We start from the raw sequence: 52,047 nt of genomic DNA, 5'->3' as shown, positions 1-52,047 counted from the left end.
TTTTTGATTGATTGTCAAAAGAAGAATATAAACTTTTAACTTTCGAAAGTGTTCACACGGAATAAGACATAATAATGAATGTACCAACAAGCAAGTAATTCTAGAAAAAAAAAAAATCTAGACTTGACACGGGTATGTTGAGGTTTAAATCAGAGTGTGCAGAGAAAGTATGGTGAATAGAATTATTTGACATTGGTCAGACAAGACGACTTGGATTTGAAGAGTGTTATGACTTGATTTGGAAGAAGTATTCTACTTTTTAAAACTGCAGGTACGCAAATTTCGGACGAAATTTTTTTTAGGAGGGTGGGATGTAAGACCCGGAACTGGCCCGATCCAAATGACCGGCCCAGTCCCAAAATGGCCTCACGTGCGACGCACGTGAGGCGTGAAGAAGGAGATCCGAAGGAAGCCCTGTTTTTAGGGCTTCTCCTCCTCCTTAAGGCCAGGAGAGGAGCGCAAAGAAGGGGGGGTTCTTCTTCCTTGGGCTGCTGCCGAGAGAGAGAGAGAGAGAGAGCCGAGCCACAGCACGGACGACCCTTTCTCCCCTTGCCCCGAAAGGAGCCGGAAAGGAGCGCCGGATCTTCGCCGGGGCTGAGGTAAGGGTTTCTACCCTTCATTCTTTGTATACCAATTGAAAAAAAAAAAAAAGAAGAAAGAAAGAAAGAAGAGAGGGAAGAAGGAGAAGGCCGACCGTCGGGTCTTCTTCTCTCCCGTCCGCATGCCTCCTCCGCAAGGGAAGGGCGCCGCCGGCCTCGACTTGACTTCTCCGAGCTCGCGACCTCCCTTCGCGGGAGAAGAAAGAAGAAGAAAGAAAGGGGGGGAAGGAGAAGAAGTCGGGAAAGAGGAGGAGAAAGAAAAAGAAAGAAGAAAGAAAGAGGGGAAGGAAGAAAGAAGTCGGGAGAAGGTTCTGGAGAAGAAGAAAAGAAAAAAAAGGAAAAAGAAAAAGAAAAGAGAAGAAAGAAAGAAAAAGAAAAGAAAAGAAAGAAAAAGAAAGAAAAGAAAAAAAAAAAAGAAGAAAAGAAAAAAAAATAAATAAATAAATAAAGGGAAAGGGTGGTTTACGGGTATGAACCCGAACCCAATCCGAACCTGAACCTGGGGGGCTAGACACTTCTGCAGGGTCGGCCTGGAAGAATATTAAAATTTAAGTTTTATATATATTGTGATTAATTTTAAAAGAAAATATGATTTTTGGATATTAGGTTCTGCGAGGAATTTGTGAGATTAATTGGATTTGTTGTGGATCGCGTTCAATGTAAGTAATGAACTGCCTTCTCTAGACTCTTCATTTATATAATATTATTTTTGCATCGAATAAATTGTTAATGAATATTATATGTGATTTATGAATTTTACGAGATGATGCTTTGAATGAAAAATGGATATGTGAATTGGAATAATATTTTTCGGACTATTGTTATATTACTTTTTTTTATCGTATATGCATATTTAGATCGAATTATGATATATCTATTATGTTACAAAAGAATTTTGATGTGCATCAGATTTAGAACTCTCAGCCTGGCTATGTTCTGGACCCTGCCAATAGGGGGTTATGCATTGGCAATTCTGGCCCCACCACAGGGTATAAGTGTGGTATTCTGGCCCACTCCGCAGGGTATAAGTGCGGTATTCTGGCCCACTCCGCAGGGTATAAGTGCGGTTCTGTTTCTGGCCTAGCCACAGGGTATAAGTGTGGTCGTAGCTAAAGGCTGATGAGATGAATATGATTTGTTTCGAATCAGATTTATGATTATGTATATAGATATTTGAAAAATACGAATTTTAATGAATTTGTGCTTGAAAAGGAATTGATTATGTTATTATGTTGATTCATCGTAATTTGTATTTATATTTTATGTTATTATATGAATTGACTAGTTAAGGTGTTTATTACTTACTGGGCTGTCTAGCTCATTATACAATTTCTTGTTGTTTTACAGATTCTGAGAACTAACCTATCGGGATTTAAAATGGGAGAGCGACTAGAAGAACTGAAGCACAAGTTATCCTAGATTAGGCTTTTTTAAATTGATTTTATCTTTATTGTTCCGCTGCGTATTTAGACTGTGAACTATAATTTGTTAGTCAATGGAATAAGATTGCTTTATTTCAGTTGATTTATTTTAAGATTACATAATTGAGGTGTTTTGGTTTTAGATGCCTTGCATGCCGTGGGAGAGTTTCCTACGAGTGTGCGGCGGTTGGTGCGACCCCTGGCTCGCGATCTCGGGCCGGGGGTGTGACACGTAGCCCAGCCCCCACTAGGCCCTCCTCCACCAGAAAATATTCAATGCTGGTAGAAATTTTTGCTTATACCCTTTCCGACCCATGTATCATCCCACATGTGAGTGCGTCATCCCAGCACCACCTCAGTACCAGCTGGATCAGATAGTATTTTCCACCAGCGTGACCGGGCGGAGAGCATCCGGTCCCTAACATTTAATTGATATCCGCGGCGTTTCAAACCTGAATTATGCCGGTGGAGAGCAAAGCTCTGTTCCAACTGTGCTGCGATTTTGGTGGCTATTTTTTCTTTAATCTATTCAGCATTGCGTTTTGTAACTTATTTCTGATAATTTTATCAACTTCATAATTTTTTTTTTTGAAAACAAAAATTCTGCTCTTGTATTAGCAATTCATCATCACCCTAACCAACAAGGTATATATATTGTATTTTCATAGATTTAAGAATGTGATGATTGTTTTCTCAAAAAAAAAAAAATTATGATTGTTATCACCACTACTAAATTCAGGATTACATAAATGAGTCCCATAAATGGGACCATCAATCAATTCTAATTATTAAAGCTCACGCCTTGGAATGGGAACATATTTCTCAAGATTAGTACTCCTTCTAGAATACCCCAACCAAGCTTTGGACATTGGAATATAATGATAACCTCCTTGGACATTGGAATATAATGATTAAGTGGGGAGTTAAAAGCGCCCATGGGTGGACCAACATTACCGTCCCGTAAGCAAAAAGAGAGAAGGAGGCTCTGCGCCACCTGAGAGCTTTGGAATTTTGTGAAGTTGGGACACGATTCTAAACGGATCGAGTTATAAATAGTGTGCTTAACGTACGATGCGAAGCCACAAAAACATAAAAAAGTGATGGGACAGTTGGGTAGGTTGTGAACTTTAACTGTACGGAATTTCAAAGCTGCCCAAAAAAAAATAGAACTCGAAACGAGTTTTATTGAGATCTAGAAACATGTGCTCCTTTGCCTCTTAAGTTCGTATTTAGGTTTTAAATTGTTTCATCGTTTGAGACTCCGATTCACGTCTCTGGAGGAATCACATCCATGATATCTCTATTTTTCGAACAGAGTTAAGGATGACCTAGGTAAGAATCATTGCAGTGCTTCATCCACTTGAAGGTGGACTCGGTCATTTTAATTAGTGGGATTCATGGGCAGATATAGAGACGCACAGACATTTGCTGCTCCTGAACATCTGACAGTGTGTCAAAAAGTATACCAATTCAGAGCAAGTCATATTTATCGCGAATAGAGCCCAAACTAGCTTGCATTTTTTGTTGCCGATCATTCTGCGAGACGCTATGGACGATGAGTACAACTCTACCAGGATATTTTGTTTTCCGATCCTTATGGATGTAATCATAAATATATATGGTTTGTCCATCCTTAAAAAAAAAAATTAAATTGTAAAACTATTTCTTTTCCTTTGCCCTCATTTCTAATCAAAGTTCAAATTCGGTTGTCATAAACAGCTTTTGGAACCCCCTCCATTCCAATATATATAAAATAACTGAATAAATGGCCATAGCAGCTATAGATGTTTCTTTTTGCAAGCCATCTTTTCTTGCCATCAATTTGAAAATAATATTTATGTTATCAAGAGAAGATTTATAGGAAAGGTAACACCTTTAATTTTTCATTACTATCTATTGTTGTCTTTATAATGTGTTCATTATAGTGATCATTCTAATACTAAAAGTAAAAATAGTACATTACAAGATAAATAACGACTGTTATAACCCGATAACAATTTTGGGTGAGTTTCTGTTATAATGGAAAAAATGATATTATTGAGTTTCTGTTGCAACTTTCTTTATATTATTAGGGTACATAATATGGGAAAAAATAGTGACCTTTATTTTCTGTTATTTTTGTTATTATAATGGACTGTTATGATATAAGTATCGATCATTCTTATCGATTGTACTTTTATAACAAAATAATATTTTTAAATTTAAATTCTTTCACCTCGGAAACATATCTAAAAGCAATTGTATGTGCAAACCAAAATAATTTATTTTATCTAATAAAGATGAAGGAAAAAACTCGTTATTTTCTGCAATTACCTTTTTTTTCTAATATTGTTATAACAACTCTTGTTTTAGTAATTATTTAATATTAATAATATTAAAAGTGGCTTTTGGAGATAAATAATGGCCATTATAACCATTATAATGGTTTAATTGTTATAATTAACCATCATAACGGGATAGCATGTTTCCAAGTTAACTTGACCAACTTGTGGTATTGGAGTGATGCAGCTTATGAACAAATAATTTCTCATACGAACATTATCCATGCTAAGTTCTGCGGTGTTATGTTAACCAAAAATTCTATTGCTCATTAGAACTTTAGATTTATTTTCAGATCTAAGTGGTTGATGAGGCCCAAGCATAGCAAGAAAAAATAATTGACATTGGTGGTCCATTTTTACCTATAGGTTTTGGGTTGGGGGGTCAGGTTGGTATCGGCTAGGCCTGGTTGGGTTGTTCCAACCCTATGAATCCAATGGGATTGGTCATATCTGTAGTATGTATGATGTATATATATTTGTATTCGAGGGTCCTTGCTATTACTAGAAACTATTTTTCTGAGAACATTGTTGTTGTTCTCTGTAACTCAGGTTTAAACTTGAGACCTCTCACTTAGGGTGTCAACCAAACTAATTTATCAAAGGTTAGTACTGTTCAAAAACTTTTATTTCCTAGAAAAAATTTTATGTGGAATAGTTATAGACTTGTAGTTGAGACTATAGTCCCCTATTAGACATGTTTTATGTTGAATAAAACCAATCGCAAGCATCATATGCGTCAAAAACAAGAGAAAATATAACATGGCTCAAGCAAATAAACATCTTACAAATAGTTAGTCTTCATGTATTTACAGTGTTACATATATTTTATGAATCGAACTCATGAAGGGTTTAACTAATACGACTTAAGCTAGACCTCTCTAAGAGCAAGCACTTAGTAGAGGAGTGCCATAATTGGACTCAAATCCCGTTTCCAATCTAAATAACTTGACCTAAGTCACTTAAACCTAAGTTGCATTTATAATTGAAAAATATAACATGAGGTCAGATTGAGATCCCTTGACCTAGCTCAAGAAAAAATAGAAGGGAACATGTAGTCATGGGTCACTAGCACACCCCAATCTAAAGCCCTGACCATAGTTCATCAACAAAGCTGGGGCTGGGCCTATCAGTCGTTTTCCATAGGCCAATTTTGGCCCAATAGTTACTCAAAACAGTGCAAACTCATTTGATTGTTAAAATTATTATTATTATTATTATTATTATTATTATTATTATTTGTTGGTTTCATTCAAAGAAACCTAAGATATGAGATAGTAACTTCTATGAGTACTATAAAATTTCTATTATGTTTTTACAATTTGTTGCACACATAAACAAATTCCTACACATAAAATTGAGGCTTATGTCATATGCTAGCTAAGTCGAGCTGAGCTATCGAGTGTTGCCTCAAACTCAGCTGACTTCAAGCAGGTCATGCTTTTAAAGCCTAAGCTTACACCAAAGCTAACCTGTACGTCCTTAGAGTAGCTTAGGATGATCAGGCCCAATGCACATTCCTAGATAAAAATATATAAAATAGAACAGAAAATAATGTTGATCTTGCTTCATAGGTCTTGCACGTCAGGGAGATTTACAACACACAGGGAGCATGATATTGAACATGGTGAATGATCATTTCTCGAACAACGTTCCTGCGTGATGTGCAGCGCACGGATCTTTCAGCATTCTAACATGTTAGCCACACCTCGACTTATGGCAGAACTAGGTTTTTTCACAGCATAGTGGATGCAACAAGTGTCTATGTTTAGCATCATCCTTAGCATCATTGTTAGTTCTTATCATATGTTACGTCCTTCTCTTTATTCTCCCATTGATAAAGCACCTCATGACCCTCTGATACCTGCTACCTGGATCCGATTATATAATATATATTTTATATAAATTTTTATAAAAATATATATATAGAATAGAGGGGTGTGGGGATTATGGACTTATTGTTGGTACTTTGGATTATGGTTGTTTGTTTCAAGTTTAGATTGGAAGTTTAATGTATTATTGGTTTGTACTTGATATTAGTTATATTCAAGTCATTATGCAAAGGTCTTTCTCTCTGTCCCTCCCCTCCCCTCTCTTTTGCTTTTGTATTCTCGGTCGGGTACCCCTACTGTCTGAGTAATCCGATTTGAATAAAAATTTACTTAGCGTTTCGGGTACATGATGGATTTATCATTTTTTGATGGCACGGATTTGAAAATTTTGAATAAATTTTTAATTAGATTTGGAACGATTTTGGGTTGCAAAATTTTAAATGAGTTCAGATATAGATAAGGTAAATTTTGTGGATATCCTACCTATTGACATTCCTGCACTAGACAGCCTCAATACCATCATATTGTTGGTAAGTATATAACAAAAATAGTGGAATATAACTGATCATTGACGCCTCCTTCTCCCTCTCCAATAACCTCAATTCCTCACCATCCTACCACCTGAAACACCTCTTAGCACCTCTAGTTATCCACTATATTTGGTGGAACCAAATGTGAAATTTCCAAGACTATTTGGGATCACATGATTTGAGATGGTCTCTTCTTGCTTGAGATTAAGACTTCAGCTATTATAGCATGTATATGATTGTCTTCCCTTCTCGCCGGTTGATGTTAACCTTTGGTTGGTGATGAAAACTATGTTTATGTCATTGTTGGAGAATCTTCCTTAGAATGGTCTGGTTATGACTTCAATGGAAGGAGTAAAGTTCTCACATCCACTTGGACACGGTGTTGGAAAAAAAATTTATTTTCACTTCTTTTTTAAAAGTAAGGTTTCAGCCCCCCTTTCGTTCTCTCCTGCATGACCTCCCCATGATCTCCTCCTGACCTCCCCCTTGTTTGCATCTAGCACGTTACTATCATTGAGCACACCGGCCTCCCTCTCCCACCTAGTTGACGGCCAAATCGAGCAAATCGAGTGTCGCTGGCCTCCTTTCATGGACTTACCTCCTCTCTCTTTCCTTCTCTCCTGCTTCGTCTCCCCCTACGAGCTTGATGAGGTTTATGAGGGCCCATACGGACGTGTATTTAGTTCTATATCGGTTATTCACCGAGAAGATGTTGGGTACTTATACAAGATTAAGGAACAAAAAATACCTTTCGACTAGCCTTTTTGGATGAGGTCTTGAATTGTGACAAGCTTCCATCGACGACGACGACAACGTCGCCTACCAGCCTTGTAGCCATCTAGATGGTCATGGCTCGAGTCTATCACGGCCGTTGTCGATCATCTCCGACATTGTCTAGACTCAGTCCCTCCTCGAGACCTTTGGCAAGTGCCCCAACCATGAGGTCGTTGACGATGCTTGAGCTCTCTTCTAGCTCCTCTTGGTCTCAACCTGGTTGAATGGCTTTCTTGTTGTTATAAAATAATAAAAAAAATCAAACTTAGTTTTTATTATCAAACATCTGATTTTTTTTATTTCTATTTTTTTAAAAATTTTGATAACAATACCAAAGGCAGCCTTTAACCTTTCCACATAAGAATTAATGTGAGATTGGTAGGTGAAAGGGCCAGAACTCACATATTTTTTGTCATTTAACCATGCATTTACAAAAGTGTTCTCTCTTTTTTTTTTTGGTAGGAACAAAAAATGTTCCTGAATACATTTTTTAGGTGAAAGGTCTAGAAAAAAAAAGTTCTTGAATACATGCTTACTTTGCATGAAAAACAAGAAATGTCATTCCTTAAAAAGAATATTCCGTTCCCACTATTCTCAATTTTCATTCCATATGCTTAAAACACAGCTTGTTCTTGAGTCTTGATGGCATCTACACTTGTATCTTGTAGTATCAGCCAGGCTTAAAAACAGTGGAATGGCACAATTTCTTGAATATTCTAAGCCAATTTGTCATGATTCCAATGTTGGATACAACCTATGTTAGTTGGTGGCATAAATTCAAACTAATGGCAAGTTGGTGGTGTCCACTGCTTTCATGTTTAAAAGGAGACAGCTAAAGCACTTCATTAAACACGTTACGCAATTTTTTTCTCTTGCTTGCAAAATAAATGGTGCTGTGTCATTTGATAGACTAATCTCTTTATTATGATCCTATAGACTAAATATTTCCTATTTTTCTTACACTGGTTGATCAAAAGTTTTTAAACAAAGGCGTTGCAACTAGTTAGTTGATATACAAACAAATTAACTCCAACAAGGTTTATTTGAGACATGGCAAATAAAAACCAGTAGGAAAAAAGGCATTGCCTCTCTAATAATCATGGTATCTTTTTTTATTTTGTCTTCTGAGAAAAATAGTCAAAGTACCATTTAAATAACCGATTGTTCTTACTTCTAGAAATCCTTTCAGGCATGATAGTGTACTTTTCAAGTAGATCACCTCATGGAAATGTAGAGGTGAAAATTGGGCTAGATGAATATGGATTTAACATGCACCTATAGGCTGGATTTGGATCCCATATCAAGAGATGTACTTTGAACCATGTTAAATGTGATTCTACAAATCAACCCTGACATAGACAGTTCCTAAACCTAACTCCATTCAAACTTCTAGACCTTGCATGTTAAACAAACTTATATGTCGAGAATGGACAAAGACATATAACCAAGTTCCCTAAGATCATGCAAGTCATCATGGGAGCCACCGCCGCCCAACTATATCAAGGTCAATTTTGATGGTACCATGAAAAGGAGAGATGCTATTGGAGGAGCAGAATTTGTAATAAGAAGTGCTAATGGTACTCTTTTAGTAGCTGACATGTGTCAAGGTTTTAGATACTACTATATCATTGGTGGAATTACGAGCTGCATGAGAAGGATTGATTTTGGCTATGCAGAGGTTGAATGTTTCTCACATTTATCTAGAGAGAGATTCATTGACAGTGGTTATAGATGGTTTTTTGATCCATCTTCTGATGATGTCGATGTTCATCTACTTTTATATGATTGCTGGTAGATGATGTGTGATTTGCCTTTTATTGAGATTGTTGATAGTGATTATAGATGGTTTTCTGATTCACCTTCTGATGATGTTGGTGTCCATCCACTTTTAATGATTGCTGGCAGATGATGTGTACTTTGCCCTTTATTGAGATTTTTCATATCTACAGAAGGCTAATAGTACTGCATATTGGATGACGAGCTATGTGGCTAACCATACTGTATTACATTATGAAATTTTTCTACACATCTTTTGCAGCTTTCTTTTTAATATTTTATTTTTTGATTTTTATGAATGTATTTATACTTATTTTAAATAATTAATTTATATGTTCTATCAAAAAAAAAAGGATCATGCAAGTCACTCTAACATCAGCATCATTTGTATACATCCTCAAATCTCCTGATATAACATTTCCCTAATAAGCCGATAAATTATTCTTTTCTCTTGAATCAATCATCTCTGTCTCATTATCTCTTATGCTATCAAATGCTAATGCAAGTCATAGTTTACATTACAATTATTTCGATCATAACAGCGATCCAATTTTCTCTATTGAAATAACAATTTTAGGTACATCTACTTGAAATTACCAGCTTAGTTCATGAAATTGCCTCCAGATCTCTAGCTCTCGCAAATTTGTCATAGTAGCACTCTTATAGGAACAAGATTCCCATGTTTTATAGGAAAAAAACTTATATGAGACATGAAAATATGCCTTTAAGCTTTTAGATAAAATATGTTATAATTTTTTTCTTTATTAGGGGCAAAACTTTTTTTAAAAGATAGATACTCAACTACATATAAGTCATTCTATAATTTGCCACTTTTTCATGGTTAACTAAATATATAAAATTATTTTTTAAAAAAGTATATATTGATGCATCAGCTTTTCAGAAAAAAAATATATTTTAGGGAGAATTTTTTTTTTCTCAAACAAAATGAGTCCTTTGGGTGAGGAAAGCATTGCAATGCATCCAAAGCATGAACTAATTAAAGTCGATGATATGTGTCACACTCTTATTTGCGGCAAGGCTATGCTATGTTTTTCTCACATAGCAAACTCTCCACGTTGTTCTACTTTGAAAGCTGATCATAAAGCGAGATAGAGAGTGGGTGGCGCGTTAGGTGGCCGCTATTCCGAGCGAAGGCAACGCCTTGGCCGCCGAGCCGTGCCCATACACCCAAATATTCGGTGTAAACTAGCTTCCACACGGAAAGACGGGCCCCACCAAAACCAAATCCCATCGCCGATCGGGTCCTGCGGTGGGCCCCACTTCCGATATTGCGACGCAGACTCTCGCCGTCGACGTGACGAGCCGGTCAACCACAAGGTTGGACACCTTTACCCGGCTCTGTAGAGGTAGGCAAGGGAAGCTTTTGAAAGAAGTACAGGAGTTGGTCCCAGAAGCAACCCAATCGGACTGGGATCAATGAAGTTGGAATTAGATCAAATCCTATTGTGATGTCCCGGATCAAATTATTGATTTAGATGTCTAACTACTGGATGAAAAATGATTTATATATATATCGATGTAGTTACCACCTCTATCTGATCATATATGTGTTCCATGATTATTTATTTAATTTAGTTTGACTGGCTCTTTAAAATGGTGCAAATTTCCAATCTAGAACACATTATATACATACGTACTCCTATTGGCTTTAATGATATAGAATACATTAGTTTCTCATGTTGAGATAATGGTGTCCTTGATGGGATATTTCTATCATAGGGAGAGCACCAGTGGCAAAAGGGTGAACTTTCCTCTAGCAAAAGAAAGGTGATGATTTTTTTTGTTATTGACTAAGACGTGTATGGAATCCAACTCTAGTTAAACAAAGCCTAAAGCCAAGATCAATTCTAAGTAGCATGTAGCTAGAACTCATAATGACTATGGTTATACTTTGGGTACATTAATAAATTACGCTACCGTAACTCTTATGACTTCATCTTTGCTCCTCTTATTGTAAAAGTGTAGCTGTTTTGAAGGGGGAGCACACTGTTTCTCATAATCATAGTATTTTGCTTCTAAACATGTTTTGTTAACTAAACATTATCATATTCCGCATGGCCATGTTGGAACTTGCGAGTTCTATATCTTTAGTCTACAATACGTCAATACGGCCAAATACATCCCACCTACCCATGAAAGACACCATGCTCAATAATCACGTACCCTAGTCGTTACTACTCTTTAAACATGACTCTAGTAGAAGCATACAAGATTACTTCACAAGGGCAAATAAATATTTTTGGTCGGTGTCCAGAAAAAATAACATTATCGTTCTTTGCTGTGATCAGCCAAGATGTAAGGATCCATTTGAATACATTTGGTACACCATCTTACTGGTGTAAGTTTAGACTCATGACCAGTATTAGCTAGTGTCATCAATATTAAAAATCCGGGGTGGGACTGTTGAAGCCTCATACTATTACTTTAATTAGGTTCATGTAAATATTTCCAGTCTTTGGACCAGCCCTGCCATGTATCGCCATCATAGCAGTTATGGATCCTAAAACCTGGAGGAGAGAACGGATAGCTAAGAGTTGTGGCCGCCCCTTTGGTAGGCATGGAGTCTTTCCAAAGGTATTCCCATCGATTATAGACTTAAAAAACTAGTAAAGCTTATAAGAATATTAGACAAAATGGACCTACTCCTACGCACTCCAATGTCCAACCAAGCCGCCCCTCAAAACTTTATTTAAGGACCCTCCTAACCTCTCATATCAAATGTGCAACTCCCTCTCGCCATCTCACAACCTCTCTTCTTTTTGAACAAGCTCCAAAATGGCTGGCTACACTTCTATAGCCTTGGGTGCTCTTCTCCTCCTGAGTTGTGCTGCATGGGGCTCGGCCACCGTCTACACCGTTGGCGGTTCATCGGGCTGGAACACGGGCATCAATTACACTGATTGGACCAGCGGCAAGACCTTCACCGTTGGTGATAGCCTCTGTTAGTCTCTGTGGCCTTTTTCTCTAACTTTACGTTTTGTAATACTTGCCAGATATCTGACTAAAACCAAAAGATGCTTGTGTATGGGCTTCATAAGTATTTTAGGTTCCAGCTTTCCTCTTATAGGTAACACTTGTTCTAACAAAGTTAGTGTTTCATGAAACGACATATGGAGGCATCTTGATACAATTCACAATAATGGATTTATGCTCTAGACTTTTCCCTCTTTTTCTGAGTATTTTCTTCATTAGTAGTGCCCCATAACCAACTTTAAAAAGAACTGGAATAAAGCTGATCATGAACATTTTGCATTCACATATAGCATGCATATCAAATTTAAGCTCATATATATATATATATATATATATATATATATATATATATATATATATATATATATATATATATATATATTATGTTAACCAAATCTCATCCAGTCCACTCTGCTGGCTACTGCAGTGTTCAACTATGCGACCGGGGCTCACACCGTGACCGAGGTGAACTCGGGCGACTACGATTCCTGCTCATCGAGCAACGCCATCAGCAGCGAGACCAATGGGCCAACAACTATCCAACTCAAGACGACGGGCACACGCTACTACATCTGCTCCATATCCGGTCACTGCGGCCTTGGAATGAAGGTCGCAGTCACCGTCGGATCGTCCGGCTCGCCTTCCACACCCCCCCCTCCATCCACCTCCACACCCAGCCCACCCTCCTCTACCACCAACGGCAACCACTCCAGCGCTCCAGGCCTTGCGCCGGCCTCGGCGGTGGCGTCGCTCGCCGGATTGGTGGTGCTACTCTTCTAGGCCTGGCCAGGGTGGAGACAGTGCTCTTATACTCTATTGAGTCATTTCTTGTATGCTAGGTGGCTAGATCATTGTGCTGGGAGAATGCTTTTGCAGCGTGGTTGGTTACTTATGTATTAATTGTCTTGAACTTAGCTTTATTTGAGTGTGATTGGCTGTTACAAATTGGAATATCTGGCATGATGGTTTAAGGGATATTATTCTGGTTGATATGTTTTTATTTTGTTGCTTTGGGTGTTTTAAAGGGATTAGGTAGTTGATGATGTATGGATGGATGGTACCTTTCGCATAAAGAACTAAACATGGTCTTCTTATAAACAATTCAATCTAGGGAAGGTGGGACTTGGGAGTAGGAAGATAGCACATGAAGTTGGTGAAAAGAGGCTAAGCGAATTTGTTGAATATTATCATTTCAGTGTCCTCTTTCAGGTTTCATACCAAATCATGCAGAAAATGTGATTCAGAGAGAGGAAGAGACCTAAAAAAACAAACAGATCCCATACCATGCTTGGGCTGCATTGCAGAGTGCTGTGGAGCCTTCGATAGCCATCTGGATGACCGTCAAACAAGGCAGTCTATGAGCACATACTATGTTATATATAGCCTGCATTATTTGATAGCCATCCATTTTCTAATGGCAGCAACCATCAAAGGCAGCATAGTATTCTGCGGCGCAGCCCGCACACTGCAGTGGATGGTGATCCAGAGAAAAAACAGGGCAAGAGAGAGAGAGAGAGCCTCATTGACTCTTACATAAAGAAATAGAGAGGGGTTTATTGGAATGGGAATTTGGAGAAATTTAGTTGAAGTATCACCAGAGATAGAAGTAAAACACACACACACACACATATATATATATATGGGGAAAATTATCCATCGCTACTATAATTTACTCAGGTTCAAATTTCCACTATGTTTGAACATGACAGATCATTGGGATGCAACTCAAGCATGGAATGCAATTGCCAAACATTTAATAAAATATGGTAACTGAAGTTGTCACTGCCGATAGCATCACAATCAAATCAATTTTTTTTTGGTAAAACAATCAAATCATGTTTAATAAGATATTTTCTATTGGAAAAAAACCTATGCAGACCAAATTAGTCATAAAGCTGATTTTCTTATGACATGGGACCCCTTAGATCTCCCAAATCTTGCACCAACTCCCTTTGTGGATAGAATTGGGTGTTCATCACTTCAGCTACCAAAAGGAAGCATCTCTAATGTAAACAATTCCTAAGGTGGGAAGATGTTCAGGATACACCTTGAATAATCTGGTAAGAGATCAAGTTTCCAAAGTCTACTGGCAAATAACGTTGACAAAATTAACATTGGCATTTTTTTCCTGATTTTCAATGATGGAAGTTTCATCTGGTGAGGATGCTAGGCTCATACCGAGGTGAGATTCCAATAAGAATGCCTCATCAAGGTCTTAAATGGTTGACCGGATCACACTTGATTATGAGAAAAGTTAAAACACCGATGCATCATATTTTGAAACATGTCACAATGCAGGAATTGAAGGTATCATTTGATATGGACAAGATGAACTTATCTTAATAATCCTCAAATCTATTTATGCTTCTAATATTTTGATAGCAAGAGGCAAAGTTGTGTAAAGGGGCCTTAATCAGATATCTCATGGAGTCTGATCCCCAAAGCCTCATGGCGTGCACCAAGAGACAAGAGAGACATGGCTTGGTGCATGCCATGGTAAACCTGAGATAGGCATAGCCAACAAAAAAGGAGATTATCTCAAAGATAACCTTGGAGTAGATTAGTTAACAAATAATGCAAATAAATAGTTCTGTTACAAGTCTTGACAAGGACTATATATGTCCATATATATATATATATATATATGTCCCAAACCTTGCACTAGCTAATGAATAGCCTTTGAGTTTTTTAATGAAAAATAAAAGACATCCATGAGTAAAATTGAAAAATTCCAGCAGCCTCTTGGAAAGAAAGGAAAAGAAAGAAGGTAGATGACAAGTGGAAAACAGATGAAATTGATGTCCTTCTTTGACCAAATGGGAAAAATATGCATGAAATGGGAAAAGCAACATCAGTAGATAAGCAAAAGGCCTAGAGCAGGGTGAAGCAGCTTGTAGGATAAAGTCACATTACCAACCACACTATTGTTTTTTCTTCTTGTTGACCATGATTCCCAATGTCTTGTTCTATTTTGATGTTACTTCCTATGTTAAGATGATAAGGACCCACATTTAAGGTGATGGCTCAACTAACCTGCTCAAACTGATCTTAAGTCTAAGTAAGAGAAACAGAGCTTGTTTGACATGTACATGGAGACTTAACCTTTAAGTCTGATTAGGTTTGTTGCGCCATTGAATTCAAAGCGTTTCTTAGAAAAAGAAATGGGAGTAATTGGCATAGCGCTGTAAGGTGAAAGGTGACTGAATACTAAGGTGCTATCTGGTTGAGGTATTCGTGGTCCATAAAAATGTTAGATAAATTTTTCCATGATCGAGACTTGGAAGTCTAACAAGCTTTTTTTTTTTTTTGGATTTTGATTTTGTGACCCCTTGGACCATCTATTTTAAGTACTGAAATGGAGGCTGTTTTGACACTGATCACACCAAAAAGTCTCTCATTCAGAGAGCTTGTCGCTGGTGCCGTTCATGTGTGGGACCTAGCATATTTACATGGCAAATACTAAAAAAGCCAGTGGAATGACTTGTGACTAGTAATAGGATCATGTCTTTATCTCCTTAATTTTGAATACTAATTTTGCTAACTCTTGATGATCTCTTGATGATGAAAAAATTGCATCATGTTGTAGCAGGTTCTTGAGAGTGTTTGTATGCCCTATGTTATATCCTCTTTCAGGGTTGACTTCAAACTTTCTAGTTCGATGTTTTTTGTAAATTTAGCTCTAATGACGTATGGAACCAACACTGGAACTCAGATGTGCAGAGGTCATTTATGAATTTTTATCTTCCTCAATATTTAATTCTTTGTGTAATAAAATGTTTTCGCGTATGGAGATGAGGCTGCTCAAGATGGTTGAATGATTAAATAGGGGCATTTTCTGAGCTAAAGATAAGACAATTTGAAATTTAAAATGCTGGGTTCTTCAGCCACAGTGGTAGCTTTCAACAAGGCAAAAAAGCTGTATCTGAATTGCTGCGAATTTGCCATTCAATTGCAACAAGAAGATAAAAGCTAAAGTTTCACACACTCGAATTCATGTCGCAGGTAGACTAGCCTAATGAAGTACTTGAAAATCTGATCATTTTAAATGTTAATGAGAAGGACAGCTATCTACAGAAATTTGCAGCCCAATATAAGTTATGAAGAGTATAGATTTTGATTATTTTGAAATCCATGCAAACAGTTGTTAGTTCTACTCTTCCGTTTAAAGCATATTGTTGTCGCGCTCTGAACCCGCCATCTGGGTTAGTCACATGACACGGCCGCATACATTCTAGAGTAAGACCCAGAGAATATGCAAAGCTTGAAAGATTTAACACAACCCCATTATATGAGAACAATAATGACCTCAATTCATAACAAATAACAAATTTGTTGTGAGAACCCGTGTAGGCGTGTGTTTAGTCGCACATCAGTTATTCGCTGGGTAGATTTTGTGTACTTATACAGGATTAAGGAATCCAAATAATATCTTCCGGCTAGCCATTTTAGGTGAGGTCTTGGGTTGTTACAAATGGTATCAGAGCGGACCTGATTCATAACCAATGTGGATTAGGGGACACTGCAGCACAAATCTATTGGGGCTGACCACGGGCCAATCGTGGTGTTTGTGATTAGATTTGAATAGATATGAACCCTTAGCCTGACGAGGACGTCAGGACTTGAACGGGGGGAGTATATGAGAATTCGTGCGGGCGTGTGTTTAGTCTCACATCGGTTATTCACTGGGTAGATCTTGGGTACTTATACAGGATTAAGGAACCCAAATAATACATTCCGGCTAGCCATTTTGGATGAGGTCCTGGGTTGTTACACTTGTACATAATTAAATTCATTCATTCAACAGAAAGCAATGATGCTCTATTTATTTATCCCTTCCACATGTGATCTCAACCATAACTAAGTACTATACAACCTGCAACTCTGGAAAAAAAAATACAAGAAAGGATATGAGCTTTTCCAGCATAATAACAATCCTGAATCGCTACACCATAAGTATAGAAAAATAATCAAATAAATAATACTAGATACAATGAATATCATATCAATACTTGGAAAGCTTATACAAACAATACGCATATAAGCCCTCATTATCATCTTATCAAAGAAACACACACACACACACATATATATATATATATATATATCAAATTTAACCAATTGTTCAACAATAATTTTCTATATCATATCATCCATTTTTTATTAACTTGGTTTGCAGGTTTCATAGCAATATTTTTTTCTAACTTTGGACTAACCTAGATCATGACCCAATGCAGGACTGACAAAATCCCACACGTAAGTCCGTGGATGTTATTCCACACATAAGCTCGTAGAGGCTATCCCATGCGTAAGCTCATAGATGCTATCCTACGCGTAAGCCCATGAAGGCTATCTCATGTATAAGCTCGTAGAGGCCATTCCACGCATAAGCTTGTAGAGGCTATTCCATATATAAGCTCGTAAAAGCTATCTCATGACAAGGTTAGTCCAAATCATATCTTATCCGTCTGATTTATATATTACTTTTGCCAAATTAATTTCTACTTACATAATTCATTCTCTCGATTTCAGGATATAATTGTTCACATAATCATACTTTCAATAACTGATACATATAATATTCATATAAATATATTCGTACAAGAAATCATATAAATCATGCCATCACATATCAAATCAAATTTATCGATGTAAAATTTACATTGCAAATTCAATAGTACAAATCAATAACACGTATATATAATCATAATCCTTATTTCTATTATAATCCAACACAGCTACAATGCTACTAATTTACACCTCTGTTAGAAATTGCGGTGCCAAGAATCCAGCTCAACCATTTTCTGTCTTGCGAATCGTTCCCGATCAATTTCTTCCCAAACCCTAAGCCCTAGGAAGCTTCCCCATCTCTATCCTGGAGGCATACTCCAGTACCAATTTCTTCAACAACTCTTCCTCGAATCTTGAGCTCAAACAAATAATCACCACCATTTTCAGAAAACTGGGCCTCCGAAATGCCCAGTCCTCCCCCTCCTCCTCCAAGCTTCTCTTTTTTTTTTCCTCCACGCCTCAGCCACTGCCGCCGCCTTCTCCCTCATGCTCTCCGACATCATGACTGACGTCCGGCACTGACCGTCGTAGGGAGCAACGATGGGCGTGAAGACGCCCTTCAGGGGGCGGTACTCCACGGAGCCGAGGCCCGTGGGGAAGACCCCTCGAAGCGGCTAGATCTGAGCTGGCGCGACGGACGACGTCGCCGGTGGGGCCTAGGGAGAGGAGGCGGCGGAGGAGCGGGAGGGGAAGGTGGTGCTGTCGGGGAGCACCGCCCAAGCGGCCTCCCTGTCGAGGGCGGCGATGACCTCGTTGATGTCCGCCCGCGCCGGGAGGTTGTAGTTCCTGTGCCACTGGAGCCCGGACAGGATCTTCGTCCGCTCCTTCTCCTCCTTTGGCCGCGGCCTCCTCACGGACCATCTGCACCCAGACTCATGGGCGGGACGCAGCGTCCGACCCACCCAATGCCCCCCCTCGGGTTACCAGCGACCACCACGGAGCTCGGCACGATCGGGGAGGTTGGCGTCGTCTTCTCCACATCCCACGATCGGTCGATCGTGGCGGACGCAGTCGGACGCTAATGGGCCTGACCTCTTCAAGCGGGCCCATTAGCCCTGTAATAGCGGGCAATTACAATTGTAGTAGGTGATATGGAGATGGTTAAGTTTCTAAATGGAGTCTCCTACAGCATTCAGAAAGTTTGCTTTTGATATTATATGTGTTGGCCATGCGGGTGTGTTTTTAGTTCCATATTGGTTACCCATTAGATAGATATTAGGTATTTATACAGAACCAATAATATTTCCGGCTAGCTTTTTTAGGTGAGGTCCTGGATTGTGACAAATGATATCAGAGCGGATTCAGCCTATAATCTATATAGACTTGGGTACACTGCAGTAGGGGCTGATTATGGTTGCAGGTTGACATATGTTTTCAACAACAATTTTTGATCTTCGACCCTTTTATCTATCTGTTTTGAATGTCAATTTGCAGCAAGGTTTGATAGAATGGTTCAATATGCCACCTTTTCAGTTATACCTTGTGTAATGTCGTATATGCTACCTTTTCAATTAAACCTTGTGTAATGTCGTATAGGATGACAACAAAATTTGTTTGCAAATTTATACATGGCAATAATAAAATTATGCAAGGTACCAATTGAGTTTCAATGTCAAACACTCGTACAAGATTCGCCATCTCAGTATTCAGTATTGGATCCCGTATTGATACCGTTCTATTGTAGTGTTGGTACGCAGTACAGTATAAGATAATAGAATGTATTAAGTGTCAGTATGATATGAAATTGCGTACAGATATAGTACGGTACCGATCAGTATGACAAACCTTGCATCTATGACTTCTATGTATATAAGAACTAATTGCCATGATGCTGAAACTGCTGGCATCTTCAGCAATCTCGGAAGCTTTCAAGCAAGCAATTAGATTCGCCTTTGAATTATGAGGGCCAATGTTTAAATTTTCGCACAACTTTGGAAGCCATCTCATGTGGCGGATATGAGAAGGAAATTCTTGAAAACTTGGCTGTTCCAAAAGATGATTAAAAAGAAACAAACAAAACAATACCACAGAATGTCGCAGCTGTACATGTTCGGGTATGAAATATAGATTTTATATGTATCTAGTTCTGTCATTCCTTTGGTTCTTGCTCGAGCCGGATGATGAAAAATTATCATGTCCGGTTCCTTCGGGGGATGGATCTATAAGAATTCACCTATCCCAATAACAAAGAAACCTGACTTGAATGATCCTGTATTAAGAGCTAAATTGGCTAAAGGAATGGGGCATAATTATTATGGAGAACCCGCATGGCCCAATGATCTTTTATATATTTTTCCAGGGGAATTCTCTAAGCAGATCGTACTTTCTCTGTCGAAGCGTTATGCCTTCGACTCCCGCTCCGACTCCGCCACCTCAGACTTTCGTTGATAGTGTAGGATACAGATATTTTATAGCTTTTCTACCTCAGAATATATCATCACTGTTCTTGAGAGATTGCTAAAGGGAGTTGTCTTGAGACTGCCTCACTGTCTTGATAAAATTGTGTCATCAAATTTTTTCACATACAACAATATATCGGACATCTTTATGCATCTATACTTACATAAATAATATCATACAAGGCAGTGCTTGTTGGGTGGGCTTTTTCCAACTTGTCTACTTGTTAATCTTTTAGGGCTAAAACTAGATTACATGCAATTGATGTAATGGTATCAATATGGCTCTTTTAAAACCCAATTGATCTTAGCAGCTGTTCTCAAGCTAACTCCAACCCTTAAATGATCACTCTCAAACTGCTAATCTCTCTCTTTTAAGGGACATCCGGTTATATACAAATGAAGGCAAGCTAGTTGAGATTGCTTTTTATTTTTTATTTGTTTATTTTTTTTTGCGTGCATACATGCATGTATGAACCAGATGGATCATTGCAACTTCGCAGTTCGGTTTCATAGCATATTTCTTTTGACTGCATAGGTTTGAAATGTGGGCATTTTTTTCTTGGAATATGCTTTTTAGGCTTTAAATTCACATTAATTTTAGGACATGGCTCTTTCATATTGGTTATTGCCCTTGTGGACTTGTGCCTAACAAATAAGGCATTCTACAATAGATGGAACTGGGGAACTGCAATCTGATGTGCAAGTAATAATTTTATTATCCAATAATAGAGAATCGCATTATTGGGAAAGAATCCCCAAAATCCAGAAATGAAAAATCTCTTGGGTGCTCTCTTTGTCTATACGCCAAAGAAGTGCTGAAAATTAAAGGCCTAGTACATAAAAAAGAAAGAAAAAGGAAGCTTTCTGAGAACCAAAGAGATTACAAAGTTTAGTGTCACGTAGCCCCCAATATATTATATGATAGCTACATGACAACACCTTGTGCATGGGAATTATTTCTTGAAACGAACTATCCTTGATCCTGCTAAGTTTTTGATTCTACTTATCACTAAATAAGTGTAATCTGTTCTCATAACAAGTAATAGATTGATTGGATTTCAAAAACAATTACTGCATAATTGATATAAGAATAAGTATCTTAATTTACATCGAACAATGTAACCTAGTAAATTGATATTGTGACTATATAAAACAAACGGAAAATAATATTAGAATTGCTAACAGCTGTACTGGTGAACGAAGATTCATAAAACTGTCCCAAAATAATTAATAAATGTTTTTGGAAGTTTTGGTAAGTACATGTTATGTAAACTAAAGAGTTATAAAACATATTAAGGTTCAAAATTAATAACTTTTAGCATATCGAAATCGCCTGCTAAATTTCTAGTACAAGATTACTAACTCAGAAAAATGCTCCAAGATTCACATTAACGCGCATGAAAAATTCTACCAGACCTAGCTTTTTTGGTGGTTTGGCAAGACAGCACTCAAACATGCCTTCTTCATGGCATCAATTGACCCACAATTTACATGAATCCGCTGGTATCATGTGGCAAAATAAAATTTCTCATGTGCACAAGAGTTACATGAATTCCCTAATGTCATGCAGTAGATTGAATTATCTCGCTCGATAATTTAGCATTCAACTATGCCTTCTATTTGGCAATGTACATGAATCCCCTAGTGTCGAAGTGGCAAAAGAAACCTTCTCATATGCATGAAAGTTTTCATGAATCCTTGTCATGCGGTTAAAAGATCTTGGTGGCTGATATCCCTAGTAAGATCTTGGGTAGGGCATATCAGGAGGGGCTGATCAATTCTATTCTAAGCTCTTAATAATCTAGTGAGTTGACCATAAGCCGCTCTAGAAAAATGGTTTTTTTTTTTTTTGTCTTTCTAGGACTTGTAAATTATTGAAGACATGTCTACAGAGAGGTGAATAGTGTAGCTGACTGAGTTATCTCCAACGCGGCTCATCACTCCGATAGTTTCATTTGGAAGAACCTCGTGTTTGCTCCTCCTTTGTGCTATCTTCTTTTTTCTGATCTTATTGATTGTACCCATATCCGTCGTGTGTGAGACGCCGTTGTATCTAAAAACAAAAAAAAAATCAAACAAACAAACAAACAAACTACTGAAAACATACTTGACACTGAGGCTAAGGTTAACCTTCGTAAGAGTTCATTGCTGTATCTGGGGGACCAGTTGAATAGAGACCAGAAAAGAAGCTGGCCAGTTGAAAAGGCTGCCTTCCTTTCTCTGGGATGTGCGCTTGCTTTGGTGAACTTTTTTCTTTATTCAAACCTTTTTGCTTTCGAGTTGGGTTAGAAGGATAGATGCTCCGAGAGGAGATTCTCTTTGGAAAGGGAGGGGTTCTGTGAAAGGTGGCCTTTTTCTAGCTGATTGGAGGTCGGTTTGGAAATCTAAGAGGAAGGATTGGGTGTCAAGCATGCGAAAGTTTTTGATGAAGCAAGGAGGGGGTCTCTACAACCAAAAATTGCTATGGCATCCACAACAGTGGAGCTGGCTCTCTCCTTACTTTGTAGTTAATAGGAGAAGTGCCGTTCTTGAGAAAATTAGGGTGTTTTTATGGCTCTTGGTTGACAACAGGCTCTCAACTTAGGACAACCTTAAAAATGAGAAAATCGAACTTTGGGGAAATAAGGGATCATTTGTTTGTAAAGTTTACTTCAGGTTCCCCGTTTCCATGTTTCCCTCCTTTTGTCCTCTCTTTTTACTCCTTTTTATTTTCCGTCTGCAATAAAATACTTCACGCATTTATCCCAATTGGATTCCTTAAAAAACAAAAAAAAAGCCAATTAAATGTAGGCAGCTGCTCTCATGTTAAATCCAGCCCTTAGCATATGTCACTTGTAGGAAACTTAAACTATGAATGCATATTTTTGTAACAAATACAAACAAAATAAAATAAATAGGTAAATAAGAATAAATTAAGAAAAAAAATTAGCTATAGAGGCACGCATGTTTTCCAAAACCAATCATTCGACGCGAAGGATTGCAACGCGTCTACCTTCTAAGATTCAATCATATATAGTAGCACCTTTGTAAGGACATACTCCTATATACAAAGTTTTGATTGAATTACTTCTAGTTGCTCTTTACCTCAAGAATGAATACGTAGTGATATTTTGCAGAGAAAAGAAAGAGAAAAATAGAAGGTTTTAAGAAAAGCGATCAAAATGAAGACCAATGAGACTGAAAGGCTTTTTACAAAGAAGCCTCGACCGTAGACAAGTGAGATAGATGAAATGAAAAAGCACAATAGCAATCAAAAAGTTGCACACTAGATTATGTTGTCTAGCCTTGTTCCCGATACGAAAAGCTTTAACTCAACTGGCACTTTAACATGTGCCTTCCCTATCCCTTATTCTGAAGCTGGCATTTTCACCCACGCTACCCGAAAGTGCAAAGAAGAAAGGAGAAATAGAAAGGCATTTTTTAGAAAAGAAAACAGAGAGAAATTTATATATCCGAATGAGAAGAGAAATCATATATTTATAAAAGAGCTTTTCTGATCAACAGATCAAAGGTAGCGACCGTCCAATAATAATGGCGGCCATTCATATGTACAAGGGCAACAATTCCAGAACACAATAGCTAGTTCTATATGAATACGAACAAAGGTATTTAGAGTGTTTTGAAACATCCAAAACACTGCATCTCTAACCATTAATTTCTCTCTTAAGGGACACAGGGCTACAAATGGAGGATTGTTTGTTGAGATTTTAAACTTTGATTGTCATAGCATTCATGTCATGTTGCCTTTGTCATCTTAACTTTGAAAAGTAGACATCATTTTTTGAATCAATCTTCTTGGAGCATGCTTGATGGGATATGAAAGGCTCTTTCCTTATGGTTATTACTCTTATGCCTAACAAATAAGACTTTGAGAGCTGCAATATGATATACAAGTAATAATCTTATTGAAAACCAGACCCACTAGTCATTAATCTTTTCAATCGATTTTAATATCCATAATTTGGAAGAGAATACCCAAGGTTCATAATTGTTGGGGGGGGGGGGGGGGGGGGGGGGGCGACCTAGCCATTTTGAGCCAAAAAAAAAGAGAAAAATCGGCATGTGTCTGGAGGAAAGAGACTCCCGATCGGAGTCCTCTTCCTCTCTTGAGATCCTCGGATAGAATCTGACTCAGAGTCGGATTTTGGTTGCGGCTGAGCCTATTTAGAGGCCCTACCGGTCCCTCTTCCACCCCTTGGAGTTGCAGCTTTGATCGGAGCACATCCCCGGAGTATTTCTTATATTTTCTTTCTGAAGCTCGGTCACCATCTACGCCGCCACCGTGTCCAAATACTGCCGGAAACCAGTTAAAGACCCGGCCCCCCTCGAGCCACCCTCTCTCTCTTTCTTCCGAATTCTTTGGAGCCTCGATGCCATCCGGTGATTATCAAATTTTGGCTGAGAAAGAGAAGCCTTGTTTTCCCCTATTTCGGAAGCCTGAGCCTTCTTCTCTTTTTCCGATTATTTTCTGCCGCCAGCGCTCGTCGTCAGGGCCTTTCTCTAGTTCCTCGTAGTGGTTAGAAGCCATGGCCGAAACTTAGGCCGTCAAGATACCGTGGATTCCACTGTTTAAGGGTCAGAACCTCTATTTTTGTTGGTTTTGGTGCTACCAGCTGCCAGTCGTTGCCGGCCGCCTATTGGTCGGCTGTAGATCCTTGACCTTGGGTATCACTTGTAGCCATCCTATTTCTTTCCTCTTCCTTGGTTAGAGAGAGAGAAACTGTGGAGTGATTGATTAAAACCCCATTTGATTTTGATGAGCTCAAAGCATTTGAGTATATCTTGTGATTACTAATGAATTCAATTGAGTGTTTCAGTGAAAATCCTGTCCAAGTGTCTCTAGATTTGGTTCATAGTATTTTGGATAAGGTAAGAAGTCTGCTGAACCAAAGTCTGAGACTCGAGTCGACTCCCGAGTATCACGAGTCGACTCCAAGCGTATCAAGTTCACTGGCACGAGCTCGAGTCGACTCCAGATCAGTACGAGTCGACTCCGACTGAGAACAGACAGAAGGACAGAAAGCTTCAATTCAGAAACTGTCAACGAGTCGACTCCCGAAGTGCGCGAGTCGACTCCAATGTTCAACGAGTCGACTCTAGGGTAGTAAGAGTCGACTCCAAGAGAAACACAAAGAAAAGTCAGAGAGCAGTTTTTGGGTCTGAGATTCGAGTCGACTCCAGTGGAACGCGAGTCGACTCCGATGGTTGGCAGGTCGACTCCAAAGAAGGTAAGAGTCGACTCTCAGAGGAACACAAGGAAAAAATCAGAGAACGATTTTCGGACTCTGAGATTCGAGTCGACTCCCGCAGTACGCGAGTCGACTCCGAGACTGAGCGACCATCAACAGACAGAAGACCATGTTACTGCCTCTGAGATTCGAGTCGACTCACAGACAGCTCGAGTCGACTCCGAGACAAGCTTCACGTCAAAAGGCAGAAGACCAACTTTCGGAAACTGAGAGCCGAGTCGACTCCAAGGAAGTTCGAGTCGACTCCAAGACTGGATGAGCCAAAAGACAGAGAATCGGGAGTTCGGGCTCTGAGATTCGAGTCGACTCCCAGGACAGTCGAGTCGACTCGAGTGGACAAAATTCAAAATTGGATCCACGGACTTCAGTGGATGAGCCGACTCCAAAATTGCCAGGTCAGCTCCAGAAGTTGGCGAGTCGACTCCAGGTCAAGACGAGTCGACTCCCAGTCAAGACGGCAACTTTAATTCAAATTTGGAACAGTTGCCGAGTCGACTCCGGAAAAGCGTGAGTCGACTCCTGCTACAGCCGAGTCGACTCCTGATCGCGCGAGTCGACTCCAACCCACCAACGGTCATATTGTCAGGCTGCGCAGAGTGTGCAGAACGGCCAGAAAAAGCAGAGTAACGGCTAGTTTCCATGGGGGTTGGCTTAAATAGCCACAGAGGACTGTAGCAAGGCAGAGAACAGATATTCCACTCCAAGCATTCAAGTTTTCAAGCTCTCCAAGTGCTCTTAAACGAAAAAGGGAAGATCTGCATTTACTGCTCCAACAACTTCTTCCCAACAATCAAAGCTTCCTCCTCCTGCATTCAAGTCGACCACTCTTTCAAGAGGAGACCGGAGTTCCAGAAGCCATACCTCTTCACCAGCTTAAAAGCGTTTGAGGGCTTCTAACTCCTTTACGATTATATTGTTTTAAATCTGCTTTTGAGAAGCTATTTTCTGTTTTCTTCTATCTCTTGTATTTACTTGATTCAATCGGGGGATTGAATCAAGGGGTTTAAGGTTGGTTGGTGAGCCAAGTTAAAACCAACGTGTGTAAGGGTTTGATTGTGAGCCCGGGAAAACAATCGGGGTTGGTTCTAGTCGGTGAGCCTGGAAAAACCGACCGAGTTCGTTGTGAGCTCGTAAAACAACAAGTTTGGTTGTGAGCTTGCAAAACAACCGGCTGTAATCCAAGGGGGTTATAGTGAAATTTCCAAGTGAGACTTGGGGAGTGGACGTAGGAGCAAGGGTTAGCTCCGAACCACTATAAAACTTTGTGTTTGTAGTGCATTGTCTCTCATCTTCTTCCCCGCACATTACTCACAGCACTAGGCTTTAATTAAATAACTTGCTATAGTTTTTAATTAATCATCCACAAAGTTTTAATTAGCCAAATTATTTTAAAAACCCAATTCACCCCCCCCCCCTCTTGGGTTGTCTATCTGGGCAACAAGTGGTATCAGAGCCAAAAACTCTTCCACTCAAGAGTTAAAAGATCAAAATGACAACCCCATTTGGATCTTCTCATATTGAGGGTCAGTCCACCCAAAGACCCCCTTTCTTCAATGGATCTGACTACTCATACTGGAAGGCTAGGATGAGAATATTCATCCAAGCCCAAGACTATGAGATGTGGTCCATTGTAGTAAATGGGCCATATATCCCATCCATTTACGTAGATGGTGTTAAGGTACCTAAACTAGAAATGGACTGGGATGAACATGACATGAGGAAGGCACAATTAAACTCTAAAGCAATGAATGTCTTCTATTGTGCCTTAGACCGTAATGAATTCAATAGGATTTCAACTTGTAATTCAGCAAAAGAAATTTGGGACAGACTTGAAGTGACCCATGAGGGCACGAATCAAGTCAAGGAATCCAAAATAAACATCTTGGTTCATAAATATGAACTATTTAAAATGGATTCAAATGAAACAATCACATCCATGTTCACTAGGTTTACTGATATTGTCAATGGTCTAAAAAGCCTTGGCAAGAACTATACTAACAGTGAGCTTGTCAGGAAAATCCTTCGGTGTCTACCGAGGTCGTGGGAAGCTAAAGTGACAGCAATCCAAGAAGCCAAGGACTTGAACAAGCTACCACTTGAGGAGCTTCTTGGATCCCTCATGACGCACGAGCTCACCATGAAACAACACAACGAGGAAGAGTCCTCCCATAAGAAAAAGGTAATAGCCCTTAAATCTACATCTTCTAACAAGGACTTGTCTTGCAGCAGCAGCAGTGAAGAAGAAGAAGATGAGGAAGATGGTGGTGAGGCTCTTCTTGTGCGCAAGTTCAAGAAATTCATCAACCACAAGAAGTCCTATCATCAAAGGAGAGGCCCCTCAAATTTCTACCGCAAAGACAAAGGTAAGGAAAGAGAAAATGAGGGGATTGGTTGTTACGAGTGCAAGAAGCCGGGTCACATAAGAGCGGAGTGCCCCTTACTGAAGAAGGGGAGTAAGTACAAGAAGAAAAAGGCACTTGTCACTACCCTATCGGACTCCGACTCATCATCCTCCTCATCAGATGATGAACAAGAAGAGAAGGCCAATTTCTGTTTCATGGCCAACGAAAACGAGGTAACTTCCGACACGCATCCTGATTTTTCTTTTGATGAACTTTATGATGCATTTAATGAATTAATGGTAGAATATAAGGCTATAAATCTTAAGAATAAAGAACTGAAAATAACTAATCAATCATACCTACATAAATACGATAAATTAGTTAAGGATAAGGATTTAATCACCAAAGAAAATATAGAACTTAAAACAAGCAACCAACTTTTAACTCAAAAGACCAACACCTTAACTAAAGAAAATGAAAAACTAACTAAGGAATTTTCAGAACTTAAAAATATAAACAAACCTTAGATAAGGATCTTACTAAAGAACTTAATGATCTAAAAGCCGAAAATCAGACACTAACTAAAGAACTTAACAAATACAAACCCTTAGTTGAAAGATTTACCTATAGTTCTGAAAAATTAAACATGATACTAAATAGTCAACGTGCAGTGTTTAATAAAGCCGGTTTAGGATATAAATCAAGGAATAAGCAAAAACTTCTTAGTAACTTCTTTGTTAAAGCTGGAGAAACAAAAACTAAGAAAATAACCTGCTTTTGTTGTGGTACAGTAGGCCATAAAGCAAATGTATGTAATTTTAGGAAAAGTAAAACTAAAAGAAAAATTAAAAGGGTATGGGTTCCAAAAGGAACCAACTTGACTAACCATGAAGGACCTAAGAAAACTTGGGTACCTAAGATGACATGATTTGCTTGTGTAGGAGTGTCTTGCAGCCAAGGTCAACAAAAATTGCTGGTATTTGGATAGTGGCTGCTCAAGGCACATGACGGGTGATAAAGACCAATTTTTCACCCTTGAAGCTAAGAAGGGAGGTGCTGTGACGTTTGGAGACAACAACCAAGGTCACATCATTGGTATTGGTAAAGTTCAAATCACCCCTTCTACTTTTATAGATAATGTTAGATATGTTGATGGTCTTAAGCATAACTTGTTAAGCATCAGTCAATTATGTGATAAAGGATATGATGTTATGTTTAAACCATCACTATGTATTATAACAAATCCTAATGATAATAGCTTAGTTTTTAAAGGGATTAGACGTGGAAATGTATATGTTGTAGACCTAGAAGATCTTGCAAAACATAACCAATGTCTAGTTGTAAATGAAACTAAAGATAATGATGCTAGTTGGTTATGGCACCGTAAGTTAGGTCATGCAAGCATGGACACAATAACTAAATTAGTTAAAAGAGACTCCGTGATAGGTTTGCCAAAATTAAAATTTGAAAAGAACAAAATATGTGAAGCATGTCAATTTGGCAAACAATCTAGGAACTCTTTTAAATCCATAAAATGTGTCTCTACCTCTAGGCCTCTAGAATTATTACACATGGACCTATTTGGTCCAACTAGAACAACAAGCCTAGGTGGAAATAAATATGGTCTAGTCATAGTAGATGATTACTCTAGGTACACATGGGTCATGTTTCTAGCACATAAGGACCAAGCATTTTCAATGTTTAAAAAGTTTCATAAGGAAGTAACAAATGCTAGAGAGTCTTCAGTCATAGCCATTAGAAGTGACCATGGTACCGAATTCGAAAATCAATTATTTGATGAATTTTGTAGTAAAAAGGGGATAACCCATAATTTTTCTGCACCTAGGACACCACAACAAAATGGAGTTGTGGAAAGGAAGAATAGAACTCTAGAGGAAATGGCTAGAACGATGTTATGTGAAAGTAACCTCTCTAAGTACTTTTGGGGAGAAGCCATTAATACTTCTTGCCATATATTAAATAGAGTTTTATTAAGACCCATTATAAAGAAAACACCTTATGAACTGTGGAAAAACAGAAAACCAAAAGTTAACTATTTTCATGTTTTTGGATGTAGGTGTTTTGTACATAATAATGGGAAAGATAATCTAGGGAAATTTGATCCTAAATCTGATGAAGGAATATTCCTAGGTTATTCTACAACTAGTAAAGCCTATAGAATCTTTAATAAAAGAACCCTAGTTATAGAAGAATCTATACATGTTGTTTTTGATGACTCTAGTGACATCTCATCTAGTAAGAAGGTTAATTTTGATGATGATATTGAAATACTTGAAGAAAAGATAGATGAGATGGGATTACAAGATGATAATCAAAAGTTGATTGAAGGAGAATCGTCAAACCAAGAGCCTATAGTGGATCATGGGCTAGCTAAAGCTTGGAGGTATGCTCACGGGCATCCTAAGGAACTAATTCTAGATGATCCATCACAACCGGTTAGGACTAGAGCATCCCTTAGGAATTTGAATAATCATCTAGCTTTTGTTTCACACTTTGAGCCCAAACATATAGAAGAAGCCGAAAATGATGTAAATTGGATAAATGCAATGCAAGAAGAACTAAATCAATTTACTAGAAACAAGGTTTGGGATCTAGTGGAGAGACCTTCTGAATATCCAATTATAGGTACTAAATGGATATATAAAAATAAGCTAGATGAAAATGGAATTGTTATAAGGAATAAGGCTAGACTAGTAGCAAAGGGTTATAATCAAGAAGAAGGCATAGATTTTGATGAAACCTTTGCTCCCGTAGCTAGACTTGAGGCAATTAGACTTCTATTAGCATATGCATGCTCTAAGGACTTCAAACTATATCAAATGGATGTAAAGAGTGCTTTTCTAAATGGGTTTATTAATGAGGAGGTGTATGTAGAACAACCTCCTGGTTTTGAAAATCATCAATACCCTAATCATGTGTATAAACTGAACAAAGCACTTTATGGACTAAAACAAGCACATAGAGCATGGTATGAGAGACTTAGTAAATTCCTATTAGAACATGAATTCTCTAGGAGAAATGTAGATACAACATTATTTCTGAAAAAGAAAAATAAGGATATGTTATTAGTACAGATTTATGTTGATGATATCATTTTCGGTGCTACTAACAATCGCCTCTGCGAGGAATTTGCTGATTTGATGCAGAGTGAGTTTGAGATGAGCATGATGGGAGAGCTGAACTACTTCCTCGGGCTTCAAATCAAACAATCTGAAGGAGGCATCTTCATCAATCAAGCAATATATATCAAGGAGATGCTCAAGAAGTTTGATATGGAGGGAAACAAGTCAATCAGCACCCCCATGAGCTCATCATGTAAGTTAAACCAAGATGAATCAGGTAAATCTGTAAATCAAAAACTTTATAGAGGTATGATAGGTTCTTTACTGTATCTTACTGCAAGTAGGCCTGATATTATGTTTAGTGTGTGCATGTGTACTAGATATCAGGCTAATCCTAAAGAATCACACCTAGCTGCAGTTAAGAGAATCTTTAAATACTTAATTGGAACTAAGAATATAGGGCTGTGGTACTCTAAAGAATCTAGCCTAAACTTAATAGGGTACACAGATTCAGACTTCGCTGGATGTAAGCTTGATAGAAAAAGTACCAGCGGGTCCTGTCAATTTCTAGGAGAAAACCTAATCTCATGGTTTAGCAAGAAACAAAACTCGGTTGCATTATCCACTGCAGAAGCTGAATATGTTGCAGCCGGGAGTTGTTGTGCTCAAATCTTATGGATTAAACAACAATTAGAAGATTATGGCATTAAACAAGATAAAATCCCCATTAATTGTGATAACACAAGTGCCATAAATCTCACTAAAAATCCAATTCAACACTCAAGAACTAAACACATTGAGATAAGACATCACTTCATAAGAGATCATGTATTGAATGGTGATGTGTCACTCCAATTTGTGTGTACTGATAATCAATTAGCAGACATTTTTACAAAACCCCTAAGTGAAGAGAGGTTTAGTGTGCTTAGAAGGGGATTAGGAGTGATTGATCCATCCTAGTGGGGTTTTTCACTAGATTAATTGATTTTGATGATTAGAATGAGGTTAAAATAGAGTTTCTATGCAGTGATCATCAAATCAGTCCTTAATTAGGTGATTTTCCCTCTTTTGGCACGATTATGGCATGGTTTTTAGGTGCGTGCCAAGGTTAGAGACGACTCGAGTAAGTTTCAGAGCCGGCTCCTAAGGGGGAGTCGACTCGCGCATTTGCGGGAGTCGACTCGCAAAGTTGGCACACCGTCGGGAGTCGACTCGCGCATATTCTGGAGTCGACTCGAGGTCGAGTCGACTCGCGACTCAGGGGAGTCGACTCGCAGTCGGGATCCGACTTTTTAACCCTAGGTTTGTCGTTTCGCAAACACTTTTCCTCAAGCCGCCACTGTTCACAAAGCCCTAGAGCCGACTCCTAGGTCATCCCCGATCGTCTCCAAGCCCTTTTCCCGTCGATTTTTTGCCGGACATTGAGTTTCCGTCCGTTCCTAGGTCATTTCCAGTCCGTCCCGAGCTTCCTCTGTCGGTCCTTCACCGTCCTCTAGGTATTTTTCTTCCCGTTTAGGTCAAGATGCCTCGTAAGACCGTCGTTAGGAAGAGGTCCCGTCCCGAGGCCGGTCCCGAGCGGCGCTCCAAGGCGCGGCACGATCCCGCGAGGCAACCACCTCCGGATCGTTCCCCGCCTAGGGTAGTTCTCGTTAGGCCGTTGGCCGGGAAGGCCGTCACCTCCGGGAGGTTTGTCGATTTCGACTATCTCTCCCGGGAGGGGTTCACCATAGGCGATAGGCTTAGAGCCCAGGGCCTAGAGTACTTCCTCACCTTGGACCTTCCCACCTATCCTGGCCTAGTTCAAGAGTTTTACAGTACCGTCCATCGGGGAGATGGAGGTATCGAGGGCACGGTAGTAGGTGTCCCGTTGCGTGTCACAGAGGACCTCATTGCCCATATCCTTCACCTTCCATTAGTAGGGGTGGCTCCCGCACACCCTGAGGATAGAGTTGCGGCCCTTACGGTCGTCTTAGGGCATCCACCTCAGTCCCCCCTAGATGAGGTATCTGCTAGCTCACTTCCTATTGAAGTGAGAATCCTTTTGAGCATTCTGTCCAGGTCCATCTTCCCTAAGACAGGGAGATTTGATTTTGTGAATGAGAGGGACTTAGCTATTATGTCTTATATCCTTCAGGACACCCCGATCAACTTCCCAAAGCTCATTTATAGGTATATGTGTGAGCCCCTAGATAGACCTAGGCTCTCACTCCCATACGGGATGTTATTCACTCTTCTTTTTAGGCAGTACGAGATTCCCATTCCTGAGAGGGAACCCTCTCGTGCCTTGCGATGGACTGATCGCTTATGTACGGGGACTATGCACAGGATGGGGTTTCGAAAGAGAGAAGGGATCTGGGTTAGGAAGTCCACTCTCACTGCTCAGACCACCAGACCATCACCCAGTCCTGAGCCAGATTCAGACTACCCAGACCTTCCAGACCATCCAGACCTCCCATCCACTCCTCCTGCTCCTACCACCTCTGCCGGACCTTCCTCCTCAGTTCCACCATCTATGGAGGTCCGTATTGATACAGAGCAGCTCCGGGAGCTGCGGCAGGAGATCGTCCGAGATCTGAGGGATGAGCTGCTTCGGGAGCTCCGAGGTGCGGTGCCTGCCCCCACTCCTGCACCCGTATCTTCTCAGTTGGTCCCTTCCTTGACAGCCGTGACTGACATGACGGCTCATGTACGGGAAGAGATCTACAATGTCCGGAGTTTGGTCCAGGCCCAGTTCCACAGCATGAGTGAGGTCACGAGCTCCACTCGACAGATGCGAGAGGAGATAGGTCGTGACATGCACACCACCACCGAGGGGGCCGAGCGCTTGGCGAATGTACTCATCGACAAGCTGGACGCACTTCAGACATCGGTGACTGGGCTTCAGGCGTCGGTGACAGAGCTCTCCACTATACATAGCAGAGCCACCACGTCTATTATCACGCAGCTCGGACATGTGACAGATGCAGTCACCCTCCTCATGGAGCAGAGCCGATTGAGAGGAGGAGCACCATCCTCGAGAGGAGGTGCCACATCCTCCAGAGGAGGAGATGCATCCTCGAGAGGGGGAGCTTCATCCTCGAGGAGGACATAGATGTGTTTGAGTTGTGTTTTGTCTTGCTTTGCTTTACTTATTGTATTCTCACATGTATTCACATTCATATCAATACAATGAGTAGACATTTTATCTTCAATTATGTGCTTTGCTTTATGATTGATTGTGTGTGATTACCTCCTTTTTGGTATGATGACAAAAAGGGGGAGAAATATGTATAAAATGTGTAAAAGGGGAGAAATATGAAAAAAATATGTAAAAGAAATCAATGGAAATAAATAAAAAGATAAACTCTTAAAAACACACTCAAATTTGTTCTAAGTGGATTCGGTACCTCGAGGCTCATTATCTCTCTTTTGGGGCTCCTAATGGAGTAATCTCCAGAATCTATTCAAGGGATATTCGGAGATTAGCTGAATCCTACTCTAGAACAAATTGACAGATTTTCCCTCTAAAAAGATAAAATTCAGTTCAAAAACTTCAAAGCATTAAAAGGAAATTCAGAGAATCAAAACATAGTTGAATGCATATGTTGAGGGGGAGAATCTGAATCTTAATCAAGCTAAATCATTAATGACATATAAGCCAAACAATTGATTGCATAATATGAAGGCTTATATAATTCCAAATGAAAGGGGGAGCTTTAACTCCGAAATTTAATGTTTCACTCCTTTCAAACTTGGATAAATTAAATTATCAGACATCTGAATTCATTTATGGATTTTACTTCATTGTTTTATGAGCAATTCATTTTACATATACTCAAAGTTTTGTCATCATCAAAAAGGGGGAGATTGTGGAGTGATTGATTAAAACCCCATTTGATTTTGATGAGCTCAAAGCATTTGAGTATATCTTGTGATTACTAATGAATTCAATTGAGTGTTTCAGTGAAAATCCTGTCCAAGTGTCTCTAGATTTGGTTCATAGTATTTTGGATAAGGTAAGAAGTCTGCTGAACCAAAGTCTGAGACTCGAGTCGACTCCCGAGTATCACGAGTCGACTCCAAGCGTATCAAGTTCACTGGCACGAGCTCGAGTCGACTCCAGATCAGTACGAGTCGACTCCGACTGAGAACAGACAGAAGGACAGAAAGCTTCAACTCAGAAACTGTCAACGAGTCGACTCCCGAAGTGCGCGAGTCGACTCCAATGTTCAACGAGTCGACTCCAGGGTAGTAAGAGTCGACTCCAAGAGAAACACAAAGAAAAGTCAGAGAGCAGTTTTCGGGTCTGAGATTCGAGTCGACTCCAGTGGAACGCGAGTCGACTCCGATGGTTGGCAGGTCGACTCCAAAGAAGGTAAGAGTCGACTCTCAGAGGAACACAAGGAAAAAATCAGAGAACGATTTTCGGACTCTGAGATTCGAGTCGACTCCCGCAGTACGCGAGTCGACTCCGAGACTGAGCGACCATCAACAGACAGAAGACCATGTTACTGCCTCTGAGATTCGAGTCGACTCACAGACAGCTCGAGTCGACTCCGAGACAAGCTTCACGTCAAAAGGCAGAAGACCAACTTTCGGAAACTGAGAGCCGAGTCGACTCCAAGGAAGTTCGAGTCGACTCCAAGACTGGATGAGCCAAAAGACAGAGAATCGGGAGTTCGGGCTCTGAGATTCGAGTCGACTCCCAGGACAGTCGAGTCGACTCGAGTGGACAAAATTCAAAATTGGATCCACGGACTTCAGTGGATGAGCCGACTCCAAAATTGCCAGGTCAGCTCCAGAAGTTGGCGAGTCGACTCCAGGTCAAGACGAGTCGACTCCCAGTCAAGACGGCAACTTTAATTCAAATTTGGAACAGTTGCCGAGTCGACTCCGGAAAAGCGTGAGTCGACTCCTGCTACAGCCGAGTCGACTCCTGATCGCGCGAGTCGACTCCAACCCACCAACGGTCATATTGTCAGGCTGCGCAGAGTGTGCAGAACAGCCAGAAAAAGCAGAGTAACGGCTAGTTTCCGTGGGGGTTGGCTTAAATAGCCACAGAGGACTGTAGCAAGGCAGAGAACAGATATTTCACTCCAAGCATTCAAGTTTTCAAGCTCTCCAAGTGCTCTTAAACGAAAAATGGAAGATCTGCATTTACTGCTCCAACAACTTCTTCCCAACAATCAAAGCTTCCTCCTCCTGCATTCAAGTCGACCACTCTTTCAAGAGGAGACCGGAGTTCCAGAAGCCATACCTCTTCACCAGCTTAAAAGCGTTTGAGGGCTTCTAACTCCTTTACGATTATATTGTTTTAAATCTGCTTTTTGAGAAGCTATTTTCTGTTTTCTTCTATCTCTTGTATTTACTTGATTCAATCAGGGGATTGAATCAAGGGGTTTAAGGTTGGTTGGTGAGCCAAGTTAAAACCAACGTGTGTAAGGGTTTGATTGTGAGCCCGGGAAAACAATCGGGGTTGGTTCTAGTCGGTGAGCCTGGAAAAACCGACCGAGTTCGTTGTGAGCTCGTAAAACAACAAGTTTGGTTGTGAGCTTGCAAAACAACCGGCTGTAATCCAAGGGGGTTATAGTGAAATTCCCAAGTGAGACTTGGGGAGTGGACGTAGGAGCAAGGGTTAGCTCCGAACCACTATAAAACTTTGTGTTTGTAGTGCATTGTCTCTCATCTTCTTCCCCGCACATTACTCACAGCACTAGGCTTTAATTAAATAACTTGCTATAGTTTTTAATTAATCATCCACAAAGTTTTAATTAGCCAAATTATTTTAAAAACCCAATTCACCCCCCCTCTTGGGTTGTCTATCTGGGCAACAGAAACTTATTCTCTCTCTTTCTATCTCTTACCCCTCCTTTCTGTCTCTTGTTTCTCTCTCTAGAATTATTGGACCTAGTAAGGATGTCTCTCGGTGACTTTTGGTGGGCTCTGGTAAAAGGCCCTGATCCATAGTCGTCGGGCGGTGTGCCAGCCCCCCACCATCAGCACTATGGCATGCTACCCTTGTTGTATCTAATACCTATTCCTTGATCTGATGATTTGGAAAATACTATTTTGACTAATTTGAGCAATCAGGCACCATTGGACTTTATCATTATGAATCTCTATTTTGTTACCTATAGTATGGTCTGATTCTAATTTGATAAGTTAACTAGTTTGATTGGCTAGAGAGGACCGATCCGGATCGTCGGACAATGTTACCTAGTTGACCTTATCTTTTCTTCACTTCGACCGCTATCAGCTACCATTGAATCCATAATTGATAACTTCTGATTTATTATTTTTTTCTCGATTTGATATATATTTTTTGATCAGATGGATTGAGTTACGTTGTGTTAACCGATTGGAACTATTGGGTATTGTCATCTAGGTGGCCTCGTACTTCATTTTATATGAATCTATAGTCAGCCTAAGTTTTGTATGGGTCTACAGTGAACTAGACAGAAACAAGTTTCATGATATCTTATACTCTCGTTCTAAATTGAGGTAGGACTCTGAACTTTTATTTATATTTAATTTTCAACTAAAGAAGAGTAGAAAATATGGGTAATTCAAATATTAAAATTTTAAAATTAGGTAATTACTAAATAATTGATTCATTAATATGGTGACTGATTGATAAGGAATAAGTTGGTTGTATATTGATATTAAATTGACTTGAAATGTTAGGTGTGGATTGGTAGCATTGTAGCTGTATTGGATTGCGATAGAAGTAATATATATATATATATATATATATATATATATATATATATATATATATATTGGTTTGTACCACTGGATTTGCATCGATGGATTTGGTTTTCAGTACAAATATATTCGTATGGTTATTATATGTATCAAATATTGAGATATAATTATGTAAACAAAGATACCTTAAATTTGAGAGAAATTTATTATATAAGTGGTAACTGATTTGACAAGAATAACATGTAAATCAGATAGACTAAATATGGTTTGGACTAACCTCATCATGGGATATCGTCCATAGGCTAATGCATGGGGATAGCCTCCACGAGCTTATGCGTAGTATAGCCTTTATGAGCTTAAGCGTAGTATAGCGCCCATAGGCTAATGTATGAGAATAGGAGCTTATGTGTGGGACAGCCTTCACGAGCTTAAGCGTAGTATAGCGCCTATGGGCTAATGCATGGAGATAGCCTCCATAGGCTTACGCATGGGATAGTGCCCATGAATTAATGCATGAGGATAGCCTCCACGGGCTTACGTGTGGAATTTTGTTAGTCTTGATTTGAGTCATAATCTTAGTTAGTTCAAAGCCGGAAGTTAATCAATGAGAAATATGAAATTCAAGTTAATGATAAATGGATGAAATAATATAAGAAATTGTTGTTGAACAATTAGTTATATTTGAGATATATATACACATGCTTCTTTGAAAAAAATAATAATGAAAACTTATGTACTTGTTATTTGTATAAGCTTTCGGAACATTGATACAATATTCATTTTATTTGGTATTGTTAATTAATTATTTTTTTATTACTTATGGTGTAGCGGTTCAGGATTCTTAGTGGGTTGTAAAGCTTACAACTCCTTTTTCTTTCTTTTTAGAATTGCAGGTTGTAAGTGGCTTAATGCTTAGCTATGATTGAGATCACATAGAAAAAACGAATAGATAGAGCATTGCTGATACTGGTTAGATAATTAAATTTTATAATTGGACCAATTTTATTATTTGTTATGAAATGAGATTATTTGTTCAGTGATTTTGAGTCTGTTATAAATTTTCAGGCCAAGCATATTCTCTAGAACAAGCTCCAAAGAGTGTGCAGTCATATTACATATTCGGACGTGGGTGTTAGGATTCGGGCGTGACAAAAATCTTGGATGGTCACTCCGCCTGAACACGACATACCAAAGAAAGGGCAATACCTCGTGGAGAAAAGAGAAAAGAGAACATTGTTAGCTTTCTGAGAAAAAAAAGCTCACAAAATTTATGTCGCATGTCCGCCACTGTACCATGAGATGATGTTATAAGATAGTAACATGACCGCGCTTCTTGTCCATAAGAATCTTTGCTTTAAATAAATGAATTCTTGCGACCCTGCTAAGTTCGATTCCCTTTCTCACTAAATAAGTGTAATTTGTCCCTGTTACGAGTAATAAATTGATTGATTTTCAAAAATAATTACCACATAATTTATATAAGAATAAGTATCTTGATTTATGCTCAAGGATATATAAACAGAAGATGTAACCTAGTAAATTGATGTTGTGAAAAAAAAAGATATAAAAGAAACTTAAAATAATATGAAATTTGGTGCTAAATAGGTATATTTGATAAACAAAGATCCCTACTAGTGATCCAAATAATTAGTAAGACTTAATGGTTATGGTTATGGTTATTGAAACTTTGGAAAGTGTAACATATTATGCAAATTAAAGAATCATCAAACATGTTATGGCACAAAATTAATATCTTTTAAAAGTATGTAATCACATGATAACTTAGTATTATAAGATCATCATCTCGAAAAAATGCATCAAGATTCTCATTAATGCACACAAACAGTTTCTATCTCAAAGTAAATTTCGACGGTAGTCGATCAGTGGATGGTGTGGCTGGAGGGGTTGGATTTGTGGTTAGGGACCACCTTGGTAGGTGGATAGCAGCAGGAGGTCGGTGCACGCCTGAACTCACAGTGGTTGGAGCAGAGCTGCGGGCTGCTTGGGAGGGTATATTCTATGTGTGGCAGGTACTTGGTGTGGAGCGGGTTTGCCTTGAGGGAGATTCATCTGTGGTTATCGACTGGCTCCGAGGGGCGGATCGGTTTGGAGATGGTCATCCCCTCATTCGGGAGGCCCGTAGGATGGTGCGGTTGATGGGCGATGTTCAGATAGGGCACGTGTTTAGGGAGGCGAACAGGGCTGCAGACTGGGTCGCCTCTTATGTTGTCCGGCATTCCGGAGATTTTACTTGGACGTCTGATTATGACGTTCATCCTTATTTGCATTTTTTACTTTCCCATGATTTAGCAGGTTGTACTCATATTAGAGTTATATAAAATGAGTAGCCGCTTTTACCAAAAAAAAAAAAAAAAACAGTTTCTACTTCCATTGGGACATAGCTTTTGCTGGTTTCATAAGTCACCTTCCAACCAGGCCTTCCATACAACACTACTTCTCGCAATTTACATGAATCCCCTTGTATTATATGACAAATGATACTTTCTTATTTATACAAGATTTACATGAAACTCGTAGTGTCACACAGGAAAAGAAATTTTTCTCGTACGCAACCTTTACACACACACACACACACACACACACATATATACACACATACATATTTATATATATATATATAATTTTCAAAAGACTGCTACTTTCAAGCACCAATCTCTCGCCTGCAACAAGCATTGGTCCCCTGTACACGAGGATCAGATGGCTGATCCTGATAGCATTGCACTCCATTGCTCCGAGCAGGAAACCAAAGGATAAGGTAAAGCTTTTCCTTTTTTTCTTCTTAAGATAAATGAAGGTGACACAATATGGGTGCGAACATGAACTCATCCCAGGGGCAAGTCTTCCCAACCAGCTGAATAACAGCTGTTGGCTATGCTTAGCTTAAACCATTTGATATGCTGCTAATTATACGAAAGCTACTTTATAGACAACTACTTCTATGATTCCTTCCCAATCCTGGAATATTTTACATGCTGATTCTTTTTAATTTTGAATATTTCACATGCTGATACTCATGAATGTATTTACTCAAGAATAAAAAAAAAAGCATGAAGTTGCTAACATAAATAAATTTTATCAATATATATATATATATATATATATATATATATATATATAAAAGTAAATAATTTATACAGTTCTAATATGGATATGGATATATTCAAAAAGATTAGAACTTCTGAAAACAGCAAATTTCGAAATGCCAAGCCTGGCCAAGCACAAATTCTTTGAACATGAAACAAAAAATGAAGGCTCCATTGTTCAGTCCGACCTAACATTCCTTTCGCTTTCCCCTCAAAATATCATCACTCCCTCGTCTCCCCTTCCCACCGAACCCTAATTTTCTTCTCTTTCTCCTCAACAACAAATTGCCACCGTCACTTCCTGCCGCCGTATACCACCATATCTCCATCGACCGACACGTGCACCCAATTGCCTTCCACCACCCAAATCCGTCTCTTTATGTCCCTCTCCAGGTCCACTATCGAGAACCCCACCTCACGTGATCCCAAGCCCCACGCACATGGCCTTGGAGCCGTTTTGCCATACAGCTGGCACACGGTTCACGTGACGTCGCTTCTCGTCCCTTCCTGACCTAATTATATTATATCTCCTCAAATCATACTACGAAATTACTGAGAAAATTTTAAAAGAGAGAGTAAAGATTCCACTAACTAAAGTTGGCCACTTTCGTCCCGCTCCAATTTCCGCGTCATCCAATTTCCCGTTTTGCCCTCACAAACCTTAGCAAAGAATTAGGAAAAGAGCTGAAGAGATAAAGAGTAAAATAGAAAAAAGAATCACTAAAACAATAATATTATTACAACAATAATCACCACCATGACAGCTCTAAAACCTCAATCTCTCACTCACTGCCTCACTCTCCCATGTACAGAAAAAAAAATCCAAAGAAAAGAGAGAAATAAATAAAAAAGATGACAATAAAAACGACAACAATGGCGGGACAATAAAACACATATCAGGTCAGGAAAAAAGAGCGACGACGACGACCGTCCGATGACCATCCGATCAATAATCCGCGGCGGTGAGAGATCCGATCTAGAAGGCGACGGCGACGGATGCCGCGGTGACGGCGGCGGATATCATCCAGGAGGCGCGGAGGCCGGGGACGAAGCTGCCACCGCCGTTGGGGGGTGGGGTGGGCTGGGAGGACGGACCCGTGGGGGCGGGAGGGGAGATGTTCGACGGGGATGGGCCAACGGGAGATGGCGGGGAGGGGGTGGGGGCCGAGGGAGTGGGGGCGGGAGACGGAGGAGTGGGGGCGGGAGACGGAGGAGTGGGGGCGGGGGCCGAGGGGGCGGGGCCGGGGTAGGAGGGGCCATGGGGGCGGCGCCGGGGGCCGGGGTGGGGGTGGGGGGAGACGGGACGGGGGCCGGGGTTGGAGGGGCCATGGGGGCGGCGCCGGGTGCTTGTGCGGAGGACCTCATCGCCAGCAGCGCCAGCGCCACCATGAGGAAAGAGAAGCGAGCGCCGGCGACCGTCATCTCAGCCTAAGAGAGCGATCTTAGCGATCGCGCGAGAGAGATGAGGGTTTGGGTTTAGTTGGAGAAGAACAGGGAAGGGTAGGAGGATATATAAGGGAAGAGGTGGGAGAGAAAAGTACTGTAGAGAAAGAAAAGAGTATTTTTTTTAACATAAAAGAATATATTATTATATTAAAATTAGAAAAATACATTAAAAAAAAGGCAAGGACAACTAGGAGCCTAAGAGGACAGAGACACCGGAAGGGAGATGGACAGCCGTCTGATTGGATTTTTTGATCGATATGGTAGCGTTTGGTTCACACCAACTTGTTCCCTTATAAATATTAAAAATTATTTATTAATCCAATATTAGTACTTATTTTATTATATTTTTTGATTATTTTGGACGGTAGGGCACCGACGGTTGGATGGTACGACATCGACGTACCCAACAAGGTCTTTTAAAGATTTATTTATCTCACGTAACCCGTCTGATTTAGAATGGATGGTGTGGATCACGGTTAACCTATGATATTACTCTGACTTGACTAATCCGCGTTCGCGTCTCCGCGTTTGAAGTTTAATTCTCCAGACCTTATGATTGTGATCTGACGGTTATAATCTAATGACGGTTGACGACTCCACGTTCACCAATTGCTCCGTCCGTGTATCGTGGTATAATATTGAAGTATGAATTGGTTTGAAAAATAACTGCATTCGGATTTGCCATGTGATTGTGATCTAACGGTTATGATCTCATGAGGTTGGCGTGGCAGTAAGCTCCTACGGTTTAACGGGTCTATATCTAGAATTAATTACACATTAATTGGTTTGTACTAGCCGTTGACGGGTTATTAGAGGGGAAACACTGTTGACCACCTGCTCCTCCTCACAGAGAGAGAGAGAGAGAGAGAGAGAATAGTTTGGATGATTGGATTATGAGATGGTTTAATTATTAAGGGGGACAGGAATCGTGACAGTTGGCAAAGATTTTTTTAATTAGTTTAGGGGAAATCATTGGCTAGGTTGGACCAATCAGAGGCTACTGGTCCAGCGAGAGCTTTCTTGCTGGATCCTTTTTAATTTAACTTTTTAATTAAGTTAATGTTTGATTACTATTTTAAACGTTCTAATTAATTTTAGGGTTGGTGTGGCATTATAAGATGAAGAGCACATGGGAGGATATATTCTCCTCTTTCTCTAGAGTAAGGTTCTTTAGAATAATGCTTTTATTATGCTATCAAAAATGGCCAATAAGGCTGTATTAGCACCCCTTCTGGAGGTAGAGAAGGTGACATCCTACTCTCCATGGAATATTTCAAGTAAGGTTAGAAATGGACCATCGGTAGATCTAATTTTAATTACATTGGTCTAATTTTTTGGTAAAAAAATTTGGTTGGTGAGATGTACTAAATTTTTTTTGATTTGCTAAATAAAATTTATTAGCTAAGCTCAACCAAAATTGTTCTCTCATCCTAATTTCGATGTCTCCAATGGCACCAGAAATATTATGGTTGTAGAAATAGATGTTGATGTGGAGTTTAGAAACTATCTATAGCATGCAAGATAAAAGTAATGGAAGAATGATTAGGTGGTGGTCGTCCATCAAGCATTAAATGTCGTGTAATGGTGGATGTTTATAATACATGCAATGATTGTCAAAGGAAACCATGGAAGACAGGTATGGTTTTTTGTCGTTCTTCATGGTTTCTTACCACCAACCACACGGAAAGAAAGTAATGGAAGATACCTAGAGACCTGATAAATGGTGAAACGTACCCAACTTCTTTAGAAGTTGGGAGCTGTGACAATACATAGCACCCACCAGCGAAGCTTCCAAGCACTGAGTGTTGGAGAGGACCAAGATCACAAAGATAGACCGCTATCAAACAAGATACGGTATATGCATGGCACGTAAAATGTGCCATGTATACCATGCAACACCTACCTTATTTAATAGCCGCCCATCTTTATGGTCGGACGACATGGTGACCATCTAGCATTGTATAGCTCCATGCAGTATAAAGGATTCAAGATCCAGGGTTAGAGGCTTTTGCCTTAATCCCAAGTGCTTTTGAATTGAGAACTTGAGATCCTAGAATTGGGATAAGGTTATATTCTTGTTTTCTCCTCACTGTCCCAAGATCGATCGATCCATCCATCAATCTATCGGTCTATTGATCAAGATTCAACTTCCAAGTTTTGAGCTTGGGACATTCTACAATTGAAGCTTGTACATTGTAGTATTTTTCACTTTATATATGTGTGTGTGTGTGTGTGTGTGTGTGTGTGTGTGTGTGTGTGTTTTATGATGCTATAGCGTATACAAAGATGCATTTGATGCAGTTTGGTCATGCTCCACCTAGGCTCATTTCTTGATCTCCATCTATCAAGATAGATATATTCAACTTCCAAGTTTTGGGCTTGGGGCATTCTTCAATTGAAGAGGGCTGTGGATATTGAAGTGTTTTTTATATGATGCCATAGACTCTAAAAAGATGCATTTGTTTCAGAAGATGCTTTTGATTCAATTTGGTCACGCTCCACCTAAGCTCATTTCTTGATCAAGAAAATTTTTATGCTTGGTTGCTTGGTTTGATTGAATTTGCCCATTTCATTTTCAATCTAAAGACAATTTACTTGAAACAACTTGATTTGAACTTAAGCTTTGCAAAACTTGGGATATATAAAACTCGAGTAAATTTGAAATGAAACCTGAAAGTTAAATTCCATCAAATACTTTCACAATTTGTACCAAAAAAAAGTACTTTCGCACTTAGATTGATGATGATTCTATATAATTATGCATATAAAAATAAAACAGTATATGATATATTTAAAAATATTTTTTTGAATAATTAGTTATGCCAATTTTATTTAAGGAAACATGAGTGAAGTAGGCAATTATGGAACTGGCTACAAGCTATTTTGAGCACAAATTTCAAGCACCATCTTGATTTTTCAGCAAACATTAGTTAATCTAGATGGAGTCAAATACTGAACTTAGCCAAGCTATTTATGAATGTGTTAACCTTATCTCGAAGATAATATCATGTTTTTTTTTGTTTTTTTTAAGGGCTGATTTCAAGTACCGTAACCTTTTGCCCAAGTAGCAAGAGGTAATACCATTTGAACAAGTGCATAGTAGTTACCATCTTTCTTTTGTTACTTTGATATACGTATAAATGATTAATGTTTTATACACATGGCATGAACATTGCATGCTCTCCTCTAAGGCCTTGTAAGAAAATTTGGGGAAATAATGAAAGGTCTAAAATGTATTATAGGGTTTGCTATGGTGCCTCTAAGGTTTCCTAAGGTACATAATCTTGATCATAGATTCAATAATGAAAAGTCTAAAATGGATGACTAAATAAGTGATAGTATAGATCACTAGAATCACATTTTTTTTTTGTAATTAAACCAAAATCTGTCTCTTCTTTGTCCCCTTCTTCCCAGTCACTCTCGTTGGCATGAGGAGAAATCGGTCGATATCAGTGCTAGTGTACCACGAGAATGGGAAGGTCCAAGAAGTCCGCTACGTTATCCACCACAATTCAGGTGGCGTCCATTGATTTTGCAATGGCATCAACAATCTTCTTCTAGAGGATGGTGAGGTTCTTGTGGCGAGACACTAGAAGCCGCCAGAGTCTAGCAGAATCCATCCGATGGTAATATGAACAAAGTGGAGGTCATCAGGGGCTTTAGCATCGACGGTTTTGATCTTGGCAAGGATGCCTTGCGATCTTGGATGAGGGAAGAAATAGCAAATTGGTGGTTTGGTATGGAGACCTCGTGGAGGTCGAGGAATTTTAGGGTTTGCTTCGTCTAAGCTTTGAGGGCTTGGAGCTGAAGTTGAGGGCCTCGGAGCGGTCGGCTAGGGTTTGTTGGAAGGATGAGAAGCAGTTGGAGTGGTTATTCTAGATTAGGGTGCAATTGGAGATTTGGGTTTTTTGGGCCTCGAGTTCATCAAAGGCCGTCTAGGCTCTATCGTGGTGGTAGCGAAGTCAATTGCTATAGAATCTGGCATTGAAAGTAGGGAAGTTGAGATAGAGTGATTGTGATGGTAGCATGAGATGGATATAGAGTCCAAACTTGAGAATGGTGAGGCTATTGGAAGGAACCAAATCCTAGAGACGATATTGGACCCTATCAAGAATGATCTGGGACCCTTAAAAGTTCCGTGTCTTGCTTAGCAACTTTGACTCCCTCAAAAATGCTACATGTGCTTATGGCACCATCTCTTGTGCCCTCCACAACCCCAAGGCTAAGACTAACTTCGCCTTTGTCCGTAGCTCCCCTCCCCAACCCCCAAGCTCTCATTTCCTCTCCTCCACCGCCTCCACAATTATTGTTGGATTCTACTTCTACCACCACCACCCAAGTCTAGCCTCACCTCTCAAGCTCCCATTGCTACAGCGGTTGACATCTAGCATCCTGAGTAGCATTGCAAAGTCGCTCAATGGGCCTCGACTGTCGATGTCGCTGCTCCTCCTTTGGTCCTTCTCTCACTTCAGACATTCACCAACTCACCACTGCTCCCCCTTTGGTCCTCCTCTCACCTCTGACATTCGCCAACTCACTACCAACTCACCATTGGAGTATTACCGCTACCCATCTTGGCCGAGCTTGTCGGAGGGGGACGATGTGGTAGTGCACGGGAGATTAACCGATTGCCATTTTGGTTCCTAGTATACCTTTTAACAATGGACAACTATGATCATTACTTTATTTCTATTAAAAAATAATATAAAAGTACCTTAGCAAAATCCTAGTTATATCGTGATGAAGGATGTTTTCTTATCAAGCAAGATAAATCTATTCTAACCTCCTTGCATAATGCAAAATAGGCAAACTAGGGCAAAGTTATTATGTCCAATTAACATTTGTCCATGTTCCCTTGCTTAGTGCAGGAAAAAGTAAAAGGGCATTTTGTTCCCTTACATAAAAGAATCAAAAATTTTAAAAAAATCCATGCTCCAACTAAGTACACAAAAGTTCTATCCTGTAAAATGAGTCCTGTCTCTTCAAATTTATCCAAATAGTTTTGCTTATTCTTGTCAAATTTATTTTGCAATCAAACACCTTAAATATTCTTCCATATTTTATTTATGCCAAGGATGATTATGATTAGGGGATCATACGTCTGCAAGGCATTAAGAGTCACCTTCTTCTTCCTTCCTGAGCTTGCATTCATCCGTGGTCAGTGGAGACAAACCTAATTTCTTCGTCTTCTGATTCAGATGGGCCGTCATCCTTCACTTCACTCAAAGAGAAGTGATGCGATTCATAGCAGTCAAAAGTTGGTCGAATTCCTACCTCCTAATAGATCTTATAAATAGGCAATCGTACCTACACCTTTTTGTACGCTATATTTTTCTACAACTTGTCTTATTAGTAATTTTCCAAATTCTCATCAGTATTTCTTGATAAAAAGGAGCCAGAGTTTATAAGCAATAGCTTATTTATTTATTTAAGGAGCTTATACTAGTTATGGCAGATTTTCCATCAAATTGCATAAACTAGATCCATTGTGAACCTTAAAGAGGAGCCCTGCAGGATTTACTTTATTTGTATTTTCTACCAGAAAAAGTTTCCGACTTTTGGGATGACAAATTTTACCTATCTTCTTTCCCTAAGAGTGGGCTCCAGGTTTCAATTCTAACCCTGGGTAGCGTTAAATAAAATTGTTGTCAAAACGTCACTAACACTTGGTATGAATGGATATCGTCATTGCAATTTTGTTGGCCCCGGTTTGATAACAAGTATGGGACCGAAACAGCTGTGATTGAAATATATGGTTCTAAAAGTTTACTTGCAAGCATCTGCAACTAAAGCATGCCTCTGATCTAAGCCAGTGCTAAGAAACAAAACAAAGAGAAGATCAAATAATGGAGCAAAATAAGGACACAAGGAAGAGGACCAAACCCAGGGCACTGTCTTGGACCAGGGGTAATGCTTTCATTTGCAGTAGGCCCCTCCAATGGCCTGTACCAAGTTGGAATATTCTACCACCACCACATGAATGACAAGAGGATTCTAAAGGGGCTCCCCAATCTCTTGTGACATGGCTTCTTCTCTGGACTCTTATTATTGGCCATTACATTTATTTATTTATTTATTTGGTGGTTGATGTTTCCTGAGGGAGGGGGGGGACCAACCCACCCGTGTAGCAGCCCCCACTGGCCCCCCCTCCACCAAAGAATGTTCGATACAGGTCGCAGTTTTTCTGTGTTTTTTCGGACCTATGGGCTCCCCCTACTGAGATCACCGCCTTTACGTATGGGTACATCACCTCAGCGCCACTTCGATACAAATAGAAGAAAAGCATATCTTCTCCGAGCTATCGGGGTATGGGGCATCCGGTCCGTAAATTTAATCGACGTCTGCGCATTTCAAATTCGGACAACCTATATGGAGTTCTAGCTCTCTTATCATCAGGCTACTATCTTGATGGCACATTTATTTGTTTCTTCATCATCAATCTTTTTCCACCTTGACAAACTCCATGGAAGAGGTACAGGCCAAGTCAAGGCCTCGCCCTGACAGCTAGTCCACCCAGCTAGAGGAAAGAGAGGGCCATCTCGCCATCACCTCTTTATTATGGGGCACACCGCTGAGGGGACACTTCCACTAATCGAGCAGTACTAATTAATTACAAAAAAAACATATGAATGCCATTAGTCTTTTTGGAAGCCTTATAGTCAATATGTGTTATACAATAAATATTTAAAAAAGAGTGCCTACTGATTGGGTTGGTGAAGTTACGGGGGCTTGGAGTCTTCTTTTTAGCATCATTCATGATGTCAATGTCTTTTTCTTTTTTGATAGACCTTGCCCATTTTCTTATAAAAAACAATTATTATCTAGATATTATTCTTGAATAATGAAAATCATATAATACAAATGAGGATGGCTAATTGGACTTTCCTTTTGTACATCTAAATAGAATAATGACAAATCAAAAATATGTTCTGTTTGATGAATAATCCCTTGGAGGATATAGTACTAGTTATTATTTTTTTCCTTTTTTGTTATGATACTTATTAATGATTTTACAACATTTGTTATTTTGCCTTTAGAGAGTTTCCATTTGTGATAGATTTGGGTGAATAATATCCATACTTTTCTTATAATAGCAAAAAATTTTGGTGGCCAAAATAATGAGGTTGTTTCTATCAAAAATAAAAAAAATAATGGGGTATCTTAGTTTGAAACTAAGTTTGGAAGGGCCTATTGTATCTAATGATACTCTCCTAAGTTTGCTTCAAGGTCAATACTTGTTAATTGAACAAGAAATCTAGTTGAGATAGAAAATACATACTAGGAGTGATTGGAAGCCACGGTAATGACCATGCTAATGGTGCGGGGGTGCATAAGAACACCAGAAGTGATGCATGAGCGCATGGAAGGTGATGATAAAGAGGGCATATAAGGTAGCAATTTACTTGTTTGAGTTTGCTTACAAAATTACTTCGATGCCTCTAACTAGCATCTGTTTCTAGGCATTGCATCTAGCCAACTAGCAACCGGTTTGAGTTTAGAATATGCTCGGTTGCAAAAGAATCCATGGAACAAGAAAAGAAAAAATAAAATCTTGACCATAAAAAAGAAAAACTTTTCAAGAAAAATAGTAATAAGCTTTCCGAATTTATTTTCTTTAATGAATAATTAATTTTTTAAAGAAAAGTGAGTTTTCTAAGCATCTCTCTGATAAAAACAAACATACTCGTAATGAATTATATCTTTCTTAGTTAATTTAACATGCATATTAAAAGACTAGTTATAATATCCCTATCGGAGCAAGTAATATTGTAAACTACCCTTATCGGTACAAAACTAATTTACCTCATCTCTATGTGAAAATAGCTTCACTTTCTAGTGCATGGATGCTGTATGTCAAATAAACAAAAACTCTCACTATACAAAACTATCTAATGCAATACATAGGAGGTAAAAATGACCATAGGCAATGGCTTGCCAACAAATATTTGCTTAGCTAGTCGGTTATTCTTCTCTTTATAAGAAGAGGTCTGAGGTTCAAACCTGAGTGCTAGTGAATAGCCACCATACTTGTATGGACCTATGTGGACTTTTGGCATTATGATTATCCCTAGAGGTTGAGGTGTTGGAAAAAAAATAATAAAAGAACGCCAATTTATGTAAAATTTGTAATTAGAACATTTAATATAGTTCAGAAATCTGTCTTACCCTTTATATTCAAACACATCATAGAACACTTAATGTTGTTGCCTAGGCGATTACTTAAGCTATCTTTTAAAATACTAATATGAAAAGGACAAATGGCATCTTGTCCAGGACGAATTCTAAAGTCACTTTATTTGCAGATATCCAGGCTTCTAAGTCACTTTATTTGTGCTGACTCTCGAGTTTAGAATTTCTAACTACCAGAAAATACATTTCTATATCAGCAAAATGTTATCCAGGATTTTGTGATATGGAATTGTGTGAGGGTGTTAATTTATTGAGTTGGTAAAGTCAGTGGACACCCATGATCTATGTTTTCGGTTGGCCTTCCCTTTATCCAAATTCTTACAGAGAAGAGAAAAGAAACAAATCTATAGGATAATCAGATGGAACCAATTCAGTTTTCTGAAAGCCTTCTTGAAAATTTTTTAAGGGAAATTAGAAACCATTCAGAAGAAGCTTATCAATATCTCCCTCTTAAACATTAGTACCTTCAGCGATTGCATGTATCAATGATATTAATTGTGGTCATAGTGAAGCTATGAATCTAATACTCTGGCCGCCCCACGGTGTGCACCGGCCTTTCCGTCCCTTCTGACGGCGATGCGTTCCTGTCCTTAACTGGACGGGTCGTGCCTCCGGTGTCGTTACTTTGAAGAAAGTAGAGTGCTCAAAGCAAGCCTACACCGTCGTGGCCTCCCGTTCCATCCGGCCGCTCTTGTCTCCATAGGCTCTCGCGGATGCCGTGGATTTATCGGTCCGGGGGCCTTCGGCCCCCGCGTCCCTGTCTCGAGTGTGGTCGGCCGTAGTTGCCGCTCCCGATGTGGAGGCCCGAAGCGATACTGACGTGCAAATTGTTCATCTGACTTCGGTATAGGGGCGAAAGACTAATCGAACCATCTAGTAGCTGGTTCTCTCCGAAGTTTTCCTCTATTCTCAGGGATTGCTAAATGAATCAAAATTTGCTATAGTCCCACATTTACTAATAATAGAATGCTAGATGGATTTATTTGCTTCAACTTGTCCTTCCAACAGCTTAAGTTTTTAGGCTGCAAGTCCATGACACAAGGCGGTGTTAACTCTACCAAAAGAAAAGACAAGTAGATAGATAAATAAATAGAGCTGCTAGCAGTTGCCTAATGATGTTAAAAAAACCCACCCTGATCCATAGTTCCTAATGAAATCCATCAATATCATCAATATTTAGCTCAAGGCGGCCTGGTTGATGGGTAACCCAGTGTGATTGAATTTGAGTGGAAAACTGGGTACTCCAGATGGGAGGAAAAATTTGACTCTATTGCCTGATGATCTGAATCTGGGCTCGAATGATAGCGCAGAGCGGCGTTCTCTGAGGTGACCACTCCGTAGAGCCTTTTATATTTTGTTTCCCACAAACTACAAACTAGGATCCCGTTGGTTTTCATAGGACATCCTGATTCCTGACCTAATATGGCCGTAAGAGCCTGTCACATATTTCATCAAGACTAGTTGCCAAGGTCAACCAACTTGCCTCTTCAAATTCTTGTGAACTTTGCAACTGTGGATGGATAGAAACCAGGGTTTCTTGGTACGTGGAAGTCACAACTTTGCCTCTTACCTAATTCTTGTAAACTTTGTAAACTTACCAGCAAGATGATAAGCTATATATATATATACACACACACATATACATATACATATACATATACATATACAGATATATATATACACACACATATACATATACATATATATCTATATACATATATACACATATACATATACA

The 52,047-nt window shown here is 39.4% G+C and overlaps 1 protein-coding gene and 1 long non-coding RNA gene across 2 annotated transcripts; one reads left to right on the top strand and one right to left on the bottom strand.

The window, feature by feature from the left end:
• Positions 1-11,973: 11,973 nt before the first annotated feature.
• On the top strand, positions 11,974-13,244 carry LOC103698117 (mavicyanin-like). Its single transcript, XM_008780092.4, has 2 exons — positions 11,974-12,212; positions 12,672-13,244. Exons 1-2 carry the CDS (start codon positions 12,047-12,049, stop codon positions 13,022-13,024), a joined length of 519 nt encoding a protein of 172 aa, XP_008778314.2. The 5' UTR covers positions 11,974-12,046; the 3' UTR covers positions 13,025-13,244.
• Positions 13,245-40,703: 27,459 nt separating this feature from the next.
• On the bottom strand, positions 40,704-41,864 carry LOC103700426. The gene is made up of 2 exons (XR_602975.3): positions 41,266-41,864; positions 40,704-41,185 (listed from the first exon to the last, which is right to left on the bottom strand). It is a non-coding gene; the product is annotated as an uncharacterized LOC103700426 (long non-coding RNA).
• Positions 41,865-52,047: the final 10,183 nt, after the last annotated feature.

This window comes from Phoenix dactylifera, unplaced genomic scaffold, assembly GCF_009389715.1.
Source record: "Phoenix dactylifera cultivar Barhee BC4 unplaced genomic scaffold, palm_55x_up_171113_PBpolish2nd_filt_p 000153F, whole genome shotgun sequence".
NCBI classification, from domain to species: domain Eukaryota; kingdom Viridiplantae; phylum Streptophyta; class Magnoliopsida; order Arecales; family Arecaceae; genus Phoenix; species Phoenix dactylifera.
Note: the sequence above shows the minus strand (reverse complement) of the source record. Positions and strands in the feature narration are given on the sequence as shown.

Coding starts and splice junctions, on each gene's coding strand:
- LOC103698117 (XM_008780092.4), top strand. CDS start 12,047: ATGGCTGGCTACACTTCTATAGCCTTGGGTGCTCTTCTCCTCCTGAGT. Junction 12,213..12,671: donor CACCGTTGGTGATAGCCTCT/GTTAGTCTCTGT, acceptor TGGCTACTGCAG/TGTTCAACTATGCGACCGGG.